Raw genomic sequence first — 72,089 nt, 5'->3', positions numbered from 1 at the left:
CGGATGAAAATATAATCATAAATCACAGAAAAAATGCACCACACGGATATACCACTGACTATACTGGCTAGTCATAAATGCAGATATTAAAAGCTGAGACTTTTGCCAATATATTCCTGTCAGGAAGATATCGGAGCCCCAAGCACCACGTCACGGTTCTCAGCATGGCAAGGGGTCCTACCACTACGCTACCTATGGTGTGAACAAGGTCTGAGGGTGATGTAATCCAGCTCACTAGTTGTCCTGCTAGGCGGTTGTGTGGAAGCCTGGCTGTGAGCTGGATTACATCACCCTCAGACCTTGTTCACACCATAGGTAGCGTAGTGGTAGGACCCCTTGCCATGCTGAGAACCGTGACGTGGTGCTTGGGGCTCCGATATCTTCCTGACAGGAATATATTGGCAAAAGTCTCAGCTTTTAATATCTGCATTTATGACTAGCCAGTATAGTCAGTGGTATATCCGTGTGGTGCATTTTTTCTGTGATTTATGATTATATTTTCATCCGCACAATGCTCCGTTTTGTGTAGGATGCCTTTGTGGTGCATGTGGACCGCGCCGACATCCTCCACCGTATGCAAAATATTTTTTGCTGGGGATAGTCGTTTGCTGCGGTCCACATGCGGTGGGGCTGCTCCCCCAATGAAAAACACGCTACAGTGTTAGGGGTTGAGCAGCTCCCCCAGATTTGCCACTATATTTCTGTGTTTTTGTCTTGTTTTATATGTAGTGTATGTGCCTTCACCTGGCATTCAAACACTCTTTGCACCTGGTAGCCTCCATTACATAGTCTGATATGGGTGTGGCTTACAGTCTGGCTTTGTTCACATTGCACTAGTTGTCCTGCTAGGCGGTTGTGTGGAAGCCTGGCTGTGAGCTGGATTACATCACCCTCAGACCTTGTTCACACCATAGGTAGCGTAGTGGTAGGACCCCTTGCCATGCTGAGAACCGTGACGTGGTGCTTGGGGCTCCGATATCTTCCTGACAGGAATATATTGGCAAAAGTCTCAGCTTTTAATATCTGCATTTATGACTAGCCAGTATAGTCAGTGGTATATCCGTGTGGTGCATTTTTTCTGTGATTTATGATTATATTTTCATCCGCACAATGCTCCGTTTTGTGTAGGATGCCTTTGTGGTGCATGTGGACCGCGCCGACATCCTCCACCGTATGCAAAATATTTTTTGCTGGGGATAGTCGTTTGCTGCGGTCCACATGCGGTGGGGCTGCTCCCCCAATGAAAAACACGCTACAGTGTTAGGGGTTGAGCAGCTCCCCCAGATTTGCCACTATATTTCTGTGTTTTTGTCTTGTTTTATATGTAGTGTATGTGCCTTCACCTGGCATTCAAACACTCTTTGCACCTGGTAGCCTCCATTACATAGTCTGATATGGGTGTGGCTTACAGTCTGGCTTTGTTCACATTGCACTAGTTGTCCTGCTAGGCGGTTGTGTGGAAGCCTGGCTGTGAGCTGGATTACATCACCCTCAGACCTTGTTCACACCATAGGTAGCGTAGTGGTAGGACCCCTTGCCATGCTGAGAACCGTGACGTGGTGCTTGGGGCTCCGATATCTTCCTGACAGGAATATATTGGCAAAAGTGTAGTGTACAGGAGCGAGATGCCCGTCACTACTGAAGGGTCACTTGGGTATTGTCGTTCCCCCTGTATTTAAGGGGAAGTTGGTATAGAATATCTATAATGTCATGCTATGTATTTCCTGTTACTGTGAAACGTGCATTGCAGGCCGGCTAGGGTGTAGTTCCAGCTCTGAGTCACTAGAGGGAGCTAGAGAACCCTAGGTTATATAAGGCCCAGTCAGGAAGTAATAGCAGGCTGAGGAGACAGACAGTGGGAAGCAGAGGTCAGAAATGATCCTGTGTCTGAGAGAAAGCAAGGCTATGGGCCTGTGAGAGCATAGCAGGCCTGAAGCCTGTCGGCTAGGAGAGGGTAGTAAAGGCCCTGTAACCGGGTTCCGGATCCAAGGAAAAGGTTCCCCTCCTGAGTCACCATCCGTTCAGCTGAAGCAGCATAAGTGAGCCACAGGCCAAGACACAGATTACCACAGAGGCCGATCAGATAAAGCGAGAGGTACTCAAGATAACAGAGGAGGTACGAGATAAGGACAGCTTCAAGGGTACGCCAGATAAAGGGCATTAGACCTTGGAGAGAAAGTCACATGTAGCAGGACCAGTCAGGAATAGTGAGCAATCCGCCTGTACTGCATCTCCTGAAATCAACACTCTGTATAATTCATCGCTAAGACCGGCCTTTCTGTATTCTCAAGAACCACCTGTATTGCTACAAGAAACCAACTGTCTTTCATGGAACTGTGCTGTACCTGTGTCCATGTATTATCCTGACTGATATTCAGTAAAAGTTCCAGTTTTTGTTGGCTATCCTGTGCTTGCTTCATTCTTCCACCATACTTTACACGGCGTGTCACCGTTTAATTGACACTGGCGTCACGAACTGTTAAATACCTGCCTGTTCCAGTATTTGCCCCAATTGAAGACGACAGTGGATCCCAGGTTAGTGGTCAATCTGCACTACAAAGCCCAGCATACACTACTGACCCCCTGGGACACTGCATCGCTCTTTTTGGCGTCATGAACAGGATACGCATGCTTCTACAGTGCAGAGAAGTGTGAACTGTGTGCTTTAACCATTCCAGCACCGTATTACAAAGACTGTAAACCTTTATTCCTAACTTGTGGATTACAATTGCGCCTGGGAGGAATCAAAGACGCTATACTGTGTTGCGCTACCCCCAGAGAGAAAATCGCATTTGTGGACTGTGTTTTACTGGACTTTTCATCATCCTGCTTGCTGTCAGTGAATTGCAGCATCAGGACATCTAAAATGGCCGCCGGCGCCATGAGGCTTTTTACTGCGCCATCAGGATGTGCAGAGGCGCGAAAAATTGGCGCCGAAACCTTCCAAGAGGAAGGAGGAGACGACTGCCCTGGAGCGCCGCCCACCTTGAGGAGTGGCGAAGCGGCTAACTACTTTGAAAAGTTGCGCCTGGGAGGCGGGGCTCCGATGGAGATAGACTGGCCCAGTGCGTGGGAGGAGTCAGAAGTGATGCAGCAATCCGGAAGAGAAGAGATGGCGTGCGCTGCAGAGAGAGAGGCTGAGACCACGTGCGAGTGGGGCGCCACTCCACCGGACTTTCCGGAGTTGGGGCCGTGGGATCCTCTAGCCTGGACGGCGACCCCCTGGGCCCAGGCCATGGATCTAAGCATCGCCCGACCTGAGTCCCCACCGATCCGTCGCCGGCATGCAGAATGGCCGGCTATTATGGAGGAGCTGAGAGCCGCGGTGGCGACAAAGAACACCAGCCGGAAGAAGCGGTTCGAGGAGATGGCTAAGTCCATACAGGGAGACTCCTTTCCGGGTAAGCCCCAGCTAGAAAGGCGCCGCGGGATCGTGGTGTCCTTTGACAAGGAAAAAGGCTATGGGTTTATCCAGGAGTTGGGGACTGGCCGGGACTTTTATGTCAACCGGCGATCGGTAAAAAGGCATTACCTCCCAGAACATCTCCACAATCTCACCATAGGGGAAATAGTGGAATACACTCCCGCTGAAAGTTTAAGAGGCCCCTACGCCACCGCAGTGACTCGCCCGAAGGCGCCGGCTGAGAACTGGGACTCGGCGAAAGAAAGGTCAGAGCCAGTTGCGATAGAGAGAGCGCATGTGGACAAGGGCAGGACCACCCATCTGCAAAATCAGGCATACCTCAATACAGATGTCTTCTGGGAGCCGATCGTGCTGCAGGGCCTGGAGGAGCGGTATCCCCCTCCGGCTGCAGTGAAACGAGAGGAAGAGCAGGAGCGGCATGACAGCTACCGGAGAGCCGAGGAAAGTGCTGAGGCCCGGCGCCAAGCAGCCGCTGCCATCGTTCCCCCAGCGGCCGGACCCCCTGAACCTCCGGTGAATCCGACCACCTGTACCGAGGCAGAACTAAGGGCCCTGAGAAAGAGGGTGTATTGGGTGGCGGACCTCGGTATCGCAGGAGGCATCAGATGGTTTCCATTCCCGAGGACGGAAGCCGAAATGGAGGCCGTAAAGGACAAGCCTCCCCCTCTGAAGATTGTAAGAGGTGACGGTTTTCAAATGTGGCCGGCCTTGCCAGAACAATTGTTGCAAGTCCAGTACGTTGACTCTGTATCAGGAGAAGGGGACGACGTCGACTCTTCATCAAAAGAGGGATACGACATTGAATCTTTATCTGAAGAAGACTATGATACGCATCTGTGAGTACTTTTGCCCTCTTGTTCCTTTCCTTAATGGCCGTTTGTCCCTCCAGTTGGCAGGGCTGGTGAAGCTCGCTGCCAGTTACCCACGGCCGGTGGCCTCCTAGTTGAATGATGTGCCACTGTGTATCAATGCTTCCAGCTGCCTTTGTTTTGTTTGGGACATCCGGTTTGCTGCTGAATTCCCGGTTGTGCCTTGAAGTTTTTGCACAAATTTTATCCCTTTTCACCCCCATTTCAGGTTGAAAAGACATTTTTATGTCAGCAATATTTTAAAGGGTAAGCAGGACTTGCCAGGATAACATGGCCCTGGTATTGTCAGAGTCCTGTATTGTCATTTTATATATGTGCTGCTGACAGTATTTAATAACCGGTTTTCTTATTCAAGTATATGTGCCCAGAGATGGACTTCCTATGTGCAAGCCTCTGAGATGTTAATTTATTATGGACTTATTTATCGTCATGGACTATCGTGGTTCTTTCAACATCCGCTGTGCCAGGTCAGCGCCCCCGTTCCACTCACTATCCTGTGAAGAAAGAGAACGACGCCCCTTGTCACCGCACTTCGCCATTTCCAATTGGGTCTGATAAGAGTGTAATTGACATATATGTATGTATGCATGTGTCTTCCTCTATTGCAGGTCATGATTCCAGTTGGACGGGCCCTGATGGAGTACGAGGTCGTACTCAGCTTAAAGCAGCGGGGTATGTAGTGTACAGGAGCGAGATGCCCGTCACTACTGAAGGGTCACTTGGGTATTGTCGTTCCCCCTGTATTTAAGGGGAAGTTGGTATAGAATATCTATAATGTCATGCTATGTATTTCCTGTTACTGTGAAACGTGCATTGCAGGCCGGCTAGGGTGTAGTTCCAGCTCTGAGTCACTAGAGGGAGCTAGAGAACCCTAGGTTATATAAGGCCCAGTCAGGAAGTAATAGCAGGCTGAGGAGACAGACAGTGGGAAGCAGAGGTCAGAAATGATCCTGTGTCTGAGAGAAAGCAAGGCTATGGGCCTGTGAGAGCATAGCAGGCCTGAAGCCTGTCGGCTAGGAGAGGGTAGTAAAGGCCCTGTAACCGGGTTCCGGATCCAAGGAAAAGGTTCCCCTCCTGAGTCACCATCCGTTCAGCTGAAGCAGCATAAGTGAGCCACAAGCCAAGACACAGATTACCACAGAGGCCGATCAGATAAAGCGAGAGGTACTCAAGATAACAGAGGAGGTACGAGATAAGGACAGCTTCAAGGGTACGCCAGATAAAGGGCATTAGACCTTGGAGAGAAAGTCACATGTAGCAGGACCAGTCAGGAATAGTGAGCAATCCGCCTGTACTGCATCTCCTGAAATCAACACTCTGTATAATTCATCGCTAAGACCGGCCTTTCTGTATTCTCAAGAACCACCTGTATTGCTACAAGAAACCAACCGTCTTTCATGGAACTGTGCTGTACCTGTGTCCATGTATTATCCTGACTGATATTCAGTAAAAGTTCCAGTTTTTGTTGGCTATCCTGTGCTTGCTTCATTCTTCCACCATACTTTACACGGCGTGTCACCGTTTAATTGACACTGGCGTCACGAACTGTTAAATACCTGCCTGTTCCAGTATTTGCCCCAATTGAAGACGACAGTGGATCCCAGGTTAGTGGTCAATCTGCACTACAAAGCCCAGCATACACTACTGACCCCCTGGGACACTGCAAAAGTCTCAGCTTTTAATATCTGCATTTATGACTAGCCAGTATAGTCAGTGGTATATCCGTGTGGTGCATTTTTTCTGTGATTTATGATTATATTTTCATCCGCACAATGCTCCGTTTTGTGTAGGATGCCTTTGTGGTGCATGTGGACCGCGCCGACATCCTCCACCGTATGCAAAATATTTTTTGCTGGGGATAGTCGTTTGCTGCGGTCCACATGCGGTGGGGCTGCTCCCCCAATGAAAAACACGCTACAGTGTTAGGGGTTGAGCAGCTCCCCCAGATTTGCCACTATATTTCTGTGTTTTTGTCTTGTTTTATATGTAGTGTATGTGCCTTCACCTGGCATTCAAACACTCTTTGCACCTGGTAGCCTCCATTACATAGTCTGATATGGGTGTGGCTTACAGTCTGGCTTTGTTCACATTGCACTAGTTGTCCTGCTAGGCGGTTGTGTGGAAGCCTGGCTGTGAGCTGGATTACATCACCCTCAGACCTTGTTCACACCATAGGTAGCGTAGTGGTAGGACCCCTTGCCATGCTGAGAACCGTGACGTGGTGCTTGGGGCTCCGATATCTTCCTGACAGGAATATATTGGCAAAAGTCTCAGCTTTTAATATCTGCATTTATGACTAGCCAGTATAGTCAGTGGTATATCCGTGTGGTGCATTTTTTCTGTGATTTATGATTATATTTTCATCCGCACAATGCTCCGTTTTGTGTAGGATGCCTTTGTGGTGCATGTGGACCGCGCCGACATCCTCCACCGTATGCAAAATATTTTTTGCTGGGGATAGTCGTTTGCTGCGGTCCACATGCGGTGGGGCTGCTCCCCCAATGAAAAACACGCTACAGTGTTAGGGGTTGAGCAGCTCCCCCAGATTTGCCACTATATTTCTGTGTTTTTGTCTTGTTTTATATGTAGTGTATGTGCCTTCACCTGGCATTCAAACACTCTTTGCACCTGGTAGCCTCCATTACATAGTCTGATATGGGTGTGGCTTACAGTCTGGCTTTGTTCACATTGCACTAGTTGTCCTGCTAGGCGGTTGTGTGGAAGCCTGGCTGTGAGCTGGATTACATCACCCTCAGACCTTGTTCACACCATAGGTAGCGTAGTGGTAGGACCCCTTGCCATGCTGAGAACCGTGACGTGGTGCTTGGGGCTCCGATATCTTCCTGACAGGAATATATTGGCAAAAGTCTCAGCTTTTAATATCTGCATTTATGACTAGCCAGTATAGTCAGTGGTATATCCGTGTGGTGCATTTTTTCTGTGATTTATGATTATATTTTCATCCGCACAATGCTCCGTTTTGTGTAGGATGCCTTTGTGGTGCATGTGGACCGCGCCGACATCCTCCACCGTATGCAAAATATTTTTTGCTGGGGATAGTCGTTTGCTGCGGTCCACATGCGGTGGGGCTGCTCCCCCAATGAAAAACACGCTACAGTGTTAGGGGTTGAGCAGCTCCCCCAGATTTGCCACTATATTTCTGTGTTTTTGTCTTGTTTTATATGTAGTGTATGTGCCTTCACCTGGCATTCAAACACTCTTTGCACCTGGTAGCCTCCATTACATAGTCTGATATGGGTGTGGCTTACAGTCTGGCTTTGTTCACATTGCACTAGTTGTCCTGCTAGGCCAGTGGTGGGCAACCTTATTAGTAAAATGAGCCAAATATCGACAAAACAGCGATTTTTATTTTTTTGAGAGCCAAATTTTTAAAACTTCAAATATATAGGAAGGTACATTGTTATTTACTTCATAAGGGTATTCCTAACCATCTGAACATACCTTTCTCAATCCTCGACACTACATCTTCTTTCACTCCACAACGTTTTACCCTATAAGACCCACATAGGTTTTAGAGGAGGACAATATGGAAAAAATATTTTTCATTACACCTCAGGTCAGACCACTAATCAGAACCTCAATGTTTGAAATCTCTTTTGAAATTTGAAAAAAAGGAACTCGGGGGTTCTGTACCAACGCAACGCTGTCTTAACAGATTTTTCTTGAATTTTTATGCACTTGGAAAAGCCGTGCGAAGATTTCTGAATCCATTTACTGTCAGTGTCACTAAATTCAAGGTGGAGTTCTTTTCCCCACTCAGCAACCCAGGGCGGTACGCTAGAATAGCTCTCACTTAGAATCTGCCTATAAATGAGGGTGGTGCATTTATGAGGTAAATTTGGCAGCAGAACATAATTCTCCAACCATGATGGATCAGGGAGAGGGGTAAATTTGGAAATCATAAACTGCCTACAAGCATTCTCAAAGTCATTTCTTTGAATGAAATCTTTACCAAGGGCAGGTACACCCGAGAGGGCAGTATTGAAGTCGGAAGTGATCTGTAACCCTTTCAAATCTCCTAATCTGTGATGTGACATTGATAGCCAAATGTCTGATGGAGATTTAATTTGGGGGAACAGTAGTGTGGGGATAACTGAGATAGGAGCTAAGGGAGAAATCTTGTCCTGAGCAGATGTTAAGACCAAAGACTTATGGCAAATATGCAGCATTCCTCTGGTGAGTACGCTATCTACTTTGGTCCCTTCTCCTGTCCTCTCAGGTGTCCATAACCTATGGAACAATTCCTTACCCAACAGGGCCAATTCTGAATCTACATGCATACAGAATGTCTCTTGTCTGGCCAGTTTAAGCCACCTTTCCAAACTAATAGCCTGTATATAGGTTGATAGGTCAGGGAGGGAGATACCCCCATGTTTCTTTCTTCGGGAAAGAAGGTGAAAGGACATTCTAGTGCGCTTCTTATCCCACAAATAACTGCTCATGATGGATTGTAGTTTATTAATGAAACTAACAGGTACCGATATGGGTAGGGCTCTCAAGGTGTACATTATCAGAGGCAGGATGTAGGTGGTGAGGACATTTTTCCTGCCTAGCCAGGTTAGGAAAGGAGAGCTGCTCTTAGAGAGAATAGAGGTGACTTTGGAGAGTAGCGGGGGGAAATTAAGACTAAACAACAACTTGGGGTCCATCGGGATTGTCACCCCCAAATATTTTATTGCTTGTGTAGGCCACTTGAATGGTGTGAGGGCTTTGATCTTAGTACGCAGGACAGCTGGGAGGGAAACGCCAAGGGCCTCCGACTTATCGAAATTTATCTTAAAATTTGAGATAACCCCAAAAGTTTCAAAAATCTGCATAACCTCCAGCAAAGCCTCTTCAGGATTTGACAACAGGAGCAGTAAATCATCAGGAGCAGTAAATCTGCCTAGTTTCACTCCTTTGATTGTGGGGGATTGGCGGAACTTAAGAAGAAGCGTCTCTAGGGTGAGTACAAACAAGGTGGGGGATAATGGGCATCCTTGACGAGTACCGTTTCTAATTTGGAAGGCGTTCGATAGGGTGCCGTTGACTAGTACTCTCGCAGATGGTGCAGAGTATAGAGTATAGATAGCTCTGATGAGGCCTTCAGGGAAGCCAAAGGCTTGTAGTACTTTCTCCATATAGGCCCAGCTAACCCTATGGAATGCCTTCTCCGCATCTGTGCCCAGGAGTACAAGAGGGGACTTAGATTTGATGGCGTGGGTGATCGCATGTATGACTCTACTGATATTATGCCTACCCTCTCTACCTGCAACGAAACCTACCTGTTCTTCACCCACAAGCCCAGGGAGCAACCCTGACATCCTGCTGTTAAGCAGTTTAGCCCACCACTTCAAATCGGTGTTCAGCAGTGAAATCGGCCTGTAACTTCCACATGCTTCCTTATCCTTCCATTCTTTATGGATAATCGTTATGTGCGCTTCCTAGGCTTGTGGGGTCAGAGAGCCACCTGTAAGGAGGAGATTGCATGCCGTGACAAAATGTGGGACTAAAATATCTTTATACTTTTTGTAATATGAGCTTGGAAAACCGTCAGGTCCGGGACTCCTGCCTGAAGGGATAGACATTAGAACCTTTTCTACCTCTTCCATTGTAAACGGTTGAAGCAGCTGATGTATATCGACATCAGAAATTCTTGGGATGTTAATAGAGCTAAGGAACTCCGACGTGCGTGTCTCGATTTGCTGGCTGGTGAGGGGTATTGGGAGGTTATACAGATTTGAATAAAAGGAGCAAAACTCCTGAGCTATCGCTGGAGTATTAATAAGTCGGGGGCCTGAGGCTGATTTGATGGCTTGAATAAAGGATTTATTTCTTTGGTTCTTAATAAGGTTGGAGACTAACTTAGAACCCCTATTCCCATGAAGGTATTGTTTGAAGCGCAATACGAACATTCAAAAAGTCAGTGACCTTATGCCTCAAGCACTTAAGCAGAACCTCAATGTTAATAAGACCTCCCTGAGATCAGATGTCAGCTCAGACCCCAAAGTAAATGACCCCCTCAATCAGACCTCAGATAAGAGCCCCATGCCTCTCATCATCCCCATTATCAACCATGATGCCTCTCATCATCACCATTATCATCCATGATGCCTCTCATCATCCATGATGCCTCTCATATCCCCATTATGATTCTCATCACCTCATTGCCTCAGATCAGCCCCAAGTTTCATAAAATAAAAAAGCACTTACCTCTCCGGCTCCTGGATGCCGCTGCTCCTCACTACCCACGCTCTGTATTCCTCCTGCTGTCGGCTGTGCTGTGAACAGGCGTGCACAGAGTGACGTCACAGAGCACCTGACACTGTGCGCAGCCCTGCACAGCCTACAACCGAGGACCAGGAAGCGATGAGTACAGAGCCTTCACCGCTTCCTGGTCTTCACCCTCCTACCTATTTTTGCTACGGGCAACGAAAATGCTATCGCACAGTACATGTGAGCCCGCACCTGGAAGAGCCAATATCAGGGGGCTAAAGAGCCGCATGTGGCTCTAGAGCCGCAGGTTGCTGACCACTGTGCTAGGCGGTTGTGTGGAAGCCTGGCTGTGAGCTGGATTACATCACCCTCAGACCTTGTTCACACCATAGGTAGCGTAGTGGTAGGACCCCTTGCCATGCTGAGAACCGTGACGTGGTGCTTGGGGCTCCGATATCTTCCTGACAGGAATATATTGGCAAAAGTCTCAGCTTTTAATATCTGCATTTATGACTAGCCAGTATAGTCAGTGGTATATCCGTGTGGTGCATTTTTTCTGTGATTTATGATTATATTTTCATCCGCACAATGCTCCGTTTTGTGTAGGATGCCTTTGTGGTGCATGTGGACCGCGCCGACATCCTCCACCGTATGCAAAATATTTTTTGCTGGGGATAGTCGTTTGCTGCGGTCCACATGCGGTGGGGCTGCTCCCCCAATGAAAAACACGCTACAGTGTTAGGGGTTGAGCAGCTCCCCCAGATTTGCCACTATATTTCTGTGTTTTTGTCTTGTTTTATATGTAGTGTATGTGCCTTCACCTGGCATTCAAACACTCTTTGCACCTGGTAGCCTCCATTACATGGTCTGATATGGGTGTGGCTTACAGTCTGGCTTTGTTCACATTGCACTAGTTGTCCTGCTAGGCGGTTGTGTGGAAGCCTGGCTGTGAGCTGGATTACATCACCCTCAGACCTTGTTCACACCATAGGTAGCGTAGTGGTAGGACCCCTTGCCATGCTGAGAACCGTGACGTGGTGCTTGGGGCTCCGATATCTTCCTGACAGGAATATATTGGCAAAAGTCTCAGCTTTTAATATCTGCATTTATGACTAGCCAGTATAGTCAGTGGTATATCCGTGTGGTGCATTTTTTCTGTGATTTATGATTATATTTTCATCCGCACAATGCTCCGTTTTGTGTAGGATGCCTTTGTGGTGCATGTGGACCGCGCCGACATCCTCCACCGTATGCAAAATATTTTTTGCTGGGGATAGTCGTTTGCTGCGGTCCACATGCGGTGGGGCTGCTCCCCCAATGAAAAACACGCTACAGTGTTAGGGGTTGAGCAGCTCCCCCAGATTTGCCACTATATTTCTGTGTTTTTGTCTTGTTTTATATGTAGTGTATGTGCCTTCACCTGGCATTCAAACACTCTTTGCACCTGGTAGCCTCCATTACATAGTCTGATATGGGTGTGGCTTACAGTCTGGCTTTGTTCACATTGCACTAGTTGTCCTGCTAGGCGGTTGTGTGGAAGCCTGGCTGTGAGCTGGATTACATCACCCTCAGACCTTGTTCACACCATAGGTAGCGTAGTGGTAGGACCCCTTGCCATGCTGAGAACCGTGACGTGGTGCTTGGGGCTCCGATATCTTCCTGACAGGAATATATTGGCAAAAGTCTCAGCTTTTAATATCTGCATTTATGACTAGCCAGTATAGTCAGTGGTATATCCGTGTGGTGCATTTTTTCTGTGATTTATGATTATATTTTCATCCGCACAATGCTCCGTTTTGTGTAGGATGCCTTTGTGGTGCATGTGGACCGCGCCGACATCCTCCACCGTATGCAAAATATTTTTTGCTGGGGATAGTCGTTTGCTGCGGTCCACATGCGGTGGGGCTGCTCCCCCAATGAAAAACACGCTACAGTGTTAGGGGTTGAGCAGCTCCCCCAGATTTGCCACTATATTTCTGTGTTTTTGTCTTGTTTTATATGTAGTGTATGTGCCTTCACCTGGCATTCAAACACTCTTTGCACCTGGTAGCCTCCATTACATAGTCTGATATGGGTGTGGCTTACAGTCTGGCTTTGTTCACATTGCACTAGTTGTCCTGCTAGGCGGTTGTGTGGAAGCCTGGCTGTGAGCTGGATTACATCACCCTCAGACCTTGTTCACACCATAGGTAGCGTAGTGGTAGGACCCCTTGCCATGCTGAGAACCGTGACGTGGTGCTTGGGGCTCCGATATCTTCCTGACAGGAATATATTGGCAAAAGTCTCAGCTTTTAATATCTGCATTTATGACTAGCCAGTATAGTCAGTGGTATATCCGTGTGGTGCATTTTTTCTGTGACTTCTGACATTTTTACTTTATTTGTTATTATTCAAAATTTACCGAACTTTTTGCAAATAAATGTAATTTTTCACTTTCAGTTGTAAATTATTATTTTTTTAAATACATCTATAAATACATTTTTCTCTAAATTTATTGTTCTACATGTCTTTAATAAAAAAAAATGTTTGGGTAAAAAAAAATGGTTTGGGTAAAAGTTATAGCGTTTACAAACTATGGTACAAAAATGTGAATTTCCGCTTTTTGAAGCAGCTCTGACTTTCTGAGCACCTGTCATGTTTCCTGAGGTTCTACAATGCCCAGACAGTAGAAAACCCCCACAAATGACCCAATTTCGGAAAGTAGACACCCTAAGGTATTCGCTGATGGGCATAGTGAGTTCATGGAAGTTTTTATTTTTTATCACAAGTTAGCAGAAAATGATGATTTTTTTATTTTTATTTTTTTCCTTACAAAGTTTCATATTCCACTAACTTGTGACAAAAAAGAAAAACTTCCATGAACTCACTATGCCCATCACAAAATACCTTGGGGTGTCTTCTTTCCAAAATAGGGTCACTTGTGGGGTAGTTATACTGTCCTGGCATTTTAGGGGCCTGTCATGGTCTTACCTCCTTGCTGTTCCCTTCGTTTGACATGTGCTGGCGGCCATCTTGGTTTCTGGGTTTTCTTGTAGCCTCCCACCCTGCGGCTCCTCCTTCCCACTGGGAGGAGCTGGATGCCCAGCTCATATATATAGGAGGTCTGTGGCTTCAGTTCCTTGCTTGGTCCTCCTGTGTTCACATGCTTCCAAGACTGCTGCTGCTTCTGGTTCCTGATCCTGGCCTCGTCTGACTACCCCGTTGGTTCCTGATTCCGGCTTCGTCTGACTACCCCGTTGGTTCCTGATTCCGGCTTCGTCTGACTACCCCGTTGGTTCCTGGTCCTGGCTTCGTCTGACTACCCTTCTGGTTCCTGACCTCTGTCTCCGCAAGACCCTGCTTCGGTTTAGCCATCCGTTCGGACTTTGCTTACGGCTTGCTCTTCAATAAAACCTTCTTATTTTCCACTTATCTCTTGTTGTACGTCTGGTTCATGGTTCCATGACAGGGCCCTTATGCGTGAGAAGTAGTTTGAAATCAAAATGTGTAAAAAATGCCCTGTGAAATCCTAAAGGTGCTCTTTGGAATGTGGGCCTCTTTGCCCACCTAGGCTGCAAAAAAGTGGCACACATGTGGTATCGCCGTACTCAGGAGAAGTTGGGCAATGTGTTTTGGGGTGTCATTTTACATATACCCATGCTGGGTGAGAGAAATATCTCGGCAAAAGACAACTTTTCCTATTTTTTTAATACAAAGTTGGCATTTGACCAATATATTTATCTCACCCAGCATGGGAATATGTAAAATTACACCCCACAACACATTGCCCAACTTCTCCTGAGTACAGCAATACCACATGTGTGACACTTTTCTGCAGCCTAGATGCGCAAAGGGGCTCAAATTCCTTTTAGGAGGGCATTTTTAGACATTTGGATCCCAGACTTATTCTCACGCTTTAGGGTCCCTAAAATGTCAGGGCAGTATAAATACCCCACATGTGACCCCATTTTGGAAAGAAGACACTCCAAGGTATTCAATTAGGGGCATGGCGAGTTCATAGAAGATTTTTTTTTTTTTGGGCACAAGTTAGCGGAAATTGATTTTTATTTTATTTTTTCTCACAAAGTCGCCCTTTCTGCTAACTTGGGACAAAAAGTTCAATCTTTCATGGACTCAATATGCTCCTCAGCAAATACCTTTGGGTGTCTTTTTTCTGAAATGGGGTCACATGTGGGGTATTTATACTGCCTTGGCATTTTAGGGGCCCTAAAGCGTGAGAAGAAGCCTGAAATATAAATGTCTAAAAAATGTTATGCATTTGGATTCCGTGAGGGGTATGGTGAGTTCATGTGAGAGTTTATTTTTTTACACAAGTTAGTGGAATATGAGACTTTGTAAGAAAAAAGAAAAAAAATAATTTCCGCTAACTTGTGCCAAAAAAATGTCTAAATGGAGCCTTACAGGGGGGTGATCAATGACAGGGGGGTGATCAGGGAGTCTATATGGGGTGATCACCACCCTGTCATTGATCACCCCCCTGTAAGGCTCCATTCAGACGTCCGTATGTGTTTTGCGGATCCGCGGTGTCCGTGCTTTTGCGAATCCATGGATCGGATCTGCAAAACACATACGGACTTCTGAATGGAGCCTTACATGGGGGGTGATCAATGACAGGGGGGTGATCACCCCATATACACTCCCTGATCACCCCCCCTGTCATTGATCACCCCCTGTAAGGCTCCATTCAGAGGTCCGTATGTGTTTTGCGGATCCGATCCATGGATTCGTAAAACACATAAGGACGTCTGAATGGAGCCTTACAGGGGGGTGATCATCCCATATAGACTCCCTGATCACCCCCCTGTAAGGCTCCATTCAGAGGTCCGTATGTGTTTTTCGGATCCGAAAAAAAACACATACGGATGTCTGAATTGAGCCTTACAGGGGGGTGATCAATGACAGGGGGGTGATCAATGACAGGGGGGTGATCAGGGAGTGTATATGGGGTGATCACCCCCCTGTCATTGATCACCCCCCCTGTAAGGCTCCATTCAGACGTCCGTATGTGTTTTGCGGATCCGATCCAGGGATCCGTAAAACACATACGGATGTCTGAATGGAGCCTTACAGGGGGGTGAACAATGACAGGGGGGTGATCAGAGTCTATATGGGGTGATCACCCCCCTGTCATTGATCTAGATTAGCCTATGCAGTGACTACTTATGTTTGTTAGGGATGATACTATGTCCGGTACTTGTATTTAGTTTTGCAGCTACTATTGTCTAGCTTGATTACTGATTACTAATTTGCTCCAGCTTCAGAGTCTTTCTAGATAGCTGGAGATCTGTTATAAAAGGGAGCATACAGGTAGCGTGATGTGATCAGAGGCCAGAGGAAGCGTAAGGTGCGCGAAACGGCCGTCGCCAGCTGAGCACTCAGCACACACGCCTGTATCCGCCCCAGCCTGCTGTTACTTTGTACTCGTCTTTTCTGGATTAAAGACATATTTTTGCTACACCCGGGTGAGTGCCGCTATCATTTCTTCTCCATTGTTATATCATTACTGTGAACTTTCCTGCTGATAGCAGAGCACCACTGAAGGGCACTTCTTTGACTGATCTGTGCAGTTCCCACCTCTGATTTGGCCGGAGACGCTGGCAGTGCCGCCTCATTTCTCTATTGTACCGTTACTTACTAAAATGTTGCTTGAGGGGTTAAAAAAAACAAAAACTTACCTCATCCACTTGATCGCTCAGCCGGCATCGTCTTCTTTCTTCTTCTTTGAGGACCTGCAAAAGGACCTTTGATGATGTAATTGCGCTCACCACATGGTGAGCACGGTGACGTCAGCGCAGGTCCTGCTGAATAAAGATAGAAGGTCCTCAAAGAAGACTATGCCGGCTGCGCGATCAAGTGGATGAGGTGAGTTATTTTTTTTTAACCCCTCAAGCAACATTTTAGTAAGCATTCTGTATTAAGAATGCTATTATTTTCCCTTATAACCATGTTATAAGGGAAAATAATAACATCTACACAACACCGAACCCAAACCCGAACTTCAGTGAAGAAGTTCGGGTCTGGGTACCACATTCAGTTTTTTAGCATGCGCGTGCAAAATGCATTGCACTCGCGCAGAAAAAAACTGAAAAACGCAATGCAATCGCAGTCAAAACTGAGTGAACTTGTGTGCACACTCTCGCAGGTTTCCCGCAATGCACCCGGGACACATCCAGAGCAAATCTGGGACGCCCGTCTGAAAGAGGACTTTAGCTCATCATAGCTGCAAGTGAGAAAAAAAAAATAATTCAGTTTTGTTGCATTACTGCTGCCTTCCTGGGGTGAAACATCTGACCCCTGAACGTAAGAAGACTGTGGAGGACATCCCTTTGCCCAGAAACATGAATGTACTGAGGACATTTTTGGGCCCTGTTTCTTATCACAGATCTTGGATACACAAGTTTGATGCAGCCTTTTTATGATTGTTTGTCCTTTAGTCCCTTCCACCTTATAGATGAGGTGGTAGATGCCTTTTATGCCCAAACCTGGCAATTTTGTGTTCCCCCGCACTGGGCCTATCAGATCATTACGTTCTGAAAGGAGCGCTCTGTATGCGCGATTGTACGGGCGTTTGCAATCGGCATACAGAGACAGCGCGTTTGAACGCGCTGTAAAACGCTCAGGTGTGAACCCAGCGTTAGATTGTATTGTTCAAAAGTGAATGGCCATGCCCCAGCTGTCCTCACCTAATTGGATGGCCAGCAAAAACGCCCTGTGGCATATTATTCAGCCAGACTTGGCCCCTTTTTGCATCAGAGCTGTAGTAGTTGTACAAGCCATGCTTGACGAAAGCTCTGAGATAGTCCTGACCACAAAGTGACAGTGATATTACTTCTATCCTCATGAAAGTACAACCCAAAAATCTTTTTGTTGCTCGATATTTGAGAATGCAGTGTTCCATTTTGTTGCCTGACAATGTTGCTGTCCAAAAGGTGTAATACTTTGAATCCAGCCCCCCTGTTGCCTCTGGAAAAAGGGGGAGGGAAGAGTTAGGGCACTTAACCCTTAGGATAACAGATTTTTTTTTCATTTTTGTATTTTCATTTTTCTTCCACATTTTCCGTGAGCCATAACTTTTTTATATTTCCATTCACATAGCTGTATGAGGGCTTATTTTTTGCGAGAGAAGTTGTACTTTCTAATGCCACCATTAATTATGGCATAAAATATAGTGGGAAGCGGGAAAACAAATGCAAACCCACCACCGTTTTACGGGTTTTGTTACAACAGAGTTTTGTTTACGGCAAAACTGACCCATGCCCTTCATTCTCTGGGTCAGTACGATTACATTGATACCCCATATTTATAGTTTTCTTATGTGTAAATAGTGTAAAAATAAATTAAAACTTTGAGAATTTTATAATTTTTTTACATCACCATATTCTGACCCCCATAACTTTTTTATACTTATGTCTACTGAGCTGTTTAGGGGCTCATTTTTTGCGGGACCATTAATAGTTTTTATTTATACCATTTTGGAGTGTGCATTAATTTTGGATCACATTTTATTAAAAAAAAATTGGGTGGCATTTTTTTTTACTGTTACGCCATTTACCGTATTGGATTTGTATTTATTTTTTATATTATGGGCGTTTTTGGTCGCGGTGATACCCAGGATGTTTATATTTACTGTTATTTAGGTATTTTTTTTTTATTATACGGAAAGGGGGGTGATTTAAACTTTTATATTTTTTTTATTTTTTATCATCATTTTAAGGCTCATAAATAATCCTTTAAATTATGTTTTTGAATTTTTCATTTTCATCTTTTAACGATTTTAAAAAATGACAATTTCTTGGCATTTTGCTCATTTCTTATGTTGGCCTGCCATCTTGTGGCCAAAATAAGAATTGCAGCAATAATGCTCTGAATTTCTTAGTAGAGATTCGGAGCATTCAGCGCATGTACTGAAGTCCCGATTGGTCGTCCGGGTCTTCAGTACTAAACCCGGAATCTCACGCTTCCGGGTTTTTGCGCATTCAGATGCCGTGATATCACTTGATTACAGCATCTAAATCATTTAATTACTGCAATCTGCAATCAGCACAGACTTTTCCGGCCATGACGCCCTCTGCACGCGCGAGCGGGTGTCATGCTTGCACAGCGCTACCAGGGTTAAACTTTTCTTCTAGATCCAGAGGAAGAGGCTCACAGTTGTTTGCAGATGATGTCACAAGAGACAGTGGGATGTGGTAAATCAGCCATTAGGTAATTTAGATCATGTGCTCTTTGTGGATTGAGGTATGGCCAGGATGGCAGGTACTACACAGGTTGGGCAGTGGTGACTAAACATGACACTCTAAAAAAGCATAGCCCACACCACAACACATGTCTGCTCAAGAAGTGGAGCTAAAGACTCTAAAGAAGGCTTGCAGATATGCAGCGGGAAAAACAGCCAACATTTACACTGATTCCAGGTATGCCTTTTGGGATGGCCCATGACTATGGGCCCATTTGGAAAGCCAAAGACTTCCTGACCGCTTCAGGCAAACCTATCAAAAATGGGGAAGCAGGGAGGTCTCTAATGGAAGCCCTCATGTCGCTAACTTGAGTGGTGGTTATAACAACAAAAGGTCACTGTAAAACAGACTCAGAGGCGGCAAAAATGGCTGCCAAATTGCCTAGGCAGACCACTGCCTTAAGTGGCCACAGCTCAGGTCCCTGAAATAATTACTTCTGTCTCCTGGAAGTTCTTAAGACCTTACAAAACCAGGCAGGAATGGGACTGGTGGATGGAAAAAGGGGGGGACTACAAATGAGGAAGGCCTAATACAGTTCCAAGGGAAACTCTGCCTTCCCAGGTCCCTCTACCTCACAATGGCACAGGCAACCCATGGAGTGACGCACCAGACAAAAACTGCTATGTGTGATTTAGTACATAGCGCATGGTACACCCCAGGGTTCAGCACTGTAGCAGTCAGATATACTCAAGGATGTATGATTTGTGCCCAGAACAACGTGGATGAGGTGGTTAAGGTACCCCAGAATCACACGTCTTGCCCTTTGTATCTGTTTCAACGCTTGCAGACTACCTTCAACTACCCAAGGTAGCCATGTATGAGTATGTATTGATGTGTGATTACTTGTTTTCAGGATGGCCAAAAGCATACCCAAAGAAGCAAAGAAGATTATGGCGAAGTTGTATGCAGGTATGGGGTACCTAAGACCATTGAAAGTGACAGAGGTGTTCACTTCACAGGTGAAGCAATGCAGAAGATAATGAAGGTTTTGGGTGTAGAACAGGCCATATTATCCGCAAAGCAGCGGTAGGGTAGGGCAAAAAGGAACTGAATGGGACACTAAAGTTAAAGATTTAAAAAGCTATGAACAGAGTGCCTGCTGGTAGTCCTCTTTTCAGTAAGGTATACCCCTAACCATAAGACAGGCCTTAGTCCCTATAAGATCATTTTTGGGTTAGGCCCTAGGACAGGATTGTATTTCGCACAGCAGCTCCAGATGCAACATAGTTGTCTGACAGGTTATGTGATCAGTTTGCACAAGCATTTGACTAAAATACATTCTCGAGTTTTTGCTTCACTTCCAGATTTTAACAAGACATGTTAGAAAAGTCCTCAAATACTGGTTTGGTGGTCCATTCCAAGAGTTATTGACCACAAGCACATCAGTGAAGCTCAAAGGAAAATTGGAAGCAGATTCTGTTGCAAATTGGTATTATCATCGTTGTTTTGATTTTGCTTGTACTAATTATCTGCTCTGTTATTCCCTGTGTAAAAAAAATAGTTCAGCAAGACAGTTGACGAGGCCACACCAGAGATGATGATGGGAGAATTGTATGAAGACTTCGATCTAGAGAAATCAGGAGCACAGATGACCTCCAGTCTCCCCCCCATATGATGTCAGCGCAAATTAGGGAAAGATCATCTGACTTCCCCATGCTCAAGTCCAGTGTCATGGGAGACTATTCATTAAGAACAGGTTGTCATGGAAGCTGGTGAAGAGGAGTCGGACAATTGGGACAGATGTTTAGGTTTAGGGAAAGAATGAGTTTCAAGGGGGGACTGATAGAGATGCGTGAATATCATTCTATAGTTTGTCTCTCTAGGACTGTGTAACTGTATGATTTTTAAGTAGTTGCTTTAAGCTGCTTGTTCCTCATCTCAAGTGCCTCTCCTCCCCCCTTTTCTAGCCAAGCTGTCTAAAGAGAGAAGAAGGGAGGCACGCAACTGTGGGCAGTGCTTGTCCTCTCCTCTGCCTACAGATGTGCCAAGAGTGATGTATGGACTGTAGAAGAATGCTTGAGCCAATTACTTAGTTAGATGATACCCATGTATACTCATTGCCTATAATAAAGCACCTCCTTGAAGTGTCATATATGACGTATGTAGTATTAATGTTAGTGAGACGCCATTACAAGATGGCGCTAGCATATGGATGTTTACATAAGTTCACATACCAAAGTTTCTAAGACAAGTGCATACTGAGCAGAAGCCAAGTGTTATCTTCTTTTTCTTCTTAGCCAATGAAATAATGGCATGAGCCTCAGAGGGGGACGTCCCCCCCCCCCCCCTCCAGAAGATGTATAAACTGCTTTACTCATTGCAATAAACAGAGAGACTGTCTCTGACCTGCCTTTGTGTCAGCGTATGTCTCTGCCACGCGTGGATATTAACCCCTTGGTGTACCTTGATTTGGAGCACTAGAGTGTATCTTAAATGCTTCAAGTGGAAGCAGCTTCAACGCCCCACTGTAGCAGACAGCAGGACAAGTACCCCTGCATATACCCACACATTGCCAGGGCCACTCGTCACGCCACCCCTCTCCCACAGACAGCGGCATGAGTACCCCTTGTTTGATCTGCATTGGTCCCGCACACAGTAGTACCCACTGACCTCTTTTCCCACACAAACACACTGCCCCCACAGAGCCTGGACTCCCCCACATTAAGACCTCACTCTTGATCTCCCTGTCTGATCTTAATAGCTCCTACACAATACTCCCTGCTGACCCCCATATGCCCCAAAACAAGGGACTGCACCCCATCTAGCTAGACTGCTCCCCCAAGTATTATCATCTGATTAGGTGTCCCACAAAGCGCACAAATCTCACCATGTGCACCTTCTCTCACACAGACCCGACATAAGATATGCCCACCCTTGTCTGCACCCGACACCCAACGACTGCTGCTCGTGCCTCCCCAGCGAACTGTTCCAAAGGTAAAGGTATATAAAAAAAAAAACGATTATGCCTTAGAAAGTATACTGCACAATCTGTACAAAGGGCCATTGACCAGACATCTACCCTGGATAGGCATTCACTTATTTTTCCTAGTGATACACCAATGTTAAAACAGAATAAACGCCATCCTGGAGTTTTTAAACAAAAACAAGTCACGTTTACCACGCAGTACAGTGAGGAGTATCAGGATATATGTGAAACAATAAGACGTCATATACCTGTTTTGAATTTTGACAGGGACTGGGGTGAAATAGTATCAGATGGTATCAGGTATGTCGCACGGAGAGCACCTAATTTAGGTCAACTATTGAGCCCCAGTCTGTTTTCGGACAAACCCCCTACAGAGCCCACCTGGTTGAAATATATAGCTATAAATGTGGTCAGAATAAATGCATCTGTTGTTCCCATATGCAAACAAGCAGGACATTTTGCTCTACAGCAAATGGGAACACACATTATATCAAGTCCTACCTGAACTGCAACTCACAGTTTGCGGTTTATCTGATCACATGCATAGCTTGTAACCTGCAATATGTGGGATGTACATCAAATGCGATAAAGACACGAGTACGAAAACGTATTTCAGATACACCACACCATATGACAAGAAATGTTTCTGCAGGGAGCTTGCATTTTGCGATAAAGCATCAGGGTAATACTGCCAACTTACATGTCCAGGGGATTGAAAGGGTTACGCCACCAGTGAGAGGGGGAGATCATAGAAAAAAACTCTTGAATAGAGAAACTTTTTGGATGCATGAACTGGGCACCTGTGTCCCAAGGGGCCTAAATAAGAAATATGATCTCATATTAATGACAGATACCACTAGTAATTGCCATTCTTTGTCGAAAGAGAAAAGAGGTTTTTTTAGTGTATATGTATTTTTCTGTAGGTGAAGGGTTAATGTGTGGTGATTGTCCAATTGCCTACTCCAGGTGATCCTGATTAGCTTCCCAGTGTTTGATGGGAGTTAGGGGGGTTTATGTGGAGTGGCATTTGTAGAGCACATTTGTCATGAGTAAGGACTGTAATTTGTCCTAACTCCGAAACGCGTAGATTGTGTACTACTGTCCTGTGTATGGAAAACGCTGGAATAAAGAAATTGGATTTTTAGAAGCTGGACCTTCCGTTTTTTCTTCATAATACAAGTCAGCAGCTGATCCAGGCTGCGTCCGTGCTTCTGGGAGTCGTTTTTTAGGTGAGCACTGCTACCTTTGTATGATCTATATTTCTAAAGGTAAAGACAGTACCCCCTCCCCCAAACAGGTCACTATCTCTGCGCCCCCCTCCAAGCACGCAGATCACCATCTCTGCCCCCACCCCCAGGTTGCCATCTCTGCATCCCACCCCCAGCACACAGATCGCCATCTCTGCCCCCCTCCCAGGACAACAGATCGCCATCTCTATCCCCCTCTCAGCACAACAGGTCGCCATCTCTATCCCCCCTCTCAGCACAACAGGTCGCCATCTCTATCCCCCCTCTTAGCACAACAGGTCGCCATCTCTATCCCCCCTCTCAGCACAACATGGTCGCCATCTCTATCCCCCCCTCTCAGCACAACAGATCGCCATCTCTATCCCCCATCTCAGCACAACAGGTCGCCATCTCTATCCCCCCTCTCAGCACAACAGGTCGCCATCTCTATCCCCCCTCTCAGCACAACAGGTCGCCATCTCTATCCCCCCTCTCAGCACAACAGGTCGCCATCTCTATCCCCCCTCTCAGCACAACAGGTCGCCATCTCTAATCCCCCCTCTCAGCACAACAGGTCGCCATCTCTATCCCCCCTCTCAGCACAACAGGTCGCCATCTCTATCCCCCCTCTCAGCACAACAGGTCGCCATCTCTATCCCCCCCTCTCAGCACAACAAGTCGCAATCTCTATCCCCCCTCTCAGCACAACAGGTCGCCATCTCTATACCCCCTCTCAGCACAACAGGTCGCCATCTCTATCCCCCCTCTCAGCACAACAGGTCGCCATCTCTATCCCCCCTCTCAGCACAACAGGTCGCCATCTCTATCCCCCCTCTCAGCACAACAGGTCGCCATCTCTATCCCCCCTCTCAGCACAACTGGTCGCCATCTCTATCCCCCCCTCTCAGCACAACTGGTCGCCATCTCTATCCCCCCCTCTCAGCACAACTGGTCGCCATCTCTATCCCCCATCTCAACACAACAGGTCGAGGTCGCCATCTCTATCCCCCCTCTTAGCACAACAGGTCGCCATCTCTATCCCCCCTCTTAGCACAACAGGTCGCCATCTCTGGACCCCCCTCAAAGATCTGCACCCTCATAGCCCCCAGAATACACCACATGCCCCCTCCTCACAGATTTACACCCCATACACCAGAGTACACCCAGATCTGTACCCTAAACCCCTAGAATCGCACCAGATTCCACTCCAGCCCCCAGATACTCCATGAACCCCACTGCCCCTGAGTGCTCCCCATGTAGCTCAGTGTGCCCCAGGACTGCACCACAGCCTCCCTCACACTGCCGCCTGCAGACACACATCTGCTCCCCTTTCCACAAGCTCATGCAGTAGTCTGTTTACCAGCACTTCCCACATTTGGTCATGTGACCATGAAGGAGCATGTGACCAGTGACGTCACAAACATCCTTCTCACAACAACTCCATTCTAGCTTCTGCCGTTTTTTGTCGCACGGCCTTGATCAAGGGGCGGACTTCAGTGACACGTAACTGGCCCGTCCGTGTATGTGGCAGCGTTCCGTGCAGGGTCCGTGTCCTGGCCCGGCCTGCAGGTGAGTTCACACCCGTATCACTCCTGCTGAGACCCCAGGAAGTCGGAGGCCCGGAAACCGCATCCTGAGCCCGAAAGTCTCCGCTAGGACCGTTCTCTCATGGGAAGGTCTGAGGACGGAGGCTGCCATGTTGTTATTGTGGTCTATGGCTTTTGGGTGCTTTATTTGTCTTCTATGCTGGGGGCTAGATGGGCCAGGGCGGGACTTCATGGCCCTGTTATTTGTCTGCTGCACTGATTTGTATGGGCTCTGTATGGCCCCGTTGTATACGGGCTCTGTATGGCCCCGTCGTATACGGGCTCTGTATGGCCCCGTCGTATACGGGCTCTGTGTGGCCCCGTCGTATACGGGCTCTGTATGGCCCCGTTGTAAGCTGGCTCTGTATGGCCCCGTCGTATACGGGCTCTGTATGGCCCCGTCGTATACGGGCTCTGTATGGCCCCGTCGTATACGGGCTCTGTATGGCCCCGTCGTATACGGGCTCTGTATGGCCCCGTCGTATACGGGCTCTGTGTGGCCCCGTCGTATACGGGCTCTGTATGGCCCCGTCGTATACGGGCTCTGTATGGCCCCGTCGTATACGGGCTCTGTATGGCCCCGTCGTATACGGGCTCTGTATGGCCCCGTTATTTTGGCATATTGTGATTTTTATGTTTGGACGGTTTATGGGCCTGTTATTTTGGTACTGTGTTTGGTCACTGTGTAGCCCTGTTATTTTGGCACAATATGACTTTTGGTTTGGCACAGTGTGCGGTAGCTCCGTGGGCACTGTATAGGCCTGTTATTTTGGCACAGTGTGCGGTAGCTCCGTGGGCACTGTATAGGCCTGTTATTTTGGCACAGTGTGCGGTAGCTCCGTGGGCACTGTATAGGCCTGTTATTTTGGCACAGTGTGCGGTAGCTCCGTGGGCACTGTATAGGCCTGTTATTTTGGCACAGTGTGCGGTAGCTCCGTGGGCACTGTATAGGCCTGTTATTTTGGCACAGTGTGCGGTAGCTCCGTGGGCACTGTATAGGCCTGTTATTTTGGCACAGTGTGCGGTAGCTCCGTGGGCACTGTATAGGCCTGTTATTTTGGCACAGTGTGCGGTAGCTCCATGGGCACTGTATAGGCCTGTTATTTTGGCACAGTGTGCGGTAGCTCCATGGGCACTGTATAGGCCTGTTATTTTGGCACAGTGTGGCACGGAAAATGCAGATGTAGCCCAATATCCTTCAAGAATGTACTGTTGGATGTTATATCTGGCAGTTTTTCTGTTGTATTCACATTGGCATTGCATATTTGTTTTTGGCTTTGGAATTTATGTCTTCTTGACAGCAATTAATAGCCCTAAAATGCTGCACTGTTCTTACCATCAAAAGTGAAGGAATCCTTAACACAATGTCATAGAACACGTGTGAACGTGGCCTACAGCAGTAGAGCCATCAGATCAGATGCCAAACATGGTAGCCAAAATTTGAAACTAACAGCTACAAAAGCTTCCGGTTGGCAGTGGCACTACTCAGCGGCTCTGGCTCATGGCATAAGATTGTTGTAATGATGAAGCATCTCACTTAGTGAAAGTGAATCGGGTCTTGATCCGACCTGAAAGTTGACGCAACTTGAGAGTCAAAGGAATCCTGCTGGTTTTCTAGCAGTTTTTGGGTCACGGTCACAACTGGGATGCTGCAGATCTACACTGTGATCTGTGGGCAAAGTCACCAGCCTAGGTAGGAGGTAAAGACAACTTCTCTACTAAGGGGTGGACATAACACAATCATATAGTCAGACACAGCAAACTGTTTAACCCTTAGGATATCTGAGTTTTTTTCGTTTTTCTATTTCTTCTTTATCTTGAGCCATAACTTTTTTATTTTTCCGTATGAGGGCTTATTTTTTGAGAGACAAGTTGTACTTTCTTATAGGCACCATTTAATATGGCATAGAATGTAGTGGGAAGCGGGAAAAAAATTCCAAATGGGGTGGAATTAGAAAAAACGCAAACATTTTTGGGAGTGTGTGTGACTTTTGATCAAAAAAGCTATGAAAAATGGCAGATTAGCCATTTTGACTCTTTTTTTTTTGGTTACTCCATTCACCTTATTGGAAAAATATTTTTATATTTTAATAGTACTGGCATTTTGGATGCGGTGATGCCCATGAAGTTTATATTTTTTGCTATTTATGTATTTTTTTTATTCAACCTAAAGGAGGAGGATTTAAACTTTTATATTTTTTTATATATTTGTGTTTTTTTAAAAAATGATTTTGAAGCTCTTATTTGAGCCTAGAAAATCCATAAAAAAAATAAAATAAAAATTATGAACAATCGGGGGTCTTTTAGACCTGCCGGTTGCAGGCATTAGCCGAGGGTCTCTGCTGTACAGCAGTGACCTGCCGGCCACGACACCGCTGCACGCGTGAGCGGGCGGCATGTTTGCACTTCGCTCTGGAGCTGGTAGCAAACAAGTTAAATCTCGGTATGGCTGTGTTTGCATCTCTGGTAAACTGTTCTGGCAGAGAACAGCCTGCCGTCATTCTCTGGAGCTGGATTCAACAGATTACTGCTGAATCCATATTGACTATAATGGGATCTGGCAGTGATCTGGTTGTTTTCCGGCCTAAATGCCAGCTGTTGGCGGGATAAAAACTTTTGGATCATCTCTAATGGAGATGTAAACACAGCCTAAGGCCCCCTGCACATGAACGTGTGGACCCCGTGGTCGTGCTGCGGACCGCAATGCACGAACACAGTCCGTGGGGCAGCCGCAGCAGATCGCGGACCCATTCACTTTAATGGGTCCACGATCCGGCCGTTCAGCAAAAAGATAGGACATGTTCTATCTTTTTGCGGAACGGAAGTACGGGACGAAACCCCACGGAAGCACTCCGTAGTGCTTCCGTATGGTTCCGTTCCGCATCTCCGGATTTGCGGACCTATTCAAGTGAATGCCCACGGAACGGCACCCGTGTATTGCGGATCCGCAAATGCGGTCCGCAATATGGCAACGGGAAGCACACGTTCGTGTGCAGGGGGCCTAAGAGAAACAGAGAACACGTCTTCTCTTTTGAATCTGATCTGAGTTTTTTTTATAACAAACATGCACACCAAATGTGACGCCACCATGTTGTGTTGAGCTGACCTTACATTGTTCACAGCATATTTTACCTGGTTTGTAGACCAGGGTAAGATTAGATCAGGCCTACCATAGAATATATAGGATAACATATTTTGCTCCCAGTGTTTGGACCTGGATGTCATTTCAGGTTTGTTGGTCAATAAAACAGGTTCTCCGTGTTCCTCCTAAAACTAAGGCTTAGTTCACATCACCGTTCAGCCTTTCTGTTCTCCTGCTCCGTTTAGGGGCAGGAGAACGGAAAGCACGGATAAGCGCATAACTGACGCCAAACGGATTCAAACGGAGCCCTTAGTACCCCATAGACTATAATGGGGTCCGTTATGTTTCCGCTCAGAAGATGATTTTTAAGCGGAGACAAAAGTTGTGCATGCAGGTCTTTTGTCTCCGCTTAAAAATCATCTTCTGAGCGGAAACATAACGGACCCCTTTATAGTCTATGGGGTCCTAAGGGCTCAGTTTGGCGTCAGTTATGTGCTTATCCGTCCTTTCCATTCTCCTGCCCCTAAACGGAACAGGTGAACGGAAAGGCTGAACGGTGATGTTAATGAAGCCTAAAAAGTATGGATGATGAGAATACCAAGTAAACATTTACATCAACCTGTGTCATCAGTCATTCCTTACTGATTTCTTTGACCTTTACAGTAATTAAGAATTGATCTGAGAAGTGTGAGCCTTTTCAGCATAATTAAAGTAGACGCAGTGGGCCACCACAGTTTCTCTGCCTCGCTTATGATACCTAGAGAAACAAGAGAAGATCCTAGACCTCACCAACAAACTCACCATTGACCTGCTGACTGGAGAGGTAAGCGCTGCTGGGACCTTATACAGTCACAATGAGGTATGATGTGTTTGGATGATGACTACATCTTTGTGTGTTTCAGGTTCCTGTAAGGTGTCAGGATGTCACTGTCTGTTTCTACTTGAAAAAGTGGGAGTATTTAGAGGATAAGGATCTCTACCAGGACGTCATGATGGAGGACAACCAACCCAACACATCACCGGGTAAGAATAGACTTTCACTAATTGTAAATTAGAGGGAAGTTATGATAATGTAGATACAGACATGTAGTGTAAGTTAACATTGATTATCTCATGACAGTGCTGCCTGTCAAAGAGGTGGTGTGTGTGTGGAGGGGGGGAGGGGGGGGGGGGGTTGGTAATTGAACAAGGCGGTTCTTGAAGTTGAAGTGTTGGAAATTAAAAATGGTCAAGTATGTCATATATCTTCTATAGAAAAAAAATCTTCATAAAAAAGAGAGGATCAAAAAAAATTATATATATATATATATATATATATATATATACACACAGTACAGACCAAAAGTTTGGACACACCTTCTCATTCAAAGAGTTTTCTTTATTTTCATGACTATGAAAATTGTAGATTCAAACTGAAGGCATCAAAACTATGAATTAACACACGTGGAATTATATACATAACAAAAAAGTGTGAAACAACTGAAAATATGTCATATTCTAGGTTCTTCAAAGTAGCCACCTTTTGCTTTGATTACTGCTTTGCACACTCTTGGCATTCTCTTGATGAGCTTCAAGAGGTAGTCACCTGAAATGGTCTTCCAACAGTCTTGAAGGAGTTCCCAGAGATGCTTAGCACTTGTTGGCCCTTTTGCCTTCACTCTGCGGTCCAGCTCACCCCAAACCATCTCGATTGGGTTCAGGTCCGGTGACTGTGGAGGCCAGGTCATCTGGCGCAGCACCCCATCACTCTTCTTCATGGTCAAATAGCCCTTACACAGGCTGGAGGTGTGTTTGGGGTCATTGTCCTGTTGAAAAATAAATGATGGTCCAACTAAACGCAAACCGGATGGGATAGCATGTCGCTGCAAGATACTGTGGTAGCCATGCTGGTTCAGTATGCCTTCAATTTTGAATAAATCCCCAAAAGTGTCACCAGCAAAGCACCCCCACACCATCACACCTCCTCCTCCATACTTCACGGTGGGAACCAGGCATGTAGAGTCCATCCGTTCACCTTTTCTGCGTCGCACAAAGACACGGTGGTTCGAACCAAAGATCTCAAATTTGGACTCATCAGACCAAAGCACAGATTTCTATTGGTCTAATGTCCATTCCTTGTGTTCTTTACCCAAACAAGTCTCTTCTGCTTGTTGCCTGTCCTTAGCAGTGGTTTCCTAGCAGATATTCTACCATGAAGGCCTGATTCACACAGTCTCCTCTTAACAGTTGTTCTAGAGATGTGTCTGCTGCTAAAACTCTGTGTGGCATTGACCTGGTCTCTAATCTGAGCTGCTGTTAACCTGCGGTTTCCGAGGCTGGTGACTCGGATGAGCTTATCCTCCGCAGCAGAGGTGACTCTTGGTCTTCCTTTCCTGGGGCGGTACCCCATCACTCTTCTTCATGGTCAAATAGCCCTTACACAGGCTGGAGGTGTGTTTGGGGTCATTGTCCTGTTGAAAAATAAATGATGGTCCAACTAAACGCAAACCGGATGGGATAGCATGTCGCTGCAAGATACTGTGGTAGCCATGCTGGTTCAGTATGCCTTCAATTTTGAATAAATCCCCAAAAGTGTCACCAGCAAAGCACCCCCACACCATCACACCTCCTCCTCCATACTTCACGGTGGGAACCAGGCATGTAGAGTCCATCCGTTCACCTTTTCTGCGTCGCACAAAGACACGGTGGTTCGAACCAAAGATCTCAAATTTGGACTCATCAGACCAAAGCACAGATTTCTATTGGTCTAATGTCCATTCCTTGTGTTCTTTACCCAAACAAGTCTCTTCTGCTTGTTGCCTGTCCTTAGCAGTGGTTTCCTAGCAGATATTCTACCATGAAGGCCTGATTCACACAGTCTCCTCTTAACAGTTGTTCTAGAGATGTGTCTGCTGCTAAAACTCTGTGTGGCATTGACCTGGTCTCTAATCTGAGCTGCTGTTAACCTGCGGTTTCCGAGGCTGGTGACTCGGATGAGCTTATCCTCCGCAGCAGAGGTGACTCTTGGTCTTCCTTTCCTGGGGCGGTCCGCATGTGAGCCAGTTTCTTTGTAGCGCTTGACGGTTTTTGTGACTGCACTTGGGGACACTTTCAAAGTTTTCCCAATTTTTCGGACTGACTGACCTTCATTTCTTAAAGTAATGATGGCCACTCGTTTTTCTTTACTTAGCTGCTTTTTTCTTGCCATAATACAAATTCTAACAGTCTATTCAGTAGGACTCACCTGTATCCACCTGACTTCTCCACAACGCAACTGATGGTCCCAACCCCATTTATAAGGCAAGAAATCCCACTTATTAAACCTGACAGGGCACACCTGTGAAGTGAAAACCATTTCAGGTGACTACCTCTTGAAGCTCATCAAGAGAATGCCAAGAGTGTGCAAAGCAGTAATCAAAGCAAAAGGTGGCTACTTTGAAGAACCTAGAATATGACATATTTTCAGTTGTTTCACACTTTTTTGTTATGTATATAATTCCACATGTGTTAATTCATAGTTTTGATGCCTTCAGTGTGAATCTACAATTTTCATATTTGAATGAGAAGGTGTGTCCAAACTTTTGGTCTGTACTGTGTATGTATGTATGTATGTGTATATATATATATATATATATATATATATTATATGATCCTTCAGGCGGACATAAACGCCTTTAAGTTCTTTTATCGAGTATCTTAATTTGATTTGTGCAAGCAGTGAAACAAAGGGATAATTGACAATTGTCTATGCAAAATATATATGTCGTTTATTATAAAACAAAGAATGTAAAATCAATACAATTGCAAAACAAACAATGAAGTTACAAAATAATACCCATAATATGCCACACGGTGGTGCTAACACCCCCCCCCCCCATCTCACCAGCACAGTACAACTTAGTTACTTATGACAACCAGTGCCATACTTTTTAACAAACAGACCAATAATTTATATACCAGGCGAAATGTAGGATCTTCTGTTTATCAAACAGGCTATAACAATAAACCACGGATTATACAGGAAAATAAATGTTATCCCTTGACTGTTTTCCTATGACCAATCAAAAATATGATATTAATATGATAAAATATTCAGCTCGGCAATCAGACTATGTAAATAACTTTCCAAGGATTTAGTCCTCTTTACAAATAATGTCAAATATTCCATTAACATTATGCATATTTGCTAAGAGAATAATCAGCATTATGGAGGCACCTAACACTATATATTCCCACAGTATGGGGACTCTTGGCTATATACCGAGAGAAATATCTTATTAATATCATGAGCAGTAAATACAATATATGTTTCCAGGTCAGAGGTAGACAGAGTTCAGATGGGACCAGTTCTCAAGAACTTTCCTAGTAGTCCAAAAAAATAATCCAAGTTTCTTCTGGTGTAGTTTTCTTTTTAAGTTTTCTTTTTTTTCTTGATCCCCTGATGCTCTGCACACAAGTAATTATTCCCCACAATATCTAAGAATCATCCCCTTCTGGATTTGGGATTTCCAATCAGGTAAGGTGGATGTATTCACGTGTTAATAACACAATGATGTCATATTACCCTTGACATGGCATGAAACAAATGGTAAAATAATATAATATTGTCCATCTGCCTCCAAATGGCACTGTGGTACTGCAGATGAATATCACAACCGTAAACATTAATTCTAAATAACTAATAATACGTTCACATGACCTTCTTAACCTTTTTAATATACATCATCGAGGAAGGTCTTTTCCTGACACTTTTAATTACCCAAAACCTAGACTAGTTTGAGTCATTGTCTTCTCCTATTTTATTTTATTTTTTAATATATGTTAATAGATAACGGTGTATGTATAATGGCCTTGATACTCGACATCGGGACTTGTGTACTTATCTACATGGATGAATAACTACTGTCTGAAATAACATTTAACTCTTCTCAGAAATGTAATTACCAGAAACTTACTTCAGTGTTTCTGTATCTTCTACAGGATACATTCTAAATGACACATACATGGTAATAAATATATATATATATATATATATATATAGTTACACATAAATAACACATGATATGAATTATTGGTTAAAATATGTTGTAAAACTAAATATACCATACATAAATATATATAATATAATTATGAATATATGAATTGGACCTCACACAGCAGGTGTGCCTTAAGGATATAAATTGTTATCTTGTCATGGCTTATCCATGAAACAACATTGTTCCCTTCAGACAGACATGTTTGAAGAAGCTAGTGTACTCCCCATAGATAAACCCATATCTTTAGCAATAATTTTTAAAATACAATGTCCGTTCATAGTTACGATTATTCTTATATAAACTGAACTTGCCATGAACTCATCTTGGCTTCTTCAGCCACATAACAGAACATTTTGTCTATAATATCATTAGATCAAATTGTATACTGATGAAAATGCACAACAAGTATAAGTATCTGAGTAACTTTGACAAGTGTCAAATTATGATAAATGATTCAAGTATACTGTGTTTTTACCTAATAAATGTGGTCCAAGGAAAATCAACTGGTAAACCAGAAACAGGGTCATGGGCATGCAGGGCTTCTTGATGCACATCGGAAGCTAGGTGTCTCCCATCTTGATGTGTTTGGGGCTGCGTAGCCACAGACCAGTCAGAGTACCGCTGCTGAGCCCTGCTTACCACCTAAAGCACCTATAGTTGGCATGTGAGCACCAAAACTGTTTATTTACATTATGTGGTCTGCTGGGTGAGTTTACATTACTCACCTGAGGACTAGGTGGCTCCAGGATGCACTATGGGAAGAAGGTGGAGCTACTGGGCGATGTTATAATGGCCCTCACAACTTACAGGAGTTACAGGATCCTCTAGCATCTACCACAGGATGTATTCAGAGTAAGTGCCTCAATAGGTCAAGCTGTTTTTGGTAGTTAGAGGGACCTACTCAATATTAGGCAGGTAGTTATCACTCTATGGCTAAACGGTTTATATACATGGCAAGAAATCCATATAAAATAGAGTTATTGAGATTGATCACCCCAATAATAAAGTAAATGGGGTCCTAGGTCACTCATCCCTCGTCTGGTTAGCAACCATCTGTGAAAATCGCATTGCGTCCTCACTTGCTTGCGGATGCTATGCGATTTTCACGCAGCTCCATAAATTTCTATGGGGCCTGCGTTGCGTGAAAAATGCAGAATATAGAACATGCTGTGATTTTTCACGCAACGAACAAGTGTTGCGTGAAAAACATCGCTCATGTACACAGCCCCATTGAAATAAACGGTTCAGGATTCAGTGCGGGTGCAATGTGTTCACCTCACGCAATGCACGCGCACGGAATACTCGCCCGTGTGAAAGTTGGCCTAAGAGAGAGTTGGGTGTGAACTTGTATTGCTTGTCATCCAGTGAGGGAGAGTAGGGTGTGAACTCGTATTGCTTGTCACCCTGTGAGGGAGAGTAGGGTGTGAACTCGTATTGCTTGTCACCCAGTGAGGGAGAGTAGGGGTGTGAACTTGTATTGCTTGTCACCCAGTGAGGGAGAGTAGGGTGTGAACTTGCATTGCTTGTCAGCCAGTGAGGGAGAGTAGGGTGTGAACTCGTATTGCTTGTCACCCAGTGAGGGAGAGTAGGGGTGTGAACTCGTATTGCTTGTCACCCAGTGAGGGAGAGTAGGGGTGTGAACTCGTATTGCTTGTCACCCAGTGAGGGAGAGTAGGGTGTGAACTTGCATTGCTTGTCAGCCAGTGAGGGAGAGTAGGGTGTGAACTCGTATTGCTTGTCACCCAGTGAGGGAGAGTAGGGTGTGAACTTGCATTGCTTGTCACCCAGTGAGGGAAGTAGGGTGTGAACTCGTATTGCTTGTCACCCAGTGAGGGAGAGTAGGGTGTGAACTTGCATTGCTTGTCACCCAGTGAGGAGAGTAGGGTGTGAACTCGTATTGCTTGTCACCCAGTGAGGGAGAGTAGGGTGTGAACTTGCATTGCTTGTCACCCAGTGAGGGAGAGTAGGGTGTGAACTCGTATTGCTTGTCACCCAGTGAGGGAGAGTAGGGTGTGAACTCGTATTGCTTGTCACCCAGTGAGGGAGAGTAGGGGTGTGAACTCGTATTGCTTGTCACCCAGTGAGGGAGAGTAGGGTGTGAACTCGTATTGCTTGTCACCCAGTGAGGGAGAGTAGGGTGTGAACTTGCATTGCTTGTCAGCCAGTGAGGGAGAGTAGGGTGTGAACTCGTATTGCTTGTCACCCAGTGAGGGAGAGTAGGGTGTGAACTTGCATTGCTTGTCACCCAGTGAGGGAGAGTAGGGTGTGAACTCGTATTGCTTGTCACCCAGTGAGGGAGAGTAGGGTGTGAACTTGCATTGCTTGTCAGCCAGTGAGGGAGAGTAGGGTGTGAACTCGTATTGCTTGTCACCCAGTGAGGGAGAGTAGGGTGTGAACTTGCATTGCTTGTCACCCAGTGAGGGAGAGTAGGGTGTGAACTCGTATTGCTTGTCACCCAGTGAGGGAGAGTAGGGTGTGAACTTGCATTGCTTGTCAGCCAGTGAGGGAGAGTAGGGTGTGAACTCGTATTGCTTGTCACCCAGTGAGGGAGAGTAGGGTGTGAACTTGCATTGCTTGTCACCCAGTGAGGGAGAGTAGGGTGTGAACTCGTATTGCTTGTCACCCAGTGAGGGAGAGTAGGGTGTGAACTCGTGTTGCTTGTCACCCAGTTTTCCCCTAAACGGTGTAAAAATATTCAATGGCTAAACAGTTTTGGACTGAAGAGGAGGACCCATGGGAATATATATAGCATGGCTACATTCTCCATCAACATCACCGCATCCTTGGAATCGTTAAAGTGAAAAAAAAACTCTTCAGCCTCCTTCTCTGGGAAACAGTATAAGTATACACAGGGCTTCACTTACCACCTTTAAAACAATATATTAAGAATATGTCCCACAAGTGTCTCCAGGTGCGTTGTCCTTAAATCCACAATCTCCTTATGTGATCTTTTATGTCGGCGTCTCTTCCCCTGTACAGCGGTCCATATCGATGTTTGATGTTCCCAGATAGAATGATAAACTGAAGTAGTTTTTATATCCTCACAAAGTCAGTAAACCAAACTCCTCAAATAAAATCATAAAACACGATGACAAACCTTTTCACCCGACCCAGGGTTTTGCCTGTGTAGCGGCATCTTCCAGGGCATGGTTTGCATTCTCCCATTTGGTGTTTAAATATTTAACTAATAATTATTCTACAGTTCATTTCATTTGTGCTCTTCATGTGTGTTTAAAGGCTATGTACACCTTTGGGGGCAATATTATTTTTATTACTGCAGTGTGCTTATTTTGATTTTGTAATTTTAACTTGTATTTAATAAAATATTGATTTTATTTTCATATAAATCTGTGCATGCAGTGTGCTTGCTATTTATTTGTTGGTGCATTATTTTGAGGTAAAAATCATTTTTTCAATTGGTCTTTATAAAAAAATATGGAATCCTTTTTTGTTGTCTTTTCTGTCAGTTGGGGAGTAAACGGACTCCTTATCTCTGCTCTGACATTATAAATATTCATTAAAGCTCAATCCTTATCTTACGTATAAGAATGTGACTAAGGCTCCATTCACACGTCCGCAATTATCCTTACGGTCCGTTTTTTTGCGGATCCGTGTTTCCGTAAAAACCTTCAGTTTTTTACAAAAGTGCATCCACATCCTTTCAGTGTTTCCGCAGAAATAAAAAAGGAAGGAGGAATACATGCTGCTAGGGTACCATACCATAATACGGATGATATGCGGAAGACATTTGGTGTCTTTCCGCATGTCATCCGCTTTTTTGCGGACCCATTGAGTACAATGGGGCCGCGGACCGTAATTTGCGGCCAAAAGTAGGACATGCTTCATTATATTTGCGGAACCGCATCACGGAAGTGCTGATGTGGACAGCAATTACTCCCCCATTGAAATGAATGGATCCGCACCTGTTCTGCAAAATTGCGGAACAGATGCGGAAGGATAATTGCGGACGTGTGAATGGAGTCTTAAAGGACCACCCGGGACCCCTGCCGATCAGCTGTTTGAGAAGGCAGCAGTGCTGGCAGTAGTGCCGCGGCCTTCTCGCTATTTACTGCAGGCCCAGTGACAATCACGACTAGTATCAACGACCTGGACGGGGCTAAGCTCCATTCAGGTGAACAAAGCTTAGGCCCGCCCAGGCCATTGATACTAGACCTGATGTCACTGGGCCTGCGGTATACAAAGAGAAGGCCGCGGAGCTACTGCCAGTGCCGCTGCCTTCTCAAACAGCTGATCGGCAGGGGTCCCGGGTGTCAGACCCCCGCCGATCAGATAGTGGTGATTTATCCAGAGGATAGATCAATTTAAAAAAACTGCAGAACCCCTTTGAATAAGTGTTTGACCTCTCAGATGTTTAGAGATGAGAGTTATTAACCACTTCAGCCCCGCTAGCTGAAACCCCCTTCATGACCAGGCCACTTTTTACACTTCTGCACTACACTACTTTCACCCTTTATCGCTCGGTCATGCAACTTACCACCCAAATGAATTTTACCTCCTTTTCTTCTCACTAATAGAGCTTTCATTTGGTGGTATTTTATTGCTGCTGACATTTTTACTTTTTTTTGTTATTAATCAAAATGTAACGATTTTTTTGCAAAAAAAATGACATTTTTCACTTTCAGCTGTAAAATTTTGCAAAAAAAAACGACATCCATATATAAATTTTTTGCCAGATTTATTGTTCTACATGTCTTTGATAAAAAAAAATGTTTGGGCAAAAAAAAAAATGGTTTGGGTAAAAGTTATAGCGTTTACACACTATGGTACGAAAATGTGAATTTCCGCTTTTTGAAGCAGCTCTGACTTTCTGAGCACCTGTCATGATTCCTGAGATTCTACAATGCCCAGACAGTAGAAAAACCCCACAAATGACCCCATTTCGGAAAGTAGACACCCTAAGGTATTCGCTGATGGGCATAGTGAGTTCATAGAACTTTTTATTTTTTGTCACAAGTTAGCGGAAAATGATGATTTTTTTATTTTTTATTTTTTTTCCTTACAAAGTCTCATATTCCACTAACTTGCGACAAAAAATAAAAAATTCTAGGAACTCGCCATGCCCCTCACGGAATACCTTGGGGTGTCTTCTTTCCAAAATGGGGTCACTTGTGGCGTAGTTATACTGCCCTGGCAATTTAGGGGCCCATATGTGTGAGAAGTACTTTGCAATCAAAATCTGTAAAAAATGACCGGTGAAATCCGAAAGGTGCACTTTGGAATGTGGGTCCCAACATTCCCCAACTTCTCCTGAGTACGGCGATACCAGATGTGTGACACTTTTTTGCAGCCAAGGTGGGCAAAGGGGCACATATTCCAAAGAGCACCTTTCGGATTTTGCAGGCCATTTTTTACACATTTTGATTGCAAAGTACTTCTCACACATTTGGGCCCCTAAATTGCCAGGGCAGTATAACTACCCCACAAGTGACCCCATTTTGGAAAGAAGACACCCCAAGGTATTCCGTGAGGGGCATGGCGAGTTCCTAGAATTTTAAATTTTTTGTCACAAGTTAGCGGAAAATGATGATTTTTATTTATTTAATTTTTTCCTTAAAAAATTCTAGGAACTCGGCATGCCCCTCACGGAATACCTTGGGGTGTCTTCTTTCCAAAATGGGGTCACTTGTGGGGTAGTTATATGTGCCCCTTTGCCCACCTTGGCTGCAAAAAAGTGTCACACATCTGGTATCGCCGTACTCAGGAGAAGTTGGGCAATGTGTTTTGGGGTGTCATTTCACATATAACCATGCTGGGTGAGAGAAATATCTTGGCAAAAGACAACTTTTCCATTTTTTTTATACAAAGTTGGCATTTGACCAAGATATTTATCTCACCCAGCATGGGTATATGTAAAATGACACCCCAAAACACATTCCCCAGCTTCTCCTCAGTGCGGCGATACCAGATGTGTGACACTTTTGCGCATCTAGGCTGCAAAAGTGCCCAAATTCCTTTTAGGAGGGCATTTTTAGACATTTGGATCCCAGACTTCTTCTCACGCTTTAGGGCCCCTAAAAAGCCAGGGCAGTATAAATACCCCACATGTGACCCCACTTTGGAAAGAAGACACCCCGAGGTATTCAATGAGGGGCATGGCGAGTTCATAGAAATGTATTTTTTTTGGCATAAGTTAGCGGAAATTATTATATTTTTTTTTTTCACAAAGTCTCACTTTCTGCTAACTTAGGACAAAAATGTAAATCTTTCATGGACTCAATATGCCCCTCAGCGAATACCTTGGGGTGTCTTCTTTCCAAAATGGGGTCAGTTGTGGGGTGTTTGTACTGCCCTGGCATTTGAGGGTCTCCGCAATCATTACATGTATGGCCAGCATGTAATAGCACGAGTTTCTGCTATTCTCCTTATATTGAGCATACAGGTAATGAGATTTTTTTTTTCCGTTCAGCCTCTGGGCTGAAAGAAAAAAATGAACGGCACAGATTTCTTCATTCGCATCGATCAATGTGGATGAAAAAATCTCTGCCCCAAAAAAAAAAAAGGAGGGGAAAGGCGTCTGCCAGGACATAGGAGATCCGCCCTACATCCATACCCACTTAGCTCGTTTTGCCCTGGCAAACCAGATTTCTCCATTCACATCAATTGATGTGGATGAATAAATCATTGCCGGGATTTATTTTTATTTTTTTACATACAAAGTGTTTGCCAAAGCATAGGAACGCCGCCTCCTCCTCAGCTCGTATGCCTTGGCAAACGTATCTGTTACTGCAGAGGAGAAAATCTCGTCTTGCAGTGCCGCATACACCGACTTGCGTGTAATCTGACAGCAGCGCAATGCTTCTGTCAGAATGCACATCAGTGCTGCAGCTAGTCGATCGGTTGGTCCACCTGGAAGGTAAAAAAATAAAAAAAAAATAAAGAAAAAACCAGGCCGCAACGCAATAATTTTATTAACTTTGGAACAGAACATGTAAACTTTAACTTTTGGAACTAAACATTAACCTGTTTGCTTACTGGTGTTTTTTTTTTTTTTTTTTTACCTTTATAGAACAAACCTCTCCTGCCCCATGGGTCAATGTGCAAAGCGCAAATCGCCCAAAGATGTGGCGAAGTGCGTTATGCACTTTGTCCCAGGTGAAAGGAGAGGTTTGCAGCAGCAGTGAGTGAATGGGCCCTAATAGCCCTGTGTGCCTGTCCTGGTGAGATGTGATCCCTATGCTAGGTGTACCTGTGTGTGGTACTTCCGGAAACACTCCCCTAAGCATAGGGCAGGGTGGTCAGGACAGTCAGGACAGAAATAGCGGGTGTCACGCCTTATTCCACTCCTGCTACAGACACGACATCTTTTTCGGGGTGACGGGTGGGTTGAGGTACCAGCAACGACATTGGGGAAATGTCGCTCGTGTAGACGGCTAACTACACTGGTGGATGGGGCCACGGAACCTCCTGGGTACAGGAGGTTCTCGATGATCTCTTCCTGAAATTTGAGGAAGGATCCAGTTCTCCCAGCCTTACTGTAGAGAACAAAACTATTATACAGAGCCAATTGAATCAAACATACAGACACCTTCTTATACCAGCATCTGGTTCTGCGGGAAACTAAATACGGAGACAACATCTGGTCATTGAAGTCCACCCCTCCCATGTGAAGGTTATAGTCGTGGACTGAGAGGGGCTTTTCAATGACACGGGTTGCTCGCTCAATTTGGATTGTCGTGTCTGCGTGAATGGAGGAGAGCATGTAAACGTCACGCTTGTCTCTCCATTTCACCGCAAGCAGTTCTTCGTTACACAGTGCGGCCCTCTGCCCCCTTGCAAGACGGGTGCTAACGAGCCGTTGGGGGAAGCCCGCGCGACTAGTTCGCGCGGTACCACAGGCGCCAATCCGTTCTAGAAACAAATGCCTAAAGAGGGCCACACTTGTGTAAAAATTGTCCACATAAAGATGGTACCCCTTGCCGAATAAGGGTGACACCAAGTCCCAGACTATCTTCCCACTGCTCCCCAGGTAGTCAGGGAAACCGACCGGCTCCAGGGTCTGATCTTTTCCCTCATAGACACAAAATTTGTGTGTATAGCCTGTGGCCCTTTCACAGAGCTTATACAATTTGACCCCATACCGGGCGTGCTTGCTTGAGATGTATTGTTTGAAGCCAAGGCGCCCGGTAAAATGTATAAGGGACTCGTCTACGCAGATGTTTTGCTCTGGGGTATACATATCTGCAAATTTCAGGTTGAAATGGTCTATGAGGGGCCGAATTTTGTGGAGCCGGTCAAAAGCAGGGTGGCCTCTGGGACGGGAGGCGCTGTTATCACTAAAGTGCAGGAAACGCAGGATGGTCTCAAATCGTGTCCTGGACATAGCAGCAGAGAACATGGGCATGTGATGAATTGGGTTCGTGGACCAATATGACCGCAATTCATGCTTTTTAGTTAGACCCATGTTGAGGAGGAGGCCCCAAAAAGTTTTAATTTCGGAAACTTGGACTGGTTTCCACCGGAAAGGCTGGGCATAAAAGCTTCCCGGGTTAGCGGTTATAAATTGTGTGGCATACCGGTTTGTCTCTTCCACAACTAAGTCTAAGAGCTCCGCAGTCAAGAACAGCTCAAAAAATCCCAGGGCCGAACCGATCTGAGCTGTCTCAACCCGAACTCCAGACTGGGCGGTGAAAGGGGGAACTACAGGTGCGGCTGAAGTTGGGGACTGCCAATCAGGGTTTGCCAGCACCTCAGGGATTCTAGGGGCTCTACGGGCACGTCTTTGCGGTGGCTGCGACGGGGTCACTACTGCTCGTGCCACCGTACCAGCTTCAACTGCCCTTCTGGTGCTCGCCACTTCACCAGGTTGTACGGCAGTGCTGGTACTAGGTCCAGGAAGGGCTGGGCTGCTGGTGTATGCCTCACCACGTAATCCGACAGCACCAGCCCCACTCTGCTGCTCTTGAAGCGGATCCTGCGCAACCTGCGGTCTAGCGACACGGGGCCGGGTACGCCTGGTGCTATCAGGGACCTCAGCCTCCTTTTCCGAACTTTGGGTCAGAGAGCCACTGCTTTCTACAGGTTCGTATTCTGACCCGCTAGATTCATCAGATGAGGGTTCCCATTCCTCATCCGACTGGGTCAGAAGCCTGTAGGCCTCTTCAGAAGAATACCCCCTGTTTGACATGTGGGCAACTAAATTTAGGGGTATTCCCTGAGACTACCCAAGAAAAAAAAAGCAAGCCTGTCTTACAAATGGGAGGCTAGCGAAGTACCGGAGGCCGCTGCGGTTGATAAAAAATATCAAAACAGATTTTTTTATCGCCGCAGTGCGTGTAAAGTGAATGTGCAGCGATCAAAAAAATTTTTTTTGTCACTGCGGTGGGGCGGGTGTGGGCGAACGCACGTGTGGGTGACCGATCAGGCCTGATCGGGCAAACACTGCGTTTTGGGTGGAGGGAGAACTAAAGTGACACTAATACAATTATAGATCTGACCGTGATCAGTTTTGATCACTTCCAGATACTATAAAAGTACAAATGCTGATTAGCGATACGCTAATCAGCGAATAACGGACTGCGGTGCGGTGGGCTGGGCGCTAACTGATCCCTAAACTACCTAACCAAGGGGCCTAAACTATACCTAAAACCTAACGGTCAATACCAGTGAAAAAAAAAAGTGACAGTTTGCACTGATCACTTTTTTCCTTTCACTAGTGATTGACAGGGGCGATCAAAGGGGTGTTCAAAGGGTTAATAGGGGTTCAGGGGGGTGATCTGGGGCTAGTATGAGGTGTTTGGTGTACTCACTGTGTAGCCTGCTCCTCTGCTGGATCTAACCGACAAAAAGAACCAGCAGAGCAGCAGGCCAGCCATATAACAGATCATATTTACAAATATGATCTGATATATGGCCTCTGATTGGTTTTTAAAAAAATCAGCAACCTGCCAGCCGCGATCATTGGCCGGCAGGTTGCTGACGAAATACTGTTCGACGAAATGCCGGCCCGCGATGCGCATGCGCGGGCCGGCTGTGACGAAATCTCGCGTCTCGCGAGATGACGCGCCGATGCGTCCAGGAGGAGTAAATCAACCACCTCCCGGACGCATCGGCGCGTTAGGCGGTCGGGAGGTGGTTAGAGTGATTACCAGTCATACAGATAGAAAAACAGTTAACCCTTTGTGACAGAATGGCTTAATATTTTTAATAAAGGGCGATTAAAAATAAGATTTTTAGCCAGAATTGAGTAAAATAGTAACATAGTAACATAGTACATAAGGCCGAAAAAAGACATTTGTCCATCCAGTTCGGCCTGTCATCCTGCAAGTTGATCCAGAGGAAGGCAAAAAACCCCTGTGAGGTAGAAGCCAATTTTCCTCACTTTAGGGGAATAAAAATTCCTTCCCGACTCCAATCAGGCAATCAGAATAAATCCCTGGATCAACGACCCCTCTCTAGTAGCTATAGCCTGTAATATTACGCTCCAGAAATACATCCAGGCCCCTTTTGAATTCCTTTATTGTACTCACCATCACCACCTCCTCAGGCAGAGAGTTCCATAGTCTCACTGCTCTTACCGTAAAGAATCCTCTTCTATGTTTGTGTACAAACCTTCTTTCCTCCAGACGCAGCGGATGTCCCCTCGTCACAGTCACCGTCCTGGGAATAAATAGATGACGGGATAGATCTCTGTACTGACCCCTGATATATTTATACATATTAATTAGATCTCCTCTCAGTCGTCTTTTTTCTAAAGTGAATAACCCTAATTTTGATAATCTTTCAGGGTACTGTAGTTGCCCCATTCCAGTTATTACTTTAGTTGCCCTCCTCTGGACCCTCTCCAGCTCTGCTATGTCTGCTTTGTTCACTGGAGCCCAGAACTGTACACAGTACTCCATGTGTGGTCTGACTAATGATTTGTAAAGTGGTAGGACTATGTTCTCATCACGGGCATCTATGCCCCTTTTGATGCAACCCATTATCTTATTGGCCTTGGCAGCAGCTGCCTGACACTGTTTTTTGCAGCTTAGTTTGCTGTTTATTAAAATTCCTAGATCTTTTTCCATGTCAGTGTTACCGAGTGTTTTAGCATTTAATAAGTACGGGTGACTTGCATTATTCCTTCCCATGTGCATAACTTTACATTTGTCAGTGTTAAACCTCATCTGCCACTTATCTGCCCAAGCCTCCAATCTATCCAGATCCCTCTGTAATAGTATACTGTCCTCTTCAGTGTTAATTACTTTACACAGTTTAGTGTCATCTGCAAAAATTGATATTTTACTATGCAAGCCTTCTACAAGATCATTAATAAATATATTGAAGAGAATAGGGCCTAATACTGATCCCTGAGGTACCCCACTAGTGACAGTGACCCAATCTGAGTATTTACCATTAATAACCACCCTCTGTTTTCTATCATTGAGCCAGTTACTTACCCACTTACAGACGTTTTCTCCCAGTCCGAGCATTCTCATTTTATATACTAACCTTTTATGTGGTACAGTGTCAAATGCTTTGGAGAAGTCCAGATATACCACATCCATTGATTCGCCGCTGTCAAGTCTAGAACTTACCTCCTCATAGAAACTGATTAAATTTGTTTGACATGATCGATCCCTCACAAAGCCATGCTGATATGGCGTTATTTGCTTATTTCCGTTAAGATGCTCTAACATAGCATCTCTCAGAAAACCTTCAAACAGTTTACCCACAACAGATGTCAAACTTACCGGCCTATAGTTTCCAGGCTCTGTTTTTGGACCCTTTTTGAATATTGGCACCACATTTGCCATGCGCCAATCCTGTGGGACATTCCCTGTCAATATAGAATCTGCAAATATCAGAAATAAGGGTCTGGCTATGACATTACTTAATTCCCTTAGGATACGGGGGTGTATGCCATCCGGTCCTGGCGATTTGTCTATTTTAATCTTTCTAAGTCGCTGTTGTACTTCTTCCTGGGTCAGACAGGACACTTTTAATGGGGAATTTATTTCAACATTCGGCATGTCATCTGACAGTTTATTTTCCTCAGTGAATACATTGGAGAAAAAAATATTTAACAGCTTTGCTTTCTCCTCGTCGCTCTCTGCGACTCCCCCCTCATTACTCTTTAACGGGCCGACACCTTCAGATTTATACTTTTTAACATTTATATAATTGAAGAACATTTTAGGGTTAGTTTTACTCTCTTTGGCAATTAATCTCTCAGTCTCTAGTTTGGCCGCTTTTATTTGTTTTTTGCATGTTCTATTTTTTTCCTTATAGTTTTTCAGTGCTTCCGTGCTACCCTCCTGTTTTAGTGTTTTATATGCTTTCTTTTTGTCATTTATTGCTTTCTTTACAGTTCTGTTTATCCACATTGGTTTCTTTTTGTTCCTTAACCTTTTATTCCCATACGGTATGTACCTCTCACAAATAGATTTTAGGATGCTTTTAAAGATATCCCATTTTGTGGCTGTATTTTTATTTGTGAGGACTTTATCCCATTTAGTTAGGCCTATGGCCTCTCTTAGTTGGCTAAATTTAGCTTTTTTGAAGTTTGGTATTTTTGTTCCTCCCTGTAGAAACACTCTTTTGAATGATAATTGGAAGGTTATTACTTTGTGGTCACTATTTCCAAGGTGTCCCCCAACCTGCACGTCTGTTGTTCTGTCAGGCCTATTGGTTAATACTAAGTCCAGTATGGCCGTCCCTCTAGTCGGGTCCTGAACCAGTTGGGAGAGGTAATTGTCTTTAGTTATTGCCAAGAACCTGTTTCCTTTATGAGATATACAAGTTTCAGTTTCCCAGTCTATATCTGGGTAGTTGAAGTCCCCCATAATAACCACCTCATTATGATTTGCCGCCTCGTCTATCTCGTTTAGTAGTAGATTTTCTGTGGACTCTGGTATATTAGGTGGTTTATAGTAAACTCCTATTAGTAATTTATTGTTGTTTTTAGCTCCATGTATCTCTACCCACAGTGACTCCACATGTCCATGTCCCTCACTTATATCTTCACGGAGTGTGGGCTTTAGACAGGACTTTACATAAAGGCAGACCCCTCCCCCTCTCCGATTTTGACGATCTTTTCTAAACAGACTGTAACCCTGCACATTAACTGCCCAGTCATAGCTATCATCCAGCCATGTCTCAGTTATTCCCACTATGTCATAGTCCTCCTCACACATCACTAATTCCAGTTCACCAGTTTTATTAGTCATACTTCTGGCATTAGTATACATACATTTGAGAGGTTTATGTATATTTTTTACTCTACACCTTTCCTTCTGAACTGTTCTAGTCCCTCCTTCCATTCCTCCCCCAGTCTCACTACCTTGCCCCCGGTCTCTATCTGCACTATCTTCCCATTCTATAACATAATTACCCTCCCCCCCAGTCCCTAGTTTAAACACTCCTCCAACCTTCTAGCCATCATAAACAAAAATCATAAACAAAAATTGCCTCCAAAGGTGTACATAGCCTTTAAATCTAACATAATCTACATCCAGGACACACCGGCAATTTTTTATAAAAAAAAAAGAATTTAATAAAAAAAAAGAATTTATAAAAAAAAATATGAATTTAATTTGCAAACATGAAAAAGAAAATAGAAATCCTTCATGAGATATAGGATTTAGTATACACAGTTCGGTTGATTATTCAGACAGATATTAAGATATATTTTCATAAACAGCAACCAGCTTTCAATAATAAAGGCACGTTATACAGAGATATACGCATTCAATTGTGGTACAAAAGAGTATTGAATAAATCACCCCTCAACCGCCCACCCCCCCTTCCAGCGACAATATGGGCACTCTACCGCCAACACAGGTACAATGTATCATGGCATCGAGGAAGACGCAGCCGCCACCCCAAGTATAAGCCCATCCCCGCCTCTTACCATTAAAACCTATTCTCGGGGCTTCTCCACTCCAGATCCTCCACCATAATTTCCCTTCCCAATCTCAGTCTCGTACATGCATGACCCAGAACTCTATGTATCACTGAAACCACTCCTCCCAACACAGCCCAGATACTCATATGCCGTATCACATCACAGTAGTCCTATAAGATACCCACTTGTCCAAAATTTTGGAAAACTTGGCTAAGCATTGCCTTTTAATACATACCCCATTCTCCAGGCGGATAGTCTCGTCCATTCTGTTCAAAAATTCAGCCCCAGATGGTGGCTGAGGTCTAAGCCAGTATTTAGCAATTAGTTTCCTGGCCTGGAAGAGCAGACGCTGCACCCTCAGACATGAATTACGGTTTTTAATGTCCAATATTTCCAACACACATGCCCTCGGACCAGGCGGAACTTGATATGCTTCTTTAACCCCTTAGCGCTCTTTGACTTGTATACTCGTCATGGAGCACTGCTACCTGGAGCTCCATGGCGAGTATACATGTCATGGCATTAAACTGTCACCATGTCTGCAGACATGGTTACAGCGCTGAGACCCCGGCTGTTACACACAGCCAGGGATCTCAGATAACCGGCCCGGGACCAATGAGGGTGGTCCCGGGCCGGCGATCGCTCTGATTGGCTAGTCTGTACAGACTATCAGAGGATTCAAATGCCGGCTGAAAGGTTCTGATCCCCACAGTCTGTGACTGTGAGCATCAGAACCTTCTAAAATGTATTATGTACTGTATATATACATATATATTATATACCCCCCCCTAATTTCAGGATCCGTTTGCATTACCATGAAACATAATAATGCAAACGGATCCGTTTTGACTTACATTGAAAGTCAATTGGAGGCGGATCCGTTTTCAATTGCACCATATTGTGTCAGTAAAAACGGATCCATCCCCATTGACTTACATTGTAAGTCAGGACGGATCCGTTTGGCTCCGCATCGTCAGGCGGACATCAAAACTCTGCAAGCAGCGTTTTGGTGTCCGCCTCCAGAGCAGAATAGAGGCTGAACGTAGGCAAACTGATGCATTCTGAACGGATCCTCATCCATTCAGAATGCATTGGGGCTAAACTGATCCGTTTTTGGCCGCTTGTGAGAGCCATGAAACGGATCTCACAAGCGGACCCAGAAAGGCCAGTGTGAAAGCAGCCTTAGGCCTATTTCACACAACCGTTTTTTTTTTTTTTCCCGTTTACTGGCTGTTTTTTGCGTTCCGTATACGCAACCATTAATTTCAATGGTTCCGCAAAAAAAAAACCTGAATGTACTCCGTATGCATTCCGTTTCCGTATTTACGTTTTTCTGTTCCGTTGAAAGATAGAACATGTTCTATTATTGCCCGCAAATCACGTTCCGTGGCTCCATTCAAGTCAATAGGTTCGTATGTTCTCCGTATCCGTTGCATTTTTGCGGAACCATCTATTGAAAATTTTATGCCCAGCCCAATTTTTTCTATGTAATTACTGTATACTGTATATGCCATTCGGAAAAACAGAACCGAAACGGAACAACGGATCCGTGAAAAACAAACGGCAAAACACTGAAAAAGCCATACGGTCGTGTGAAAGAGGCCTGTGAGTGGCAATACTGCAGTGTATTGTAAACCATCAGACCCACTGGATCGTTAAGAACCAACTGGGTTTGGGTAAAAAAAAAATGTTCTTATAGCCACACATTTATAATTGATTAAAAAAAGAAAAAATACACTACACATGTTTTTGTTATCATTGCCTCTGTAACAACCTGATCTATAAAAGGATCACGTTACTTTCCCCGCGTGGTGAATGCCATAAAAAAAAAAAAAAGGGACACTTTTCCCACCTCACTTCCAAAAAAAGTATTAAAAGTGATCAAAAAAGTCATATGTACCCCAAAAGAGTACGGCCCCTTTCACACGGGCGAGTATTCCGCGCGGATGCGTGAGTTGAACGCATTGCACCCGCACTGAATACCGACCCATTCATTTCTATGGGGCTGTTCACATGAGCGGTGACTTTCACGCATCACTTGTGCGTTGCGTGAAAATCGCAGCATGCTCCTCTTTGTGCGTTTTTCACGCAACGCAGGCCCCATAGAAGTGAATAGGGTTGCGTGAAAATCGCAAGCATCCGCAAGCAAGTGCGGATGCGGTGCGATTTTCACGCACGGTTGCTAGGAGACGATCGGGATGGAGACCCGATCATTATTATTTTCCCTTATAGCATGGTTATACGGGGAAAATAATAGCATTCTGAATATAGAATGCATAGTAAAATAGCGCTGGAGGGGTAAAAAATAAATAAATAATAATTTAACTCACCTTAGTCCACTTGATCGCGCTGCATCTCTTCTGTTTCCTTTGCTGAACAGGACCTGTGGTCACGTCACTCCGGTCATCACATGTTCCATCACATGATCTTTTACCATGGTGATGGATCATGTGATGACCGGAGTGATGTCACCACAGGTCCTGTTCCTGCAATGAATGCCCACCACAGGTCCTGTTCAGCAAAGGAGACAGAAGGAGATGCCGGGCTGCGCGATCAAGTGGACTAAGGTGAGTTAAAAAAAAAAATTCAATTTTTTAACCCCTCCAGCACTATTGTACTATGCATTTTGTATTCAGAATGCTATTATTTTCCCTTATAACCATGTTATAAGGGAAAATAATACAATCTACAGAACACCGATCCCAGACCCGAACTTCTTCACGCGAGTGCAAAACGCATTACAATGTTTTGCACTCGCGCGGTAATTTTTCCGCGCGTGTTCCCGCAACACACCCGCACGTTTTCCCGCAACGCCCGTGTGAAAGAGGCCTACCAATCAAACCGTCACCTCATCCCGAAAAAAAAAAGAGAGCCCCTACATGAGACAATCGCTTAAAAAATGAAAGAAATTTGGCCTTCAGAAAATGGAGACAAAAATTATTATTTTATTTCTAAAATTCTGTTATTGTGTAAAACTTAAATAAATAAAAAGTACACATATTAGGTATTACTCCGTCCGTACAACCTTCTCTATAAAAATATCACATGACCTAACCCCTCAGGTGAACACAGTAAAAAATAAAATAAAAACTGTGCCAGAAAAGCACATTTTTTTTGTCACCTAGCATCACATAAAGTGCAACACCAAGAGCTCAAAAAGGTGTATGCCCCCCAAAATAGTACCAATCAAACTTTCACCTCATCCCACAAAAAATGAAAACCTACCTAAGACAATCGGTCAAAAAATAAAAAAGCTATGGCTCTTAGACTATGGAGACTAAAACATCATACATTATTTGTTTCAAAAATGCTATTATTGTGTAAAACCTAAATAAATAAGAAAAAGTATACGTATTCGGTATTGCCATGTCTGTAATGATCTGGTCTATAAAAATGTCACATGACCTAACCCCTCAGGTAAACGCTGTAAAAATAAATTAAAAAAAAAACTGCTAAAACAACCAATTTTTTTGGTCACCTTGCCCCATAAGGTGTAATAATGAATGATCAAAAAATCATATGTATGCAAAAATGGTACCAATAAAAATTTCAACTCTTCCTGCAAAAAACGAGCCACTGCACAAGACGATCGGCAGAAAAAGAAATATGGCGTTCAGAAAATGAAAACTAAAAACCGATCCAGCAAAATTTGCCTTCCAAAAACCATACGACGTTCCTTTTCTTCTGCGCCGTGCTGTGTGCCCTTACATCAGTTTACGACCACATGTGGGGTGTTTATGTAAACCGCAGAATCAGGGTAATAAATATGGAGTTTTGTTTGGCTGTTAACCCTCGATGTGTTAAAGAAAAAATAGATTAAAATGGAAAATCTGCCAAAAAGTGAAATTTCGAAATTTGATCTCCATTTTCCTTTAATTCTTGTGGAACACCTAAAGGGTTAACAAAGTTTGTAAAGTCAGTTTTGAGTAACTTAAGGTGTGTAGTTTCTACAATAGGGTCATTTATGGGGGGTTTCCACTATGTAGGCCCCACAAAGTGACTTCAGACCTGAATTGGTCCTTAAAAAGTGAGTTTGGGAAATATTCTTAAAAAGTTTAAGAATTGCTTCTAAGATTCTAAGCCTTCTAACGTCCTAAAAAAATTAAATGACATTTACAAAATGATGCCAAACATAAAGTAGACATATGGGGAATGTTAAGTAATAATATTTTATGAGGTATCACTTTCTGTTTTAAAAGCAGAGAAATTGAAATTTTGAAAATTTAGTGATCTTTTCATAAATAAAGGTGAAAAATATTGACTCAATGTGTCACGAGAAAATAATCTCAGAATGGCTTGGATAAGTAGAAGCATTCCAAAGTTACTACCACATAAAGTGACACATGTCAGATTTCCAAAATTTGGCCTGGTCAGGAAGGGGGTAAAGGGCCCGTCTGGAAGTGTTTAAGAAAGAAATGTCTATTGTCAGCGTTTATGAAATAAATGTACCTTTAGGTCTACCAGCGACTTCTCATGCTCACGTGAGGGGTGGTAAACAAATCTCTTTTGCATTTTCATGACTAGGTCTTGGATCTGTTTTAAAGCGTCTCTGGTCCTTGTTTTGTGGCGGCTAATCCGCTGGATGTAAAGTATGCAGATAATTGCCTTACAGGTATCCCACACCACTCCTACAGGTTCCGACCCAGCATTATTATCAAAGAATTCCGTAGTTCCTCCGAGATACCGTCCACCAGCTGCAGACAAAAAGGGTTAAGCCTCCATGTACCAACACCGAAAGGTCTCTTTACACCCAACTGGAGCACTACAAGAATAGGTGAATGGTCAGATAGACTCCTCGGCAGGTAGGCAGCATCCACCACCAAAGATAGCATATCTGTGTGGATCCAATAGCCAGGTCAGTACTAGAGAGAGAATGGTGATAGCTGGAAAAACATTGGAATTGGCATATATCCGGATTCCTCACTCGCCAAATATCATGTAAATCCAGCTCTCGTAGTACTGTGGCAAAATTAGTGTCTCTCTCTGCCCCTGACACTCCTAATCTGTCCAGCTTTGCGGGTGGACAATTATTAAAATCCCCTATAAAAAAGCCATTATCTCTTTCATTACTTCACCACTATAGGGGGAGTGATATATGCCGCAGCAAGACAAAGGAGGAGTGGTAACGGGTACAATGCAGGCACACATATCTCCTCCTCGGATCTATACGAAACGAGTGGCATATAATTGGTATGGATTTGTGCACAAGAACACTCACCCCTCTGGAATGTGTGGAGAATATTGAGTGATAAGAATGACCCACCCACGGTTTGCACAGCAAATGAGTAAAGGTGGGAGTCAGATGTGTCTCTGACAGCGTTAGAAATACCGCCACGCATTTTGCTGCCGCTCCCATTCCAGCCTACAATTTTAAGTTTGTCAGCCATACTCTGTGAATTATGTCAGGAGGAAGAGCTTGATAACTCTGGTGCCCCGACCATCCTCCTCACCCCCGAAGCCAAGTCAGCAATGCACCCGTCCCACCACTGGACCCAGCCAATCCCTGAACTCGCATAAACAATGTAAACATCATCAACATAAAGTCCATTTTTAAAAATAAGTTCCATAAAAGATGTAACTTAAAGAATACACCTAAGGCTAAAAACTTTCCTGTTGTCGAGCGCTGACATAGTAAAAAAACTATCAAAAACATAGTTTAGGAACTATTAAAAAAAGTTGCCTCTCCATCCTGCCTCCTATATAATGATGTCTGTAGTGCGCAACATGTGAGCCAGTCGGGCACTACAGAGCTGCTTCCTCTCCGCTTAATATCCTAGGGCAAACATGTATACTCTAACAGACCTATCCTACCTCCTGTGTACCACTAGTGCGTATTAGTACCATTCTGTCATAAACATAGTATTATAAAGGTAAATAACAGTAATAAGGCAAGAAAGAAAAAATTGTAGAGAACATAAGCAGTATATTGCACTCATCAGGCACATTCCTCAACCTGAGCTGGATCCATAAAAGTCCCATGGGCTTGCAGGAGACATATTCAACCCATGTTCGCTGAAGCTTTAAAGGGAACCTGTCACGGGGATTTTGGGTATAGAGCTGAGGACATGGTTTGCTAGATGGTCACTAGCACATCCGCAATATCCAGTCCCCATAGCTCTGTGTGCTTTTATTGTGTAAAAAAAACTATTTGATACATATGCAAATTGACCTGAGATGAGTCCTGTCCCTGACTCATCTCACGTACAGGACTCATCTCAGGTTAATTTGCATATGTATCAAATCGGTTTTTTAAAGCAATAAACGCACACAGAGCTATGGGGACTGGGTATTGTGGATGTGCTAGCTGCCATCTAGCAGCCCATGTCCTCAGCTCTATACCCAAAATCCCAGTGACAGGTTCCCTTTAACCGCCTCCGGACCGCCTAACGCAGATGTGCGGTCCGGAGGCGGCAGCCCTGCACACGACGACGCATATACGCGTCATCTCGCGAGGGCCGGGATTTCCTGTGAACGCGCGCGTACAGGCTCGCGCGCTCACAGGAACGGAAGGTAAGCGAGTGGATCTCCAGCCTGCCAGCGGCGATCGCTCGCTGGCAGGCTGGAGATCCGAATTTTTTAACCCCTAACAGGTATATTAGACGCTGTTTTCATAACATGTTATGATCGACCACCAGAGGACTCAGGTAGGTCAGTACAGTCGCACCAAACACCACACTACACTACACCCCCCCCCCCCCCCGGTCACTTATTAACCCCTTATAAACCCCTGATCACCCATGATCACCCCATATAAACTCCCTGATCACCCCCCTGTCATTGATCACCGCCCTGTCATTGATCACCCCCCTGTCAGGCTCCGTTCAGACGTCCGTATGATTTTTACGGATACATGGATCGGATCCGCAAAAAGCATACGGACGTCTGAATGGAGCCTTACAGGGGGGTGATCAATGACAGGCGGGTGATCACCCATATACACTCCCTGATCACCCCCTGTCATTGATCACCCCCCTGTCATTGATCACCCCCCTGTAAGGCTCCATTCAGACGTCCGCATGATTTTTACGGATCCATGGATACATGGATCGGATCCGCAAAACACATGCGGACGTCTGAATGGAGCCTTACAGGGGGTGATCAATGACAGGCGGGTGATCACCCATATACACTCCCTGATCACCCCCCTGTCATTGATAACCCCCCTGTAAGGCTCCATTCAGACGTCCGCATGTGTTTTGTGGATCCGATCTATGTATCCATGGATCCGTAAAAATCATGCGGACGTCTGAATGGAGCCTTACAGGGGGGTGATCAATGACAGGCGGGTGATCACCCATATAGACTCCCTGATCACCCCCCTGTCATTGATCACCCCCCTGTCATTGATCACCCCCCGTTAAGGCTCCATTCAGGCGTCCGCATGATTTTTACGGATACATGGATCGGATCCGCAAAACACATGCGGACGTCTGAATGGAGCCTTACACGGGGGGTGATCAATGACAGGGGGGTGATCAATGACAGGGGGGTGATCACCCATATAGACTCCCTGATCACCCCCCTGTCATTGATCACCCCCCTGTCATTGATCACCCCCCAGTAAGGCTCCATTCAGACGTCCGCATGATTTTTACGGATCCATGGATACATGGATCGGATCCGCAAAACACATGCGGACGTCTGAATGGAGCCTTACACAGGGGGGTGATCAATGACAGGGGGGTGATCACCCATATAGACTCCCTGATCACCCCCCTGTCATTGATCACCCCCCTGTAAGGCTCCATTCAGACGTCCGCATGATTTTTACGGATCCATGGATACATGGATCGGATCCGCAAAACACATTGCCCAACTTCTCCTGAGTACGGCGATACCAGATGTGTCACACTTTTTTGCTGCCAAGGTGGGCAAAGGGGCACATATTCCAAAGTGCACCTTTTGGATTTCACCGGTCATTTTTTACACATTTTGATTGCAAAGTTCTTCTCACACATTTGGGCCCCTAAATTGCCAGGGCAGTATAACTACCCCACAAGTGACCCCATTTTGCAAAGAAGACACCCCAAGGTATTCTGTGAGGGGCATGGTGAGTTCCTAGAATTTTTTATTTTTTGTCGCAAGTTAGTGGAATATGAGACTTTGTAAGAAAAAATAAATAAATAAAAAATCATCATCATTTTCCGCTAACTTGTGACAAAAAATAAAAAGTTCTATGAACTCACTATGCCCATCAGCGAATACCTTAGGGTGTCTACTTTCCGAAATGGGGTCATTTGTGGGGGTTTTCTACTGTCTGGGCATTGTAGAACCTCAGGAATCATGACAGGTGCTCAGAAAGTCAGAGCTGTTTCAAAAAGCGGAAATTCACATTTTTGTACCATAGTTTGTAAATGCTATAACTTTTACCCAAACCATTTTTTTTTTTTTCCCAAACATTTTTTTTTTATCAAAGACATGTAGAACAATAAATTTGGCGAAAAATGTATATATGGATGTCGTTTTTTTTGCAAAATTTTACAGCTGAAAGTGAAAAATGTCATTTTTTTGCAAAAAAAATCGTTACATTTTGATTAATAACAAAAAAAGTAAAAATGTCAGCAGCAATAAAATACTACCAAATAAAAGCTCTATTAGTGAGAAGAAAAGGAGGTAAAATTCATTTGTATGGTAAGTTGCATGACCGAGCGATAAACGGTGAAAGTAGTGTAGTGCCGAAGTGTAAAAAGTGCTCTGGTCATGAAGGGGGTTTCACCTAGCGGGGCTGAAGTGGTTAAAAGAGCGTTCATTGTTTTCCACCCATTGTGCTTCATCCAACAGTGTTTTAAATATGTAGACCTCCCCATGCGCCACCACTCGCAGGCTGGCCTGATACATCATGGAATAGGGAATCTGCAAGTCCCGACGATGGCGTTTTACATCCTGGAATTTCACTCTTCTGCACTGTTATTCCAATAGTCCACCTCTTTAGGACTCTTTTACACGAGCGGATGCCGTGCGTGGAATCCGCTGCGTGAATGACAGCCAAACCCCACTCCAGACAGCAGAGACATGGAGCAGTAACATGATTGATAATGCTCTGTGCCTCTCTGTGATCTTTTTACTACAAAATCACAGTGAGATAAAGTTGTGACAGTGATTTTGTAGTAAAAAGGTCACAGAGAGGCACGGAGCATTATCAATCATGTTAATGCTCCGTGTCTCTGCTGTCCGGAACAGGGTAATTTTCGGCGCATTCAGCGCTAGCTTTAAATGAAAGCCAGCTTCTTTGCTGTCTTACATTTAGACCGTTTTCTACACCTAAAACGGGTGTACAGTATAATGAATAAGACGGGCCTACAGGCCCATCCCCGCCGCGCCCACAATTTAATATCTGGCATGAGCGTGGTGAAGTCGCAGATAGCGGTGCAACTAACCGTTGCACTGACATGCGCTTAATTTAGGTGTATTTCAGCATAGTAAATGACCCCCATAATACATACAGTTGCAAGAAAAAGTATGTGAACCCTTTGGAATGATATGGATTTCTGCACAAATTGGTCATAAAATGTGATCTGATCTTCATCTAAGTCACAATAGACAATCACAGTTTGCTTAAACTAATAACACACAAAGAATTACATGTTACCATGTTTTTATTGAACACACCATGTAAACATTCACAGTTGGTTCTGTACCTCATTTGCTTGGCAACTTCCTTCTCTTCTCAGGAGTAGAGAAGATGGGACTGAAGTAAAGCAGCAGGCAGGGCTATGCGGACTATAGAACAGCACCATCTGACCTGCAGAACTGGATGCAGAGCAGGGACGTTGTGAAGGTGTTTTACAGCTCAGCTGCCCAAGCTGCTAGCAGTCTGCTCTGTATATACTGAACTCTCCTGTGCCAGCTGCCCGGGTCCAGCCTAGTCACCACCCTCTACTACTCTGACTCTCCAGGTCGACGTGACTAGTCAGTACCGAAGAACAAATAAATTCTTCCTGTTGTGCTAAGAAGGCAACAGGGAGAAAGTTAAAGGGGCAGTGCAGGAAATAGAATACATGCATTTTATGGCCGATCGTATATAAAAGAAAAACAAAAAATAATTATTGGTTGTTCCCATGTCTTACATCTCCACATGTGTGTCTCCTGCAGGTGGGTCCAGTAACAGAACCACTCCAGAGAGGTCTCCCAGTCATCTTTATTCCCAGGATTCTCCAGAGGAAAATCACAGCGTCCCAGAGGATCATCAGGTAGATGACGCTGAGGTGAGTCTATATTTTATGATCTGTCCAAAAGATATTTTGGTCACGCGCCTGCTCTGCCCACTTTATAAATGAAGCAGGCGGCGCAGGTGGAGGATAGTGAGCTACGCTGCAAGCGCCCGCCCGGCCTCCTGACTGCCAAGAAGTTAGTAGTAAGTAGTACAGCGCTGGATTTAAGATGATTTCAGTACTTTAACAATACCCACAAGTTAGATATGATTATACTACAGTGAGCGGGGCCCGGTGTAGTAGAATACAGTGACTACACCTGGCCCCGCTGCCATTACAGAACCAGATACTGGCCCCCACTCACTACACAGGGACACCCTTTATGGGGGATCTGTGGATGACACAATTAGTTCAAAACCCACCAAAAGCACACCTTTTGGTTCAAAATATTTTTTTTCTTATTTTCCTCCTCAAAAACCTAGGTGCGTCTTATGGGCCATGCGTCTAATAGGGCGAAAAATACGGTAAACAAAAAACATTAAATCCTGCAGTTTTTGCACTGGCCACTAAGCCTAATAATAGGAGCCACTTCTTGATCTCACTTTACTGCAGTTACCTGCATATCTATACACAGAGGTGATATCATTACAGGCAGGATCATATTGACAGATAAGACAGGATCCACCATTCACAATAGGTGATTGTCAAAGCTTATCTATTCTTTCTGGTTTTAAATAGCAGATAACATTTTTGGTAGCACATTTCCTATAACAGTTTGGTCAGCTTTCCTTATTATTTTGTGGGCTCTTTAAGGCTGAAGACCAGCTGATCATTAAAGCTGAAGATCCAGAGGATAAAGAATTATATGTTATGAGTGATGGCCGGTATAAAAAGGAAGGAGTTTCTGCAGACATCAGCACAGGTATGTTAAATACCGGCCAATTGAGAAGCCATTACTCCCTATTTATCTCACTCTACACTTAAAGGGGTTGTCCAAGTTATATTTATTGATGACCTATCCTCAGGGTAGGTCATCAGTATCAGATCGTCCGGGATCCAACACCCGGCACCCCCGCCGATCAGCTGTTTGAAGAGAAGGCGTGCGCCGTGCCAGTGCCGCCTCCTCTTCACTGTTTACCTTCTCGCCGTTGCATCTGCAGCGGGGAGCAGGTGTAATTACACCTAATCGTCCCATTCATTTCAATGGTACGGATCGCTCCTATAAAAGTGTATGGGAACGATCCATCCCATTGAAATGAATAGGAAGGTTAGGTGTAATTAGACCTTCTCACCGCTGCAGATGCAACGGCAAGAAGGTAAACAGTGAAGAGAAGGCAGCGCTGGCATGGCGCGTGCCTTCTCTTCAAGCAGCTCATCGGCGAGGATGCCGGGTGTCGGACCCCAGTCGATCTAATATTGATAACCTACCCCTGAGGATAGGTCATCAATAAATATAACTTGGACAACCACTTTAAGTATTTCCCATTCCGTAATGTACTGGTGGCTTGGTTCGCTGTCCCTAACATACATGGATACTCAAGTTTATTTCAGTATAAGGGTACATTCACACGACCGTGTGTAATCCTTTACGTTTTGCGGTCCGCAAATAACGGAACCGTGTGTCCGCATTTTGCAGACTAATGACTTCCGTTTGTGTTCCGTATGTTTTCTGTTTCTTAGGGTCAGCAAAAAACGGAAGGAAAAAAAAGAGAGAGAGAGAAAAAAAAAAAATTATTAAGGCCTTCAATAATACGGAAACGGATCCGCAAAAAAACGGATGACATAGGGCTCGTTCACACAAACCTGTGATGCCCCTTGCCATGTTTCGGACCGCATTTGCGGATCCGAAATACACAGGCACCGTTTCGTGGCCATTCCGCTTCACGGATGCAGACCCATTCATTTCAATGGGTCCACAAATCCGGAGATGCGGAATGGAACACTACTGGGGTTCTGTTCCGTGCTTCCGCACCGCAAAAAGATAGAACTTGCTCTATCTTTTTGCGGAACGGAAGGTCCGCGGACCCATTCAAGTGAATGGGTCTACGATCCCCATGCGCCTGCAATTTGCGGGCCCATATGGAAACTAGCCCATTTCGTATGTCATCCGCAATTGTGGATCTATTGACTAGAATGGGGCTGCGGACCGATCTGTGCAGACAATAGTAGTACAAGCTGCATATTTTTGCAGACTAGAAATGAGGAAACACGGATGCGGACAACATACTGAATGTTGTCCGCACATTTTATTCATCCATAGCGATGAATGGATCCGCATCTATTCTGTAAAATGCGGATCGGATACGGATAAAATTATACGGTCGTGTGAATCTACCTTAAGTCTCTTTGGTCGTTTACAACAAAATTAACTGTTTCATATCTGGTGTTTTTTTTTTTATAGAGATTTCAGAACTGGGAAAGACCTATGGGAATTGCAGTGAATCTTCAAATGAGAAGTTGGATTTTGCGGAGCATAAAAAAAACCAAACCAAACAAAAGCCATATGTTTGTCTTGAATGTGGGGACTGTTTTACATTTAAGGGAAACCTTGAGAGACATAAGAGGATTCACAGAGGCGATAGGCCATTTCAGTGTCTGGAATGTGAGAAGCGTTTTCTTCATAGATCAGAACTTGTTAACCATCAGAAAAATCACACTGGAGACAAGCCGTATGCATGTTTGGAATGTGGAAAATCTTTTATTAGGAAACCCGTTCTCATGAAACATCAGAGAATTCACACATTAGGAAAGCCATTTTCATGTTCTGAATGTGGGAAACGGTTTTCCCTGGAAACTCGGCTCTTTGAACATCAAAAAATTCATAGAAATGAGAGACCGTTTTCATGTTCATATTGTGGGAAAAGTTTTACCCAGAAAGCAGGCCTTGCTGAACATCAGAGGATTCACACAGGAGAGAACCTTTTTTCGTGTTCAGAATGTGGGAAATCATTTACCAAGAATTCTGCTCTGATTATACATCAGAGATTTCATACGGGAGAGAAGCCATTTACGTGTTCCTTATGTTCAAAAAGTTTTACTCAGAAGTCAGATCTTATTAAACATCTTCGAATCCACTCAGGAGAGAAGCCGTTCTCATGTTCAGTGTGTGCAAAGCGTTTTACCCAGAAGCCAGATCTTCTTGAACATGAGAGAATTCACACAGGGGAGAAGCCATATTCATGCTTGGAATGTGGAAGATGTTTTACCCACAGATCAAATTTTGTGAAACATCAGATTATTCACAAATAGTGTTTTTAGTTGTGTGTGAAAACAAGAAATGCTACAAAACACTTAAAGATGGAGCCAATTGGTCCTTAAACACAGAACTGAGTTGTGTTTTTGAATATCCCTCCTTGGCATTAAGATTCCTAGATTCTTTGCCCGATATCATGAGAAGGATTTAATCAGGAACGCAAATTATTGACCCCGGAACACTGCAGACTTTTCAAATAATAGTGAGATAAGCAGACTCTTTTCTATAGTACTTCACAACGGCACTATGCTAAGATAGCCCTGCTTCAACCAGGTAGAGCCAGGAAGAATACATTTGACCACCCTCTGGCTCTTCCTCAGGGTTTTCCTGTCCCCTTCAGGTGGGGAGAGGATCACCAGCACCACAGCATGTGTCTGAGTCCCGCTCCCTGTGAAGGCAGACAGTAGAGGTATGTCAAGAAATGCCTTCCACAAGTTGGAGATGCAAGGCAGTGAATGCAATATACGCTACAAATAGATCCTTTCTGGCCAGGCAGCAGGCCGCATGTGACCGGACCCTCATTGAGTCCATATGGTCTTCATCTGCCCCTTTGCCATCTGATACAATCAGCGCTCGTGGATGATGTCAGAGGGGGCTTCATTGAGGCATCTGTATTGTACTTGTTTGGCCACTTCTGGTGTCGAACCACGCTCTATAGAGTGGTGTGGGCGAAATGACTGCCGCAGAACTTCATGGCGGATTTCACCGCTGATCTGAGGTAGGAAAAACTATTTAAAGGGGTTCTCTGGGAATGGTTTAAGATAGCTGCTAGCAACCTGTGCTAGAATGTAAGCAAACCTGGTTGCTACCGGTATCACTTGCAGAGATGCCTCGGGGGGTGGGGGGCCCTCAATCTGGGGCCTCTGGCACCTGCATATACTAAATATTAGTGAGTTTTCCTGTCAGCTGCTGAGCCATAATGGCATTTTAAAAGCAGGGTCATATTATTACCAGTAGAGCAATGTAGTGAAGACCCGCTCATCACTCCCCTAGACAGCCCAGCAAGTGGTCACAACCAGTCCTGGCAGCCATTTTAAATTATTCCCAGGGAATCCCTTTAAGAAATCATTTGAGACCTGGCTGTTCTCCTACAATCATGTCAGAATTAGGAGACAGCATGGAAACTTCTCAGTGCTCTACTGTTGTAACAGTATATGGTGGTGTTGTTTCTGTCCCATATTACGGATTCCTTATGTTGTTTTCCTTCCTTGTGTGCATGGTGATACCTCTCATAAGATTTGATCTTAAAGGGGTTGTGCAGTCAGTAATCTTGATGACCTATCCTCAGGACAGGTCACTATTATCTGATCGGTGAAGGTCCGACTTTTGGCACCCCCGCCAATCAGCTGTCTGAAGAGGAGGCAGAGCTCGTACGAGCGCTGCTTCCTATTCAGGAGTACACTGCGCGTCGTCTTGCTTGCAGCTGTGGTGCAGTGTAATTACAAGTGCTCGTTCCATTCAAGTGAATGGAACAAACGCTTTTAATTACACCGCACCGCTGAGACTTCCAAGGCGACACTAATTTTGACGAGGAAGCAGCGCTCATACGAGCTTGGCCTCGTCCACAAACAGCTGATTGACAGGTTGCCAGGAGTTGGACCCCAAGCGATCAGATATTGATGACCTATCCTGTGGGTAAGTCATCAGTATTACTGGCTGCACAACCCCCTTAACTATCTGGGTCTCATTTGCATAAACATTGTCTCGGAACCTGTACGAACTACAACTTATCGAAGGGAAAGCAAAGTGACTCAACTCTGAGATTTTGTACCAGGAACTCTGAATATAAAAAGTGTTAAAGGGAATCTGTCAGCAGTTTTATGGTGTCCTAAGGGCAACATAAACTAGTGACAGGTTTCACCTTCTTTAATTGACTCTTGTATAGAAAAGCTCCAGCACATGCCAATGAGTCCCTATATTTATCAGCTCATATCTCTCCCCGCCCACCTTCTGCTGATTCATATGGGGAAATAAACTGTCGATCAGAGGCAGGTGGGCGGGGAGAGCTGTGAGCTCATGAATATCAAGACTCACTGGCATGCGCTGGAGCTGTTAGAACCTAGCAGCATAAAACTGCTGACAGATTCCCTTTAATAAAAGCTGTATCTGCACCTATGAATTTGTTGGGTGAAAACATTCAGGACAAAAGGACAGTCCAGAGCAAATAAAGAGACAAGTCTTTCCAGGACATAAAAACTTGACTCTTTGATTTAAAAAGGAATGGAAGGTTCTAGATAGAAAACTCTTTGGGCAGTGTAATAGCAGCCTTAGGGCTAGGGGCTTACCAGACTATGTAATGATTCCTAGCAGGAAGGAGGTCACAGATGTGGGATAGATTTTGTTTGTGGTGTGATCGGTCTCGACAGGCTTTCAGTAAATTTTCCATTTGGTCGTTTCTTGGTTTTCTGCAAGTCTGCTTCTGCAAGGGACTTTGCTCTTTTGAGAGTTCAGGTTTCTGCTTTTAAGTTTGGTATATGATGAGTAAATAGCAGCCCGCCCTACGTTTATTCGGTTTTTGACAGTTACAGACAGATTGAGGTATCCATTTAATCTGTTGTCCCTCCCTGGAACCTTAATCTGGTTTTATTGGGATTAACCTGTATTCCCTTTTTACAGAATTTCTCACTCTTAAAACAGTGTTTTTAGTAGCTATCTTGTCAAACAGAAGAACGAGTGAAATTCAGGCCTTGAAGTTAGGGGATCCAGTTTTCTGGGTCTTGGAAGAAAGGATTGTGTTGAGGTCTGATCAGGTTTTCTTGCCGAAACTGGTATCAGATTTTCACAGACAAGATATTTCTTCCCTCTTTTTGTGAGAATCCTAAAACAGTGAAGTTTCTTTACATAAATCTGATGTTGGACGGTGTGTCCTACAATATATAGAAGCTACCAGAGAATGGTATTCAGTTCCACACAGCAGACATTCACTGATAGTGTCTGTGATTGTGGATCACTCAGTTTATGGACATGCTCATTTTTACCTTACAGTGAAAGTAAAGTAAAACAATGGTGCAATTGTGTTTCTTCCATTTCCATCCATTTTTGCATTTTTTTCAGAATACATCGTATGGAATATTAAATGGTGCGATTAGAACATATAACTTCTCACGTAAGTTATGTGAACGGAGAAATAAAGATGATGGCACTTGGAAGGTGAGGGGGAAAAAAAACAAAGATGGGAAAAAGAAAATTGGGTGCTTCGAGGAGGGGTTAATCAAAGCCAGGAGTGGATTCAAAGGGAATGGGAAATATAAAGGAAGGACTACTGGATCCACTTCTGGCTTTGGCTCAAAAGATGACATCTAATATACTGTTCCAGCCTTTTGTAGAACATGATCACTTGTAGTTTTCTTTGCAATGTATATATTTTTTTATTATGTCACTGTGTATTCCATTGATAACTCCCTTCTCTTTCCTTGAAAACTGTCAGCAAGCTGTAGGCTGTAGTATCAGATCCAAGCTATTTTTAAGGCCTCATGCACACGGCCACTGCCCAGCTGTGGCCGTATTGCTGCCCGCAATCAGCGGGTCCACAGTATGTGGGCACCGGCTGTGTGCTCTCCGCATCACAGATGCGCGGACCCATTCACTTGAACAGAGGCACGGACTCATGGAGGCACTTGAATGGGTCACGATCCGTCCCGGCTGCCGCTCGGACGTTGCGGTCCCCAATGCGTGGAATGGCCGCGTGCATGAGGCCTAATGCTGTATCTCCTGAGGGGATGAAAAGAAGGCCTGTGGAACAACTGGCTTCCCTTTTCAGCATGGAGTTTGATAAAATGAATATATCACTGTAGGACCACCAGAAATAAATGTGAACCAAGAATGATGAATTTTAACAGGATTAACCAACTCAGAAACGATTGAGAAATGTTTATGGTTAACCAAAGAGGACCTTTTGTAAAGGAAAAAAACAAACGATTTTGTGTGGCCTTCTTATCCATATAGTGTTATTAAGTTGGCCTCTATTCACATCTGCATTGTGGCTTCTGTTGATAACAAGCACAGTGGACATCGGCAGTGCTTGACTGACCCTTGGCTTGTAATAGAGTCCATCAGGTCCAACCAAGGTGTCTTTGATTTGGACAGAAAAAATAGCGCTGCATCCAAATGTGACACAATTTCAAATGTGATGGAATCTGCAACAGATACTTTGAATTTTAAGTGGGACTTGACTGTAGCAGTTTAATTCCTTTTTAAAGCAGAATATTTTATTTGACATATTTTATTTGGTAGAAGCTTTTGTGACAGGTGTTTTACTCTGCTTAAAGGGAATCTGTCACCGGGATTTTGGGTATAGAGCTGAGAACATGGGTTGCTAGATGGCTGCTAGCACATCCACAATACCCAGTCCCCATAGCTCTGTATGCCTTTATTGCGTCAAAAAAACGATGTTATAGATATGTAAATGAGGCAAGTGAAAATCCCAAGGAGTTGTTACTAACGTTTCCGGAGCCCAGCACCGCCCCGCATCCTTCGAATCTCCTCATTGCTCCCAGACGTCAGAAAGCTAGAGCACCGTAATCTTGCGGTGCACGAGCTAGCGCATGCGCAGTGTCGGCATAGTGTTCCTTCCCTGTGAACTGCGCATCACGAGATTACGGTGCTCTAGCTTTGTGACGTCGGGGAGCAAGGAGATTCGGAGGATGCGGGCGGTGCTGGGCTCCTTTACAGTGGGCATGGCTGGGCTCAGAGTCAGAGAACGCTGGACTCATCTCTGAAGCATGGAGGAGACAGGACTCATCTAAGGTAATTTGCATATCAATAAAATCATTTTTTGACACAATAAAAGCACAGAGAGCTTGGGACTGAGTATTGCGGATGCGCTAGTGGCCATTTAGCCCATGTCCTCAGCTCTATACCTAAAATTCAGGTGACAGGTTCCCTTCAAAGGGGTTGTGTCATTTCAGCAAATGGCATTTATGATGTAGATAACATTATTAAAAGCCAATTACTAATGTATTGTTATTACCCATATTGCTTCCTTTGCTGGCTAGATTCATTTTTCCATCACCATTATACACTGCTTGTTTCCATGGTTACGACCACCCTGCATTCCATCAGTGGTGGCTGTGCTTGCACACTATAGTTAAAAGTGAAGGCCTGTGATCACTCTTACAGTCCCAACCAGCAGAGAGGCCGGCTCATTTTTCTTCGTGTGCAAGCACGGCCACCACTGCTGGATTGCAGGGTGGTCATAACCATACAGAAAAAATAATAATATTCTTGCTCTTGGAATGTGACAATGAAAAACGCATCATAAAGACCCAAAACAGGTTGGTCCTAAAGGGTTTATGTGAAATTGGCAAATGTCGTGCCCATTCACAAGAAAGGTAGTAAGGAGGAATCGAGCAACTATAGACCAGTGAGTCTGACATCAATAGTAGGCAAATTAATGGAAACCCTATTAAAGGATAGGCTTGTGGAACATCTAAAATCCCATGGATTGCAAGATGAAAAACAGCATGGGTTTACTTCAGGGAGATCATGTCAAACAAATCTTATAGATGCCTAATCGCTAATAGATGCCTAATTGACTGGGTGACTAAAATAATAGACGGTGGAGGTGCAGTAGACATCGCATATCTAGATTTTAGTAAGGCTTTTGACACTGTCCCACATAGAAGACTTATCAATAAACTGCAGTCATTGAGCATGGACTCCCATATTGTTGAGTGGATTAGGCAGTGGCTGAGTGATAGACAACAGAGGGTTGTAGTCAATGGAGAACATTCAAAACAAGGTCATGTTACCAGTGGGATTCCACAGGGATCTGTACTGGGACCAATTTTGTTTAATATCTTCATAAGTGATATTGAAAAAGGCCTCGATGGTAAGGTTTGTCTTTTTGCTGATGACACAAAGATATGTAACAGGGTTGATGTTCCTGGAGGGAAACGCCAAATGGAAAAGGATTTAGGAAAACTAGAAGAATGGTCAGAACTCTGGCAACTGAAATTTAATGTGGATAAGTGCAAGATAATGCACCTGGGGCGTAAAAACCCAAGGGCAGAATATAGAATATTTGACACAGTCCTGACCTCAGTATCTGAGGAAAGGGATTTAGAAGTAATTATTTCAGAAGACTTAAAGGTGGGAAGACAATGTAATAGAGCAGCACGAAATGCCAGCAGAATGCTTGGATGTATAGGGAGAGGTATAAGCAGTAGAAAGAGTGAAGTGCTTATGCCGCTGTACAGAACACTGGTGAGACCTCACCTGGAGTATTGTGCGCAGTACTGGAGGCCATATCTCCAGAAGGATATAGATACTCTAGAGAGAGTTCAGAGAAGAGCTACTAAACTGGTCCATGGATTGCAGGATAAAACTTACCAGGAAAGGTTAAAAGACCTTAATATGTATAGCTTGGAAGAAAGAAGAGACTGAGGGGATATGATAGAAACTTTTAAATACATAAAGGGAATCAACTCGGTAAAGGAGGAGAGCATATTTAAAAGAAGAAAAACTACCACAAGAGGACACAGTTTTAAATTAGAGGGGCAAAGGTTTAAAAGTAATATAAGGAAGTATTACTTTACTGAGAGAGTAGTGGATGCATGGAATAGCCTTCCTGCAGAAGTGGTAGCGGCAAATACAGTGAAGGAGTTTAAGCATGCATGGGATAGGCATAAGGCTATCCTTCATATAAGATAGGGCCAGGGACTATTCATAGGATTCAAATATATTGGGCAGACTAGATGGGCCAAATGGTTCTTATCTGCCGACACATTCTATGTTTCTATGGAAATGAGCAGTGTATAATGTGGTGGAAAAATGAATTCAGCTAGCAAAGGAAGCAATATGTATGATACCAATACATTAGTAAGTAGCTTGTATTAAAGGGGTCATCCAGTTCTAAAAATACCCCCTTCAATGGCTGGGCCCGTCCTGTAGAACATACTTACAGCGCTCCCCAGTACCTGCGTCCCTGCGGATCCCTGCACGGCTGCCACTACATCTCTCCGTCGCACGGATCAAAACATCAGATGACAGGGGAGGGTGTGCAGCAAATAGCAGGCCGTGACGTTCACCAGCCCCCTTGCATCACAGGTGCTGTCACCCATGCAGGGATCCGGGGAGCGGGATAAGTATGATCTATAGTAGGGGCCCGGCCATGTGGGGGGCAAATTTAGAATTGGATAACCCCTTTAACTTTCTCTACATGATAATTGCTCTTTGCTGAAGTGACAAAACCCCTTTCAGTAATGTCTATAAAGAGGTGTACTTCTAAAGGCTTCGCAATTTGATTGAAAGCTGTATTCTACTATTAAATTATTATGGTTGATACCCTTCTTTTTGCATTTCTTTACATGCTCTCACAAGTTTGTATGCAGTGCTGCTTCTTAACATTACAGGGATTATCCCATGATTGAAGGAAGTTTATCAGCAGTATTGACCATGCAGAACTGCTGACAGCACTAGGTCCTGCGGAGTGCAGGACAAACACACATTTTGTGGAGCTTTTATTATCAGGAGTAGTTTGAATATGAACTTTTATTATGCTAGGTACTGCTCCTGCATGTGCACTGGAAGCAGCTGTTGTGGTCTCCTGGTTGGATGCTACAGCTGTCACTCAGAGCAGAGAGGAGGGTTTGTGAAACAGCTCAATGCAGCGAGTACTTCACAGTGAAGCTCCGCCTCAAGTGCACAAGTCTCTTCCATGAAATGGCACTGACAAAAATATAGCCGAGCATCATATTTGGTATCCTCATAATTGTACTAACATATAAAATAAAGTTAATGGGGGAGATGTATCAAAACTGGTGTGAAGTCCACCTTTAATTTTTTAGAGCACCTATAAAGTAAGGAAATCTGGTTGCTATGGGCAACTAAGACAGTTTTCCCAGTTTACACCAGTTTGATAAATGTCCCCATTGTCTTTATTCCTCATGTTAAAGGGTCTACATTTAAACCCACAGAAGAGCTAAAAAGAGTTAATAAATTATATGAACCCCAAAAATTGTGCATTTGAAGAATTCAAATCCTCGTTTAAAAATACAAGCCCTTACATACATACAGAAAAAATAATAATATTCTTGCTCTTGGAATGTGACAATGAAAAACGCATCATAAAGACCCAAAACAGGTTGGTCCTAAAGGGTTTATGTGAAATCGGTACATGTGGAGAGTGCTGTTATCACGTGGAACTGTGATTAACCCTGCCGCCTAAACCCTTGATTGCCACAGTCAATACAAAATGGTGTCCCAGCTAGGATTCTAGTAATTCATCGGAGGCCCAGCCACCAGCATGCAGTCAGCCCTGTGATCTTATGAAGGACCCCTAGCCTATTTATCCAAAATGTTAGGCCAAGCCTAGATATGCCCTAGCAACTGCCTCTGTCAATAATAACACAATATAATGTACTAGCATATAGATGACATGAGAAATTGTATAAGAATGTTATTAAAAATATACAGTAAACACTATTATTTTAAATAAAGTTTATTGCTGACAAACAGGAAATAACACTGACATATTGGATACCCCCGCCTCTTTGAGAGGTGGTTTCACTGTAATTTATTAAATCAATTTTTTGGGCCTTCTCATCATTGAAGAGGTTTATGAAAATTAAAATATATCTGTTTTATTTCCAGAAACAGTGCCAGTTCCTGTAAAGCGGTTGTCCCCCCAAAAAAAATTCTACCTAGGGATGAGCGAATCGATGTGTCACTAGTAAGAGTTCTACATCTGGATCGATCTAGCATGTATCACTCATAATCCTGTTTCAAACTGAAAATCTCAGCCTGACCAATCTGCCCTTTAAATGCGTTTACCAGGTGTTTAATATTGATGACCTATCCTCAGGATAGGTCATCGGTATCTGCTTGGTGGGGGTCCGACTCCAGGCACCCCCGCCGATCAGCTGTTTGAAGAAGCTGTGACCTCACATTCATCGGTCACATGTCCTAGGCACAGCCTAGTACCCATCATTTAATTGATTGTGCTGTGTTTTGTAAGCTGTGAGGAAGCCATGGTGCTTACAGGAACTCCATGGCCTATTCAAACAGCTAGTCTGTGGGGATGGTGGGCGTCGGACCGATTGGGAATTGATCAATATTAAGCACATGGGAAATCCCTTTAAAGGGAAGAATGTGCAGACTGAGCAGAACTTCTGATTGAAACAGGATTGGGTGACAATGATTACATCGATCATTTTGGAGAGAAAAAAAGCAGTGTGAGTGCGGGGGGGGGGGGGGGTCATTGATTAAAGGGGTTTTCCAAGATTTTCTTACTGATGTCATCAGTATTTTAATCAGTGAGGGTCCAACACTTGGAACCCCTGCCGATCAGCCGTTTGAGAAGGCTGCAGCGCTCCTGTGAGGGCCGCGATCTTCTCTCTGCTTTTCTTAGGCTATTTTCACACTTGTGGCAGTGTGATCCGGCGGGCAGTTCTGTCGTCGGACTTGCCCGCCGGATCCGCCGATCTGGATGTGACTGAAAGCATTTGTGAGACGCATACGGTTTTATCTTTTGCCTGATCAGTCAAAATGACTGAACTGAAGACATCCTGATGCATCCTGAACGGATTACTCTCCATTCAGAATGCATGGGGATATGCCTGATCAGTTATTTTCTGGTATAGAGCCCCTGTGACGGAACTCTATGCCGGAAAAGAAAAACGCTAGTGTGAAAGTACCCTTAGGCCAGTGACGACACATTCATCGATCAAGTGAATTTTGAGTGTAATGAGTGTAATACAAAGCACAGCCGCTATACAATGTACGGCTCCTTATTTCTTTTTTTTTTCTTTTTTATGTGGTTCTCTAGATGGAGAAAAGAATGACATTGTATTCCTGTAAAACACTGCAATAAACAATAGATTTAAAAATACCAGTGTCTGTTGTCCAATCATTTTCTGTTCAGTAGAGAAAGCAAACTTCTTGATGTCCTGTGTGTATTACATTAGAGATGGAGAAGACACTCAGGGCTGCCATCAGAAACTTCTAGGCCCTGATAAACAATTTGAAAGGGCCCTCCATCATCCTCCATTAAAATGTAAAAAAAATAATTATGGGAAAAAAAACTGTTTATGCAGAAATGCTAGTCTCAACTGGAGTCTTGCCTGCTGCATGGCGGCCGCTATGTGGGACCACACCCTGAGAGGTATCCCATGTTCACTTCTTGTAATCTTCCATATTGTAGCATATTGTACAACCATGATGTATGAATTAATGACTACACGCTTGTATAGTCTTGATCAAAAGTTTAAGACCAAAAAATGGCAAAAAATCATATTTTACATTGTTGGATCTTAACAAGGTTCCAAGTAGAGCTTCAACATGCAACAAGAAGAAATGAGAGTGAGACAAAACATTTTTTGAGCATTCAATTAATTGAAAATAACGATTAAACTGAAACGGGCTGTTTTTCAGCTGATCCAAATTTTAGGACCACATGCCTTTAAAAGCCCAAATCTGTGCAAAGATGTGGATTCATTGTCATTTTCTGTCAGGTAGTTACACGTTGTGATGGCAAAGGTAAAAAAAACTCCCTTTTTGAACGTGGTCGGGTTGTTGAACTGCATAAGCAGGGTCTCTCACAGCGCGCCATCGCTGCTGAGGTGGGACGCAGTAAGACAGTCATTTGGAATTTCTTAAATGATCCTGAGGGTTATGGAACAAAAAAGTCAAGTGGAAGACCCCCCAAAAATTCATCAGCACTGAGCCGGAGGATCCAATTGGCTGGATCCAATTGGCTGTCCGTCAAGACACTGGATGATCCTCGACCTAAATTAAGGCCCTTACTGGTGCTGACTGCAGCCCCATAACCATCAGACGGCATCTGAGACTGAAGGGCTTCAAAAACTAAAAACGTCTTCAAAGACCTCGTCTCCTTCAACGCCACAGAACTGCTCGTTTGGACTTTGCAAGAGAGCACCAAACATGGGACATTCAAAGGTGGAAGAAAGTTTTATTCTCTGATGAGAAAAAATTTAACCTTGATGGTCCTGATGGTTTCCAACATTACTGGCATGACAAGCAGATCCCACTTGAGATGTTTTCTACGCGCCACAGCGGAGGGGGCGCCATAATGGTCTGGGGTGCTTTTTCCTTCAGTGGAACAATGGAGCTTCAGGAAGTGCAGGGGCGTCAAACGGTCACCGGCTATGTCCAGATGTTGCAGAGAGAATTCCTCATGACTGAGGGCCCTCGTCTGTGTGGTAACGACTGGGTTTTTCAACAGGACAACGCTACAGTACACAATGCCCGCAGGACAAGGGACTTCTTCCAGGAGAATAACATCACTCTTTTGGCCCATCCTGTGTGTTCCCCTGATCTAAATCCAATTGAGAACCTTTGGGGATGGATGGCAAGGGAAGTTTACAAAAATGGACAACAGTTCCAGACAGTAGATGGCCTTCGTGCAGCCGTCTTCACCACTTGGAGAAATGTTCCCACTCACCTCATGGAAACGCTTGCATCAAGCATGCTGAAATGAATTTTTGAAGTGATAAACAGTAACGGCGAAGCTACTCATTACTGAGTTCATGTTTGGAAGTTGGATTTCTGTTTTGGGGGGGGGGTTTAGTTTTTTTTTTGGGAGGTGTGGTCCTAAACTTTTGATCAGCTGAAAAACAGCCTGTTTCAGTTTATTCATTGTTTTCATTAAATTGAATGCTCAAAAAATGTTTTGTCTCACTCCCATTTCGTCTTGTTGCATGTTGAAGCTCTACTTGGAACCTTGTTAGGATCCAGCCATGCTAAATATGATTTTTAGCCATTTTTCAAGTGGTCTTAAACTTTTGATCAGGACTGTGTGTCAACTATTTTCATGCACATCATCTTCCGTCAGTTGCCAGTTAGTTGCCAGAACATCTCTTACCAAAGGTCCATGAAATTCCCTGAATGCAATCTGTGAATGGTTTTCATGGACCCATAGTCTTCAAAGGGAGTGTGGTCACTGTAAAATCACTAATGTGTAAATGGACACATCAAAATCAGTGGATGTGTGTGAACACAGCACACATCCACGAGTCACTGATGTGACTTGCTCTCCCTGTCCACCTGCCACAGCCTTAACCTAGAAAGAAAAATGTCAATCTGCATCACGGAGGTCCAGTGACTGGTTAGTGAACAATGACATAGGCATATGAAGGTTGCAGGCCCACAATGGGGATCTGAGTGGCAGGGACCTAAGCAGTGTATTGGGAGCAGTGGGACATTTGAAGGAAGAGTGAGAATTTCTCTTCATTTCATACAGCCCCTGCTCTTCAAATCCCTTCAAATGTTGTTATAAATCTCAATATATGCAATACAGAA

At 44.4% G+C, this 72,089-nt stretch overlaps 1 protein-coding gene across 3 annotated transcripts; it reads left to right on the top strand.

Annotated features, from left to right (window-relative positions):
* Nucleotides 1-24,323: 24,323 nt before the first annotated feature.
* Nucleotides 24,324-64,156, top strand: LOC122940074 (gastrula zinc finger protein XlCGF8.2DB-like). 3 transcript variants are annotated; one of them, XR_006390238.1, is made up of 7 exons: nt 24,324-24,467; nt 28,230-28,389; nt 28,469-28,589; nt 56,520-56,632; nt 57,392-57,500; nt 58,980-60,240; nt 62,886-64,156. XR_006390238.1 is itself a non-coding variant. In XM_044296414.1 (6 exons), exons 3-6 carry the CDS (start codon nt 28,556-28,558, stop codon nt 59,825-59,827), a joined length of 1,104 nt encoding a protein of 367 aa, XP_044152349.1. In that variant the 5' UTR covers nt 24,324-24,467; nt 28,230-28,389; nt 28,469-28,555; the 3' UTR covers nt 59,828-64,156. The 3 variants fall into 3 exon arrangements, 1 of the variants encoding a protein (XP_044152349.1); XR_006390237.1 differs by having other exon boundaries at nt 58,980-60,549; XM_044296414.1 differs by having other exon boundaries at nt 58,980-64,156.
* Nucleotides 64,157-72,089: the final 7,933 nt, after the last annotated feature.

This window comes from Bufo gargarizans, chromosome 6 (genome assembly GCF_014858855.1).
Source record: "Bufo gargarizans isolate SCDJY-AF-19 chromosome 6, ASM1485885v1, whole genome shotgun sequence".
Taxonomy (NCBI): Eukaryota; Metazoa; Chordata; class Amphibia; order Anura; family Bufonidae; genus Bufo; species Bufo gargarizans.
The sequence above is the reverse complement of the archived record's forward strand: the minus strand, read 5'-3'. Positions and strand labels throughout refer to the sequence as shown.

Excerpts from the sequence above, each read along its gene's own strand:
- LOC122940074 (XM_044296414.1), top strand. The coding sequence starts at position 28,556 with ATGATGGAGGACAACCAACCCAACACATCACCGG. Across the intron at positions 28,590-56,519 it reads CCAACCCAACACATCACCGG|GTGGGTCCAGTAACAGAACC; the intron begins GTAAGAATAGAC and ends TGTCTCCTGCAG. Across the intron at positions 56,633-57,391 it reads ATCAGGTAGATGACGCTGAG|GCTGAAGACCAGCTGATCAT; the intron begins GTGAGTCTATAT and ends GGGCTCTTTAAG.